At 39.9% G+C, this 60,948-nt stretch overlaps 2 protein-coding genes across 3 annotated transcripts; one reads left to right on the forward strand and one right to left on the reverse strand.

Annotated features, from left to right (window-relative positions):
• Positions 1-33,557: 33,557 nt before the first annotated feature.
• Positions 33,558-34,232, reverse strand: CUNH11orf71 (chromosome unknown C11orf71 homolog). Its single transcript, XM_037504265.2, has one exon. It carries the CDS (start codon positions 34,144-34,146, stop codon positions 33,796-33,798), a length of 351 nt encoding a protein of 116 aa, XP_037360162.1. The 5' UTR covers positions 34,147-34,232; the 3' UTR covers positions 33,558-33,795.
• A 100-nt stretch (positions 34,233-34,332) lies between these two features.
• Positions 34,333-58,977, forward strand: RBM7 (RNA binding motif protein 7). 2 transcript variants are annotated; one of them, XR_008551031.1, is made up of 7 exons: positions 34,351-34,510; positions 35,623-35,785; positions 36,407-36,494; positions 39,222-39,312; positions 40,625-40,836; positions 48,279-48,422; positions 58,801-58,977. XR_008551031.1 is itself a non-coding variant. In XM_037505312.2 (5 exons), the coding sequence occupies exons 1-5, from the start codon at positions 34,415-34,417 to the stop codon at positions 40,979-40,981; spliced, it is 795 nt and encodes a 264-aa protein (XP_037361209.1). In that variant the 5' UTR covers positions 34,333-34,414; the 3' UTR covers positions 40,982-43,044. The 2 variants fall into 2 exon arrangements, 1 of the variants encoding a protein (XP_037361209.1); XM_037505312.2 differs by lacking the exons at positions 48,279-48,422; positions 58,801-58,977 and having other exon boundaries at positions 34,333-34,510; positions 40,625-43,044.
• Positions 58,978-60,948: the final 1,971 nt, after the last annotated feature.

A 60,948-nucleotide genomic window follows, 5' to 3' on the forward strand; every position in this document is an offset into this window, starting at 1 on the left:
ACTTTCCTGCTGAATTGTCTGTGTGTTTCCTGGACTATGTCCCCACTGGGAACCTGGTTTGAATGACTCAATATATTTTAGACATTAAACTTTAAATATGCAGCCATATTTCTAGCAAGCACTTTCTTTTTTTAAAAAAAATCTATTACATGTCTTTTTGTCTTGGCTTTGTGGAATTTCATTATTTCACAGTTTTACATTTTTATGTCATTCTCCCCATCATTATTTTTGACTTCGAATTTCTTCCATTTTTTCAATCATGAAAAGAAATAATCTCCCTAGAGTTGGAATAAGCACTCGATTTCCCTTTTTGTACTATGACTTTTTATTCTGATATGCATGCCCACAATTAAAAACCCCTCACTTGTGAGGGAAGGTGAGTGTGGAAGTCAAGAACAGAGTTGTTGGAAACCTTTTTGCTATTCTTCTAAATCAGTCATTCTCAGCAAGCCGTCTCAGGCCAATAACCTCACCTCAGCCAGGAACTTATTAGAAATGTAAATTCTCAGGTCCCATCCCACACCTAGTGAGTCAGAAACTTCAGGGGTGGAGCTGCCGAGTCATCTATGTTTTAATAAGCTCTCCAGGTGATTCTCATGTGCTCTCAAGTTTGAGAACCACTGTTCAAAATCAATCCTAAGGCAGTTTTACTTGGGTACAAACTCAGCCACAATTATGCTCGCTTCTGACTTTTAATTAATTGTAGTAGGAATCATCTCTCTTTACTAGGCAATTCCCTTGGAGCCCACAGAGTATCATTTATTCAGTTTAACAAATGTCTAACTACAACATACCTCCCCCCACCTCTTTTTTTTATTAGTGTAGCCAATTATACATTCATGCCATCAGTTTGCAGTTTTGCTTCTAAAAACTACCCTCCACTCAGCTCCCCTCTTCCACTTTATGCTCTTGAAGGTTTGCATGATGCTGTTCTTTCGGTTACCCTCTTGGGTTATAAGTGCTGAGATAGTCTGTGTATTTTTTATCTCAGCTATGCTTTTTATTATTTCCTGCTCTCCCAGGTCCTTACCTAGCGGCTTCATTGCTGATCTGTTTCCTTCTCCCAAGGTCAGTTTTGAAGCACCTTCAGTGACAACTCTCCAAGATAAGCAAAATATAACATTCTTAAAATATTGAATTTTAAAGGATCAGAGGAAAATCTCAGAAATTTTCAAGAAAAATCAGGAAATATCAATATTGTTGACCGTGCCATTTGTTGTCTAAGAGGACTTTCAAACATCAGAATGTTGATGGCATCCCAGGAAGTGAGCCAGGTTATCATCCTAGCTCTAGGTAGTCACGGGGTGGATTTGATCAGTTTATCCAGAGTTGAATCGGGTCCAAGAAGCTGCCAATAGAGGCAGAGTCAAGCTGCCAATGCTGGAACGCTCTTCTAGGACTCTCCTCCCCTTTGCCCTATTTCATCTCTAATTATCTCCATCTAGGAAGAATAATAAACTACTGTGCCTGGCCTGTGCAGATGCCACTCTCCATAATGCATCTGGTTTTTATAATTTGAGATGGATGCAATAGAGTAGGAACCATATTCCTGACAGAGCCAGCACCAGCTCCACCATCTGAAGCAAGGGAGGGGGCCTTACCCACGGAGTGGTCCTGGGAACCGGGAACCACTTTAGGATGCCTACAGTGCATCGCAAGCACAGATGGGGAGAGAGAGCCCTGCTGTCTCAAAACTGCCTTGCTGGGCAGAGGACGTCTGAGAATGTTTAACCAGGCACGGATCTGTAGTTGGGACAACCATTCTCATCCTCCAGCCTCTAGCAACCAATTAAGGGAAGCAGTAAACCTCCCTGTGCTGTGCAGGGTCCAGACTTCTCATCACCTTTTCCCAACTTGCTGCTATTCTGATCCCCCCAAAGTCCTTGGCTCAGACTCCACACTAGACTCACTGCTCTTTAGACCTCTGCCAGCTATATCTCCTTCTCATAGGACTCTTTGGGATGCAACCCACAGAGTGTGGATGGTCTTGAGGGGTTTCATTCAGGCCATGAAATCCTAGTGAAGCCATCCCTACTCTGCAGAAAGAAGAGTAATGGGAATATATGTGCCGACCGGGTATAGGCAGTGTCTCCTTGGGAATATCCTGGATAAACACTAACACTTCTCACTATTCAGTGACCTTTCTTCTACAAGCTGGCTACACTATTCCAATGATGACAGAGTAATTCCAGTGATGAAGAAATATGAACTGATTTGGATGACTGATGCTTACAACAGTTTCATTCTATTTATATTTATATACCCACTCATTTGGAAAGTATTTATTGAGCTGCTTCTATTTATTAGCTATTATTCTAGGCACTGGGGATATGGTTGTGAAAACATAAGAAAGATTCCAGCACTCAAGGAGCTTTGTCCTTATATTTTCCAGGATACATGCTGTCTGCTCGTATAAGATTTGAGTTCTTTCCAGGATATCAGAGAATGATATCAGACCTCACTCTTTGAGGGTGACTATCCCAAGTTTGGGGTCAACTATTCTTGGTCCACAGAAATATAGTTTCCTTTGTAATGGCCTCTAATACTTGACATTTTCATAGTATTTTCTAGTGAAACGTTTTGCTGTGATAGCAAAAAGCATTGAATAAATAAGAGATTATCAGCAAAGTATAAACACATTGCTTATATGTTCAAACAGAATTCATCATCAGGCTGGTTTTGTTACTGTTTTTTGTTGTTTTAGTGAAATATATAAAGTACAATAGTTAATTTCAAAGGAATACTATCAGTTTTTAAAAGCAATTTGAGGGCCTCCCTGGTGGCACAAGGGATTAAGCACCACACTATCAAGCAATCCGCAGCCTCTGCAACATGAGTTTGATCCCCAGCTGGCCAGGGAGAAACCCACATGGCGCACAGACCTCTCCTGGCTTGCCTGCTGCTCCCCTCAGCAGTGTATTTCGTCAGCCTGCCTGTTATGCTCCTCACTCTGTCTCTGGTGGATCCTCTCAGCAGCCCCCCACCACATCTCTGGCCTGTGCCCCAGCTCTTGTATACATAAATAAATAAATCTTTAAAAAAAAAAAAAGCAATTTGACAGTATTTGGAGAGTATTCCCAGAAAATGTTTCTTGAAATAATTGTACATCTTACACGGCATATGTGTGTGTATGGTAATTATGTGTGTATTTATATATATGTGTGTGTGTATTATATATATAATTGTGTGTATTTACATATACATATAAGCACACACAGAGAAAAGATAAATATGATATCATAGCTTTAAGTAAGACTCAGTAAATGTTTTCCTTCGGCTCCTGAGTTCTATTCTCATTTGTTAGCACAAGCACATGTGTCCATTGTAATATGACATCTGCAGCATGCTGGAGAAAACCACTTTAGTTCCCTACTCAACAACATTCCCTCCTCTCTTCCTAGCTAGCTTTTGCTTTTTCACCCACCATCCTCACCCCAGGCGCCTGCAACAACTGATATTTTTACTGTTTCCATAGTTTTACCTTTTCCAGCATGCCTTCTAGTTGGAATAATTAGGTATGTAACCTTTTCAAATTGGTTTCTTTCACTTAGCAACATATATTCAAGTCTTGATAGAGCTCATTTCTTTTTAGTTTCTTTTCATAACTGAATAATATTTCATTCACTGGATACACCACAATGTGTCTATCCATTCACCTGTTGGAAGAGATCTTGTTCCCTTCTAAGTTTTGTCAATTAAGATTAAAGCTACTTTAAACATCCTTGTGCAGGTTGTTAAGTGTTTTTATTTTCTTTGGGTCAACACCAAAGAGCCTGATTGCTGGGTAATATTGTAAAAGAATATTTAGTTTTGTAAGAAATACCAAACCATTTTTTGCAAGAAATATCAAACCATTTTTTCATTCTCATCAGCAATGGATGAAAGTCTCTGTTTATCCATATCCTCTCCAGCATTTGGTTTTGTTGGTATTTTGGATTTTTGGTCATTCTAATAGAGTGCAATGATATCTCATTAATTTGCAATTTCCTAATAACAAAGCATGAGCTGAATATCTTTTCATAGACTTATTTGCCATCTGTATATCTTCTTTGGTGATGTGTACAGGTCTTTTATCTATTTTTAAATTATATTGTTTGCTTTCTTATTGGTCAGTTTTAGGAGTTCATTGTATGTTTTAGATGGTAATCCTGCATCAGATATATTTTTTTGAAAATATTTTCTCCCAGGCTGTGGTTTGTCTTTTCAGACTTTTACTAGTGCGTTTTGCAAAGCAGAAGTTGAAATTTTTAATGAGGTCCAACTTGTCAACTTTTCTTTTCATAAATTGTGCTTTTGTTGTTGTATCTAACAAGTCATCACCAAACACAAGGTCACCTAGATTTTCTCCTGTTATCTTCTAGGAGTTTTATAGTTTTGTATTTTACCTTTAGGTCTGTGATCCATTTTGAGTTTATTTTTGTGAAGGGGAACGGGTATGTATGAGGATTCTTTTTCCTCCTGCTGCCTGTGCATGTCCATGTGTTCCAGCAGCATTTGCTGAAAAGGCTTTCCTTTCTCCACTGTATGGCCTTTGCACCTTTGTCAAATATCAGTTGACTATAATTGTGTGGGTCATTTCCTGGGCTCTCTGTTCTGTTCCCTTGGTCTATTTGTTGATTCTTTCACTGATGTCATACTGTCTTCATTACTGGGGTTTTACAGTACATTTTGAGATGGGGTCATATACTTCCTTTGACTTTGTTCTCTCCTTCAGCATTGTATTGACCACTTGTTTTTGTTTTTTTGTGTTTTTGCCTTTCCATACGGAATTTGGAGTGTGTCACTGCCACACATACGTTTTTGAAATTCACAATTCTGCCACTGAAGAACGAAAAAGGTCATTTAATTCACTCATCATAGATGAGCTCAGTGAGACCCAGGGCAGTTAGGGGTTGACCAATGTCCTGCAGAGGCTCAAATACAGGTCTTCTGCTACCAAGTCCCTGTGGATTCCTCTCTACTGTATCTCTAGGGAGCAGGATCAAATACGTGTAGGTAATGACTTCAAAATTAATTGATTGTGGAGTGTATACCTGGCCTGTGTACAACAGTACCTAGTTGCTATCAGGGTCTCAGGGCGACCACACAGCAGGCTGCTTACAAAGCTACCTGCGGCTCAGAGCATCCAGGGATCCGGCAGCTGGTGGTGTTCAGAGGACTGGCAGTAGGAATTCATGGCAGAATGAGAGAGATCAAGCTGACAGGACATGGCTGTCTGAACCTTCCTTCCAAAACTAAACTTGGCTCACTTGGACTATCACCACAGTACTAAGAGACCACGTAGGTGTCTGTGCTTACACATGGCTGCCCCGTGATTACTGGCTTCTTCACTAGACAAACTCGAAAACCAAGTGGAAGATTATTCTCTCGCATCATTTATAACATATGGCACACTTCCCAAAGCAAGTCCAAAAGAACACCTATTTCTTTCTATATTTTTATTAGAAAAAAAATACAGGCATAAAAAGTTTCAGAAGCACAGAACACTATAAGTAAAACAAAATCATGTATGCTCTTATCACTCAGAGATAGCCCCCATTACCAATTTAGCAATTTCCATCTAGCATTTGTTCTGTGGATATATCTAGTGTGGGAGGATTGCTCTTTTAATTCATTCTTTTTTGTTGGGCCCACATATTTGAATGTGGGTGTATCTGGATATTTTGGTACATTTTAACATGGGTGTTTCCTATGACATTGCATGTACTTAGTGCACATGACTTTCAATAATTGCATTATATTCTGTCATAAGGCTCTGTAATTATTTCTAGAACAATTCTTCTAAGCTAGAAAAGTTACTATTATAATTGTATTCTCAAAGCATAGACTTGTACATATTTCTTCCATATCTCTGGTTCCAAAATTGTCCTTCTTAAGTAGGGACAAGGACACTTTTTATCTTAGAAGGCAGCCCTCTGCAAAGATTTTTGTCAGTTTTGTCAAAACATGTGTGTTTTTAGCACATTAGTGCCCTATCCTTTCCACTGTCTTCACTTCTGAAAACAATGCAAGACACTTATCTTGTCTCTTTTCCATCAATTTGTCTAGCTTTCTTTCTTCGGTAGTTCTTAGCTAGACATATGTGTCTCCCCTTCCAGCTCCCCCCCAGTTAAGATAGCGATATGGACAGTGGCCTTTAAAAGCTATCCTCAAAGGAAAACTAAACTAAAGAACTGTCAAAAAAATCCATCCAGACTTGTCATTAATAAGGACCTGCCAACCAGAACTTGCCAATGATTTAGCTGCTTCTCTGCATGAGGATTACTAAGAGGACCTGGGAAACTTTCCCTTCCAATCCCAATAAGTTGAATTTCCTCATTTTGAAATTTACAAATCTAAATGCAAGAAATTGATAATGAAATGGAAAAAGAAATTTGTCTCTTTGATATATGATTGAGTAGATAGAACTAAATCCTCTCTTGCCATCTTAGTGACATTTTTATGCCCTGTTTATCAAATCTGCTATGCAGTAGATTGGATGAGTCTTTGAAATCACCAAAGACGCTATACCAACTGTATTTTTATAATAATACTTAATCTACAGTATTTATATCTACCAATCATCTATCATCTCCTTCTACAGAATACATATATACATGTTCTATAATGTATAATATATAGTATATAAATATACTATACATACAGTTTTTTTGTTTTTTGTTTTTTTTACTATACATATAGTTTTGAAGTAGAATGGGTGATTGATAGTATACTGATATAATTTGCCACCAAAACTCTCACCAACAACAATATATTTGCCTACAGGCCTATTCATTTCCATGTTATCTTTTCATAAAAATATAGCCCTAATACAAAAAAGAAAGAACCATAGACTATAAATTCCTCAATAAAATACTAACATATAAAATCTAGTAATTTATAAAAGGATAATATATAATGAGAAAGTGGGTTCATTCTAGGGATAAATAACAGGTTTGTTTGACACGTAAGGTCAATCAATGCAATCCATCATATTAACAGAATAAATGAGAAACACAATATAAGTTCAGTAGAAGGAAAGGCAATTAACAATATTCAACATGTATTTATGGTAAAAATTTTCTCTCTTACATCTCAGTAAGTACTTTGCTATCCTAGGCCCTCCTAAAGTTAGACTGTGATCTACCTTTTGGTTTGAGTCTTAATTCATGTGTCCTAAGGCCTACCCATCTGTCTCAAGGTCCTCTTGATAATTTCTCCCAAGGTCTACCTAAGATCCTTATGCAAACAAGGTTCCAAAAGACCCACCCTATAAAGTCAGAATTTCCAAACTGAATGTGTAGATAAGACTCCCCTGTTGATAGAATTGTAGATCTGTAAGAAATCTAGAAGACTTCTCAGCCAATAGACATTGTCAGAGACATTGGGTAACTTGTAGGACCTACAAAAGAAGTAGCATAAGGGAACTGGAATTTGGATGTGCTAACTCTCAGTTCAGAATTAAAAGACGTATCTATCCAGATGTGCTGTTATTAAGAATTTTTTGTTCAAAGGAAAAGGAAGAAACCCAATGCAAACTAATGTAAGCCCAAAATAAAATTTGTCAGGAGACTGAGGGGGTTTACAGAATCAAAGGGATAATCTCTGGACTTCAGAATGCACCTGAAACCATAAGAACTGGAACTGTGGATTCAAACTCCAGTGACAGGTGGTCTGTTCTTTTACCATTTTCCTTTTTTTTCAGTGATAGTCCCCCAGAAATTTGACACTAAACACAAAGTCCTTGAGATTGCAGGTGTGTTTTTAAACTACATTAGGGAAGAATCATGGTAATTCTCACATCTTTGCTTCCATTTATTTTGTAGTGCATAGATTTTCTTCTTTTCTGATGAAAATTTACTATTAAAAATCATCTTGAAAGGTAGCTTCATGATAACTCAATTGCACTTTTTTCCTGAGGGAAGATATTGCAATGATCTTGGTATGTTTATTAGATTATTCACCAGATAGTCCCTTTCCAGCTTTGGGGATGGCAGTCCCCTTGAGTTTCTGCTGCGGAGAGTGCAGCATGTGGGTGCAGGCCAACTCCACTGCTGCACCTGATTCTAGTGGGAGCAAAGGGATCCTTTGCCTGAAGCACAAGAAAGGGTACCTGTGGAAAAGAGCCAAGATTCCCTGTGCTGCAGGCAAAGGATCTTGTTTCCTCCCACCAGAAAGAGATGCAGCAGCGGGCTTGGCCTGCTCTGCAGGTGTTGGGGTCTCCAGGAAAGATTCCCATAGGCATTGGATGGAACATTTTATTCACAGACAGGTCGACTGCATTTTCTGTGACAAGCAGGACTGGATTTTTGTTCAGTGCTAGCCAAGTTCTGCCCTTGTAGCAAGTCCAGAAACTTGACCCAAAAAAGCATCTGTTGTTCAGATGGTAATGAAATCAATCAGCGATCTGCATTTCATACAGTGCTTATTTATGTACCTGGTAGATTGAAAGGAAGAGGTGAAACACCTGGGGACAGAGTGGAATCACCATTTTTTGACAATTCCGGCCTGTCCTGTCACAGAGTGTATAGAGAAGACAAGGACTCCCTCCTTAACACTAGGCTTTGTCACATGGTTAGAGCTCTAGTTACGCTCCTCCATCCCTCACAGCCTAACTCAAAGCTGTCTTCCTTCTTCCTACCACAGAGGCACAACTTACTTGCTAGAACAAGTCCTGAAGTCCATCTATAATGCATGGCTAGAAGTTTCTGCAGAAAGAAAACACAAAAAGCTGTTTTCCCTGTTCAGTGAGGATGTCAGTCAGCACCCAAGCATTCAGAGAATGTGGTGGAAATCGCGCTTACAGAAAAGCAGGCTGTTAGTGTATTAGCCAGAGTGACCTATTCTTTTAGGCTATTCAGAGAAATAACTGTCATTTACAATGGTTTCAGTCAACTGCTCTCTCTATCATTTTGTGCAATTAGGAACAGCCATTTTCTTGGGGGTAGCAAAACATGTGGAGATTCCTCTTTCTCTCTCTCTCTCTCTCTCTCTCTCTCTCTCTCTCTCTCTCTCTCTGTCTCTCTCTCTCTCTCCCCATGAAGCAGCTCCACTCTGTAATCCTCAGAACATTAATAGTCTTTGGACAAAGTGAGTCACAGAGGCAGCAGTATCCGGATGGAACTCAGGGGTCACCAGGCAGAGATGGACACAGGTAACCCAGCCATCAGCTCCGTGATGGAGGAAGGATGAGTGGCAGAGCCGTTTGCTCAGTGTCCTACCTGTCCATCTCCTGGTGCCAACAGGCCCCGCTGGATATCCGGTCTTTTATCTTTTCAGGGGAGAACAGGCTCTAAGGACTTGAAAGCTTATGTGTTTTGACACGTCAAAAGAGAAAGTGATAAAACAGAATTTTCCTGTCACACAGGGTAAAGGGAATTTAAATATGTAATTGTTTTCAGCAGTCACTTTGTTCTCACACTATTCTTTTATCTACTGTTCTTAGAAATGACTTCATTTAGCCAAACTCTTCCCCTCCTATTCTGCCACGGGCTTTTTCAAAGCAGGAGCCACATGGCTCTGCTTCATTAACGTCTCTGTTTGTGCACCAGCATCATTGATGATATCCGTTCTAGCTCTGGGAGTTTGGTTGTTCATACATTAACCATCATTAGGAACGAACAGCAAACAGATTCTCTCAGGAGCAAAGCCCGTTCCCTGTGCTGACAGAGCCTAAGAAATGGCGTTCCTTCTAGGTACTGTTTGTGCCTGATGCCTGAGCTTTTTTTCTTGTCACCCTGGTGTCTGCTCCTGAGTTTAGACCACTGATCTCCTAGACCAGTGGAGAAAGAGTTTTTTTTTCTTTTTACAAGATTTGCAAACAATATTTTTGTCACTGCCAGTACCCAGGAAGCCCCAGAGTTTTCATGGTTATTGGCTGTATCTGGTGGTTGTCATGTCAGGGACAGTCTTGTCTGTGGCCCTTCTGAGACTAAGTGAGGTCTGGATTTTCAACGTGTGGAAATATACAGCTAAATTTTAAAAGGAAGGAAAACATATAAAAATGATCTCCTGGGCCTCCCTGCTGGCACAGGGGACAAAGTCTCAGCGCTATCAAGCTATTGGCAGTCACTGCCACATGAGTTCAATCCCTGGCCAGGGAGCTGACCCAAAAGGTACAGCAGACCTCTCCTATCTCACCTGCTGCTCCCCTCAACAGTGTATTTCAATACATCCACCTGTTCTGCTTCCCACTCTGGTGAAACCTCTCAACACCCCTCCACACTTCTGGCATATACCCCAATTCTTGTATGCATAAATAAATAAAAATAAATCTTTAAAAAAATAAAAATGATCTCCTGTTGTAGATCTGCTTTCGAATAAAAGGTGAATTTTGACAGTGAAAATCAGCCCACTCTATTGCTAACACTTGAAGAATGTGATTAAGAACAGTTCCAATAGTAGTTACTTTCTGTGGTTTTATTCATCTGAGTGCCAAAAGACCAGCTTCTGGGGAATTATGAACAGTGAATACAGCATCATTGAACCAAACTCTCTGGCTGATTTGTTTTCCCAGCACCTAAAGGTCACCTTGTCAACCAATCCATTGGTTATTGAATCAAAAATCCTTTTTACCAACTAACTCATATTTGCTTTGTGTTTGATCAATTTGTTAAGCCGAGGCCATTAATACAACAACAACAACAACAAAAATGACTCAAGTTTCCCTCCGTGAAACCCATACAAACATGGCTAAACATCTCAGTCCCTATGTTTCCAGTTCATCTCTGATCGTCTGTAAATGGTGATGGGACATTTCGTGATCTGAACTGTCCTATTAGTAAGTGACCCAGAGGATTAGGCATGTTTTTCTAGCCTGGAGCCTCAGGCGCAGTAATAATGAAGGGAATAAACCCTCCTTCTGCCAACAGAACACATCTGCTCCAAGTCTTTCTTACATGTGGTACAAGCAGAAGTTCCTCATTCTGTGGCCGACAGCCTGCAGGCCAAATGTGAAGGAGGTCTTTAGGGAGCACCTTCCCAGCCCCAGGAAATGCCCTAGACAGTGCGAAACTCTCTATGCAATTTACCAGTTGCTGGAGTACCACTCCTCCCCATGGAGAAGCTGGCGGTTGGGGACGAGTGATGTTTGTGTTCTCTGCCACAGTGGCGCAGCCTTAACCCAAGGTAGGTGCCACCCATTTGTAGATTACAAGGCTTGATTGTCTGTGACTGTCCCAGTTATCCTGGGTTTGATGTCCACAATTCAGCTCAGCTACCAGCAGGCAGAGTGGTCTGGACCAGTAGTTAGCAAACTTGTTCTGGAAAGGGCTAGAGAGTAAATATTTTCAGCTTTGTGAGACAGAGAGCTTCTGTCATAATTACTCATTTCTGCCACATATAGCTCAAATAGGCCATGGGCAGCAAATGAGTGTGGTTGTTTTACAATTAATTTTGTGTATAAAAATAGATAGTGGGCTGGACTTAGCCCATGGGACATGGTGTGTTAGACCCTCATCTACAGGAGTTGCCTCTAATTTTTTCCTCACTAAATATGCTATCAGTTTAAATAAAACAAAACAAAATCACACATACAAACAAACTCCAAGCATATTTAATTATATAGCTCCCCAAATAAGTTTATGTATAAATGTCATACAAGGACAAATATACTAATATGTCGTGTATATTATAACATATACACAAGGAAGAACTTTAAAAAAAAGAGGTACAAATGCAATACTTTCAATTTCATAACTTTAATTGTGAATATTTCATCCTATCATAATCCTTCCAGATCTAAAAGTACTGGGCTCACAAACAATAACAGTGGATTAAACCTACAATGCAAACAGCCTTCTTGATAATTAAAAAAAAAATTGGCTAAGTTCTTGTTAGCTCCAAATAGACCGTTGTTTTGATCTTATGTTGCTGGCAAAAATTCAAACAAGCTTTTATGTTACAAACTCATGTTGTTAGCTGTATATTTAGCATTGCTCTCAGCATTTCAAAAATATTATGTACTTCTCATAAAAGCATTGTGGGTTAGGCATACTATTATCCTCTTTTTGCACATTTGAAAACTAGCCCAGAGAGGTTAGGTCACTTGCACAAAGTCACACAGTTCCTAGGTGACTGGCTCCAGAAACCTTGTTCTTATCTACTGCACTCTCCCATTTTTATTTATTTATTTTGCTATTCCTTTTTACCTTCACTATTAGAATCAAACTTTACTCCATACTTTCTTTTCAGGTATATTTAAAAACTGGGCAAAACCAGATAATATCATCCAAGAATCCACTTATCCAAGCACATGTCAGCTGCAATACACTGCAACATACTGGATGGGCCTGGGGGAATGAGGACTCCATGGTTAAACCCCCAGCCTTATGCAACCCCCGCTTTCACTTTAGGAAAACCAGAGGAATGTGTTCATTTGACAGATGGACCAATTGAGGGTGCCAGGGTCGACGTGTGCAGTAAGGATTAATTAACTGTATTTTGAGGTATGAATCCTAATATAATCTGTCTCTTTGTGGGTGATCTTGATACCCCCCCAACCTGCCACGTATGCTGCTTAGGGAATGGCCTATCTCCCAATTCTATTGTAGCACGTCCCTGATAAAATATTAGCTTTGTTTGTAGCAACAAACTTAATAAACTCATCTATAGTAACTGTAATTGACATCATATTAAAGTAAGTTGAAATACAAAGGGACAGTTAGACATCATTGTGCTAATCTTCGGTTGTTATTAACCACTTTGTAACTTAAAACTCTCCTTCTCTCTTCTGGACTTGAGAAAATAATCTTCAAAGCTCTGGACTTTGCTGCTGGGCAGCAGTTTGTTGTGAAATGTCCCTCCCAGCAGTGTTCCTGCTACTTTTAATCTCTCAGTTTGTGAATTCATGCTTAACATTCTTTCCAGCAGTGGTTTTCAAGCCCTCATGCTCATCGGGATCACCTGCAGTTTTGTTATAACACAGACTGATTGCTGAACCCCAATCCTGTGCTTCCCATTCAATAGGGCTGGGGTGGGGCCTGAGAACTGGCATTTCTGGCATGTTCCCAGGGGATGCTGCTGCTGTTGCTGGTAAAGCGGCCCACTTTGAAAACTACCACTCTCGATAATTAGAAGTAGAACTCAACAGGAAGTAGAACTCAACTTTTTTTGTAGATACTGTTTTCTATTCCACCTGACTTTGCTACTACACAGAAATTTTGATCATGAGCTCCCCTCCGGCCATGTCTGTGGGTAGGGATTGTTCCTGCTGTCAGCCCTCATCCCATATCCCTTCTGGTTCAATCCTTGTCCAACAATTACCCACCACCCAAACAATTCTCAGTGATCTTTGGCCTGTTCTGCAACCAGAGCTAACATTGATTATGAGAGGAATTCTGTAAGGTTGGATGCTTCTTCTTTTCTTTCTGTAGTCTTCCTTTGGATAATTTCCTAGAAGCACTCCCAAGTTTCAACAGTCACCTCAAGGTGATGATTCTTCAGCTCTACCTCTATGGCTCCAGCCTCTCTCCTAAGCCCCAGACCTGCACATCATGACTCCTATTGGACATCTCTACCTTGAGGGGTCATAGGTATCTGAAACTTACTCTTTAGACTGAATTGAACTTCCCCAAAAGGTATGTTGACATCCTAACCCTCCAGTACCTGTGAGTGTGAACTTATTTGGAAAAATAGACTTAATTGTAGATACAATTTGTTGAGATGAGGTCACACTGGAGTGGAGTGAGTCCCTAAGAGGCCAGTGTCCTTGCAAGAGGAGAAAAAACATAGACACACAGGGAGGAGAGAGCCTGCTGCTGATGGAGGTGAACATCAGAGCAGTGAAGCTAAAGAGGAGTATACATGCCAGGCATTGCTGGAAAACACCAGAAACTAGAGAGACAAGAAAGGATTCTCCACTGCAGCAGTGAGAGGGAGCATGATTTTGCTTGTATTTTGATTTCAGGCTTCAAGCCTCCAGGTAGGAGACAATACATTTCTGTTATTTTATGCCACCTAATTGGGGTGCTTTGTTATAGCCACCCCAGGAAATCAACACACTCATCATGTCCAAGGCTAACCTGAATGTCCCTTTTCCTCACAGCCAGGACTTGCTGCTGCCTCTACATTCCTTTTTCAAATAATAGCATTAAAGTTTACAGTCTTCTTGATCATAAAAACTAGAAACCTGGATTTGTATTATTCTCCTCTTCACCCTTTACATCCTAGAAGCTACCAAGTTGTCTTAACTCTAGTCCCTATGTAACTTTCCTTTTAACAACTTGGCCATTGCAACCACTTCCAAAGTAATACTTTTGTTTTCTTTTCTCTTCACCTTTCTTATATTTCCAATTAATTCTTATTATCTGCTACAATGATCTGTATATATTAAAGTACAGATCTGCCTCAATTTATTATGGGGTTAAATCCTGCTAAACCCATCACAAACTGAAATATTGTTAGGGTGAAAATGCATTTAATAGGCCTAACCTACCTTGAAGCACCTCAGAACACTTGTATTAGCCTATCACTGGGTGAAACCTAAGTCTCATTTATAATAAAGTGTTGGATATCTTATGTAAGTTATTCAATACTGTACTGAAAGTGAACACTGACATGATGGGTTGTGAAAACACAATATCCGAAAATCCTTGGCAGCATCATACACTGTTGGGTATTGGCATTTACCTCCATGTGGCTGGCTGGGAGCTGTGACTTTCCTCCCCAGGACAAGAGAGGGCCCTATATGCTATAGCACATCTCTAGCCCAAGAAAAGATCAAAATTCAAAACTCAAAGTATGATTTCTACTGAATGCATTATCGCTTTCCCACCATCATGAAATAGAAAAATAATCAGTTGAACCATCCTGAAGTTGGGCACTGTCTGTACTTATAAAAATAATAGCTACCCTCTAGGGGTCGCTAAATGAAAGTCTACCTTGCATTTGCACATGAGTGGTAATTACTGTTATCCTCAGTTTATAGATCAAAAAAACTGCTGTACAATTTCACGAGGCTATCGGATTTCAGAGCTGGGGTTGAAGTCTCACCCACTTTGCGACACACACATCAGGGTACCTCCTTAAAACACAAAGCGCTGACATGGCACTTGGGCAACCCTAAGCTCTGACTGCAGCCTTGTTCTCTATATATTCCTCTGCAGCCCATGCCTCAAGGCATCCCCAGTTGCTCATCCCTGAACATCTGGCCTTTCTTTCCTGCCCTTGTGGATTTGATCATGAATTTCCCTCAAGCTAGAAATCCAACAATTTTTCATTTCATTAAGCCTATATACCTTGGCCAAGTTTTCCTCTAACCCCATCTGAATGACCTGTCCCTGAGTTGCCTACTTAGAACTTGGGCAGTCCCACCTGCTTCACAGCAAGCCTTATACCTGTTCCTTTCTCCCATACTGCTTCTCTCTTATTTCCAAAGCTTCATCATTTAATTGTGCCATTTATTTCCCTCCCACCTTATAGCACAGTGTCTGGATAAATATTTGTTGATTCAAATTGCTAAAAACAGCAATAGTGATGGTAGTAATAACCTTAACAAGTCTTCGCTAGGCATTAATACGCAACAGTTTTAGTAATGTTTGAAAATGGAGTCTTCTCTATAAAAACATTGGATCTGTTTTTTTCCCCATAACAGAAATTTCTTAATCCATTTACCTATTTTGATGTAGAGGAGATGCTTCATTTGAAATGCCTGTCGTCAATTTGATGCTTCGTGTGATAGGCTCATTTACTGTGTGGGAACATCCGAATCTGTCCCTTATTCTGTAGAAAAAATGCTCCTAAAGTGTGTGGGGGACAGGGAGAGGGATCCACTTTGTTTCCCTTTGTTCAGAAGATTTCCATTTGGTGATTTGCTCTGTTGGTGATTTTAGGTTCTGTCCCAGTGAGTTTGGCCCTAACCTAGGACTCAGCTACATTTTCTGGTAGGAGGGCCACTGAGTTGAGAACAATTCATGTGCCGCCACTGCCTTCACCATACTGACCGGTTAAACACAGCCTTCATCTGTTTTGGGGTATCTGGGGACTGACACAGATCACATTCCTTTCTCTGGGGCAAATGGAAAGAACCCAAAGAAAGAAAATAGAAAGGAAAGTAAATGACCCCCCACGAAACCAAATCAGAATGGACATTCTGAGGAAAGTGACAGAATAACTTTCTGCTTAAACATGGAACTATTTAAAAGTCACATGCAAAGGATTAACCAACGTGGTTATAAACGTGGGTGTCTTCCTAAGGAACTGACTGAAAAAAGCAATTAGGAAATAATTAAAAGGAAAACAGCATACTCAACAAAGCAGAAAAACACGATGAAAAATAAAGTGATCACTTCTCCCTCTTGGGCTTTTGAATTTTTCCAAGCTGGGAAAATCATCCTGTTGCTGCCCATAATTTGAAATATCTAGAACATTGAATTTATTGACAGAAAGTGTACTTACCATCTAATCAGAGCAATTCTAAAGGGGAAAAGTGTGCTGTATACATCAGAAGTGCCCTCGAGACTCGACTGTTCATAACTCTGCAGGAATGGGGGGAAAGTGCCATATTCCCATTAAAGAGCAACACAGTTGGTTAAAGAATGAACAAAAAGCAGCATTTCTTCATTAGTGTCATTGCAGGAAGCTGATGCCGTGGAAGCTGGAGGCCATCAAGTGGGATATTGCAGCAATAAAACAGAATGAAAAAATGAAATGCTCTATTCTCTTGTCAATCTCATATGCTTGTCTCTTTCTTTTTAATATACTAGGCACTACCCTGGTAGGCTAATGCATATTTGCAGTTTCGTTTTGTGCTTGGTAATTGTGCTGTGGGCACTTACTCATTTGACAGAATTTGCTGTAAATGAAGGAAACTGGCAGGTTGGAAGAAAAAAACCAATGTTGCCAAATCACCAATTAAGGAAACTGCCGGAGGGAAAACTGGTCCTGAGATGGTATCAATAAAAATGATCTAATGATGCTGTCCTTCCAAAGACATTTCGAAGAGACACTTAATGAAGGCGATAACAGAAGTGGATTATAGGGTGGCTAATATATATGACTGCCAAATTGGGACCTCGAAGATAGACACAATTGGGTACAGTCATTTTTGTAAAATTTTGGACATCTGAACAAAAAATATAGCCAACTGTCACACTGTGGACAGGAAGGTTGATTCTCCCTCTGTGAGTGGAGGAAGTTGGTCTCATAATCAATTCTGTCCAAAGCTCCTTATTGTGAAAGGATGTCACCTTAGTAGGCATTATGGGTAGGGATGTCATCTTGGTAGGTGATAGAAAAATGAAGAAGCCACAGTCCTGGCCCTCTTAGATCTCATAACTAGCAAGGGAGTAGGTAGGCATACAAGCTAATTGTATGCAGCTCCAAAGGATGGAGAAAATGTCCCTCTACCTTCCCATTGTCACCCATCAGCTGCCTATTAGTATCAGGATGATCTTTCTTTCTCTAGTCTCCCTCAATTTCCTTCCCTACAGTATCCTTGATTTTGGCCAATTTCTACAGTTTCCCTCTGAGACCTGCAAGCTTTTGCCCCCTCACATTTTGCCCCTCCTCCTGCTAATATGATAGCTTCTTAAGTTGTAACCAATTCCTTGTCTTTTGCCTTTTTTTTTAACCAAATACTACCCCCCCCAAGAAAGTGTACAGGAGGAAAAGATGAGGCAAGAAACCTGTCTTGTCACATATAATATGCACCAAAACAGTGGTGTGAATTGTCCTCTGAAATTACTGCAAATTTGGAGGAAACATCACAAGACACTTCATAGAAGAAGTGATATTTATTGGATGGGATGTTTGTGCTCAACTCTGCAATGTACCATCAAATGACCACAAGCTAGCTATGGTGCCTGTCCTGGAGAATCTCTCCGTCTAGCCAGGGAGATGAGATAAATGGAGGAGAAATTTTTAAAAATCAAGACAATCTATAGTTACACATGTAGAACAAATGCCTTGAAATTTTTGAAACCCAAATTTATTTTCCCATTTCAGTGTGAAATTAGGCAAGTCTAGGCAAAAATAACTTAGGAGTTTGTTCCAGTAAAGACCTGTTTCTGGAAGTCAGCACTGTGAAACAACTCAAGTAACTCTCAGCTTCCTTGTCCATGTTGTAAGACCCTTGCTTTGTGTGGCCATCAACCCAAAGTTCTCATGTCTAAATTCTACTCAATCTTAACTCTCTGCCTTCCTTGCAAGTCACCCAGCCCTGGTTCTGAAATACTAAAAATATTCTCTGACTTCCCCTTCTTTAGATACTACTAAGACTGTCAAAATGGTATTTTCCTTTATTGCAGAGTCTAATAAATAATCTTTGGGGATAGACAGAGCAGTAAGTTTCCGTAAAGATGGTTGCCTAGGCTAACTGGTCCTTTCTTTAACTGGATAGTCTATGCTTGAATACTTCCTTTATCTCCATGTGTCTGAGGACAGGGCCGAGGAATAAAGGCATGGCTGTGACTGAAAGGTCATGCATCTGAAATGTCAAAGCCGAGGATTAAAGGAAAGTATTTATCTGAAGGGCACCCGAAGACCTGGGGAATGAACTGATGATTTGATGAACTAGAGTCCAGATGTGAATACAGGTAAGGTTCTGTAACCTCACCTCATGATCTGAGCTCTATTGGCAAGGCTACTCCTGGTAAGGAGTTTAAATCATGTCAGTGCCTGAAGGTCACATACACACTGAATTGTCTTACAAACTGGGGGAGGCAACATAGCCGGGCTGGAAAAGTTATCAGAAGGTGAGAAAACATATAGCATAAGCTTCTGTGCTGAGAGCCAATGCATGTCAGCTAGATGCTGCCCTTGGTCCTTGGACTTACCCAGCCCAGTCATACTGGGGACACAGGGACACTCTGGGAAGCATGCACAACTGAAAGAGCCACTTTCTGATCTCAGCATCAGCTCAGAGCCCAAGCAGCCCTGCTGTGGTTGGCCCCCAAGTCAGTAAACCAGGCAGAAGAAGTGTTTCTCCAACTCAACTCTGTGCTTGAGGTACAGAGGACTAGGAGCAAGGGGCTGAGTATCTTTTCCTTGGCAGAGCAGAGACCCATGGAAGGGGTGCATATCAGAGCAATAGAAGACAGAGAGCATGGCCCTGAAACATCTGCATATGTGAGACCCACCTCAAGCCCAGACCCCCAGAGACTCCCAGAAGGGATTTGGGGTTGGGATTTACCAGCAACCAGACTTATGAGTCATCAAAGTCAAGAATGAAGAAGATTTGGGTATAAATCTGAAGAATTCCGTGTTTGAGCCTACAATCTGGTGATGCTTAGAGAAATCTGAAACATACAACAGAGTCATTGATTTCCTATAGGAGTCCTGGCAGGAGGGACATGACTGTGGTGCCAGTGGCTGTGCAGGGCAATGACCAAACATGATTGTTTCAATCTGGCTTCTTGTACCCCAGTGAATTCTTGCCTTCCTTAGGCTGATCAACTAGGAAAGCCACAGTTCTGCAAAACTTAAAATACCCAGCTGCCAAACGGATTCAGCCTAATCTTACTATTCTGTGCAAACTAAATAAGGGAAACAGACACACACATTGCTAGTTGGATGTTTACTGTCAACCCTCTCTTCCTGTCAAGACCTCTTCTCCTTTGGGGGTAGGCCGGGATGGTAGTGGTTACAGAGGCTGAGGGGCCACATCCCCTTCCCTCCTTCTGCGCGACCTAATACAGGGATGGTTAGACTTCCTGTTGCAGAGTGACGAGCTACAGAGTGTCAGCAGCTGACTGGACCGTGCCTGGGGCCTGCCCTTTGCTGCCAAGAACCTTGGCTGCCGCCCCAGGCAGTTGTCAGCCCTTCACATCTGAGCTGACTAGCAGACACAACTTGAGCAATTAAACAGTCGAGAACCCCGCCCATTCCCTTCGTTACCACCCTTCGTGAAGCTTCTTGACATCCCTGGGTGCGTGTGGCCTTCCTGACCTGACAGCACACAGCTGTTTGGCAGGACTCAGACAATCCACCAGGATGTTCCAGGACAGAACAGAGCTCAGCCCAGCTGCCCTGGGCCCCACATCTGACTGTGTTGCTCAGTCCACTCTCTACCTAAAAGGAGTGTCTTTTCTGCTATCATGTGGAAGTGGGTGGTGGGGGGGTGTCAAGGCACTTGGCTTGAAAGTCTCATTTCTTTGAATTTCCTAAGAATTCTCTATGAGATGAGAAAAGGCCTGGAGGAGGGGTCTCACACCTGCATTAGTACCTCCCCTGCTGAGTCACAATAGGGGCTTAGGGGAGAATACACAGAAACCCCAGGTGCAATTGACAGGAGAGGGATTAGAAACCATACCTCTCCCATAAAAGCCAGGGAACCCTCTCCATGTGCCACACTTGGCCCCCAGAGCTGAGGAGGACACGACTCAAGAACTTTAATTAGTTCCAATTTAACCTTCAGGGATTTTCTGCTGGTTTCATGTCCCCTCTTTATTGTCCTGTCATCAGGACTCCCTGATTGTCACCGAGCAGTGCAAATGACAGGAACGTTCCAAGTAGCCTCTACAACATGAAGCAGCTAAAGGGAAAAAACTGACTTCTGGATGCAGTAAAAAAAAAAAAAAAAAAAAACCTGTCTGGTCTGGACACTTGACTGCTGCTGCAGCTTCCTCCAAAAATGATGCACACAAGCCTCACCTCTGATCCCGGGCAACCCACCTGTTCACGAGGCACAGTGTGGGCGCCTTAGACCTGTTTTGGAAGCAGAAATTACCTCTTCTTTCCCAACTTTCTGCTCGACACACTGATGTCAGCTTTTGATCTTTCTTTAAATTCTCCCTCTACCACAGGCCTAAAGACCAATTTCTCCTCCCAGCCTCTGATCACTTCATCTCTCTTTGAGGCAAATGTCAGTTACTGCTTTAGAGGGGAAAGGAAGATCTAAAAGCTTCTTTCTAACTCATACTTTCACTTTATTCTATATCAAGACAGAAAGTTCCTTATCAAAGGACCACATGAATGAGACAGTCTTGCTTTGACTCTAGGTTTGTGGCTTGAAGGAAGAATTCTGGAGAGGCAGAGATCGCAAGGAGCTCTGTGGTAGATAGGCCTGGACCCCGAGCCCAGTGAGCTGCTTGCTAGTGTTGGCAATATGGGCGGATTCCTTCATGACACAGTTTCCGCTTTGTAAAATGGAGATAAAGACCCCTTTCTCATCGACTTGGTGTAACAGCTGTAAGATAGAACATGTGCTAAGTAACTGGCACTCAAAAATATTAATTTCCTTTATTTTTCAACATCCTGTAAAGAACTCAGAGAGGGTAATATTCAGAGAAAAAAAACACTGGTTTCTTAAGGTATGTCCCAGACCTGCTTCCATTGTATAAATATGAAACAGTATTAGAGGAGATTACATGATAGAGTGATGTGGATGGATAGAGTCAAAGTATAGAGGAGGTAGACTAGACTTGGCATTGACTGAAGGTGGTAGGGAAAGAGCCTGTCAGAGGTGACTCAGTTTTCTATCTGAGCAACTGGATAGACAGTAGTGCTAACCAGCCTCCAAGGTGGCCCCAGAAATCCTTATCTCCTGGAACTGACACCTTGGTGTAGTACTCTTCCCTCACTGAATCATGGCTAGCTTGCGCTACCCATAGAATACTGAACCGGTGACTGCATCCCTACGAGGTTGAGTCATGGAAGATATTACACCTTTCTCCTGGCTCTCTTTTCTATCACCTGCTCTAGAGGAGCCAGCACTACTTTGTGAGCATGTGCAAGCAGCTCTCTAAAGTCCCATGGAGAGGTTTGTGTGGAAAGGAACTGATGTTTCTTAACAAGACAGCACCAATGTGTTAGCCATGTGAGTGTACCATGTTGGACGGGGAACTCCCCTCTCTACTGGGCTTTCACATAACAGCAGTCAACATCTTGACTGCAAACTCATGAGAAATGATGAGCCAGAATCATCCAACCAAGCTAAGCACAATTCCAGACCCACAGAAAATGTAAGGTAATAAGTGTTGTTTTTTTAAATTGTTGTTTAAGTCACTAGATTTTGTGGTAATTTATTTCCCAACAATAGATAATTGAGTTCAACATTAGTGCCAGGTTTGGGTCTTTGGTTTTTTTTGGTTTTTTTTTTAAAGATTTTTTTAAAAAATTTACTTATACAAGAACCGGGGTACAGGCCAGATGCGCGGGAGGGTGACAGGACTCATCAGAGCCAGAGCGGGGAACGGAACAGGCAGACCGATGAAATACACTGCTGAGGGGAGCAGTGAGTGCAGCAGGATAGGTCTGCCACACCATGTGGGATTCTTGCCGGCTGGCCGGGATCGAACCTGTGCTGCAAAGGCTGTGGACAGCTTCACAGTGCGGCGCTCAACCGCCTGCTCCACCAGGGAGGCCCAGGTTTGGGTTTTTTGAAGGAGAGGAGATAGTTCGGTTGGGGGATATTTAGTTTAAGATGTCGTCTCAGGGCCTCCCCAGTGGCACAGCAGGTAGAGCACAGCTCTGTGAAGCTGTCCGCAGCCTCTGCACTGCGAGTTCGATCCCCAGATGGCCAGGGAGATACCCACATGGCGTGGCAGACCTCTCTTGTCTCGCCTGCTACTCCCCTCAGCAGTGCTTTCGGTCCATCTGCCTGTTGTGCTCCCCACCCTGTCTCTAGTGAATCCTCTTACCCTCCCGTGCCTCTGGCCTGTACCCCAGCTCTTATATAAATAAAATAAAATCTTAAAAAAAAAAAAAAAAAGACATGTCATCTCAGTAGAAATATTGAGAAAATTGTTACACATAAATTTCTGAAGCTCAGAAGAAAACTGGACTGGAGATTTTTAGTTTAATCCTCAATGTATGGATGGTTTTTGAAACCAAGAAAGAGTTTAAAGAAACAAAAAGAGACAAGAGCAAGAATAGTTTCTTGTGGGAAATGATAGCTGAGCTAGATGTTGATAGGTGACTCAGTAGGAGTTAGCTTGGAAATAAAGCTGAGGATGTGAACGAGAGTGGACAGGGAAGGGGAACTCCTAGGATGTTCTGGAAGTTAAGGTATAAATAAACTGTTGGGAATAGTGTCCATTTGAATTGAGGTTATGTGCATTTCTAGTATCTCCTAATTGGGGGATAAAGTTTTGAGTCTAGACACACATCCCCTCCAAAGATCATCCCCACTATGGTGTTAAAAAAGATAAATAAAATGGAAACATGAAGATAGACAAAGTATTTTTGTGGTTAAGAAAGGACAAGTGCCAAAGCAGCGATAGTGAAGGCAAAGATAAACAGCTGGGACTACATCAAATTAAAGAGCTTCTGCACAGCAAAAGAGACAATAACAAAAACAAAGAGAAACCCCACCAACTGGGAGAACATTTTTGCACAACAACACTAATGATAAAGGACTGATCACAAAAATCTGCAAAGAGCTGATGAGACTCAACAACAACAAAGAAAATAATCCAGTCAAAAAACGGGCAGAAGAGCTAAAAAGAAACTTCTCTGAAGAGGAAATGCAAATGGCCAACAGGCATTTGAAAAAATGTTCAACATCACTTGTCATCAGGGAAATGCAAATCAAAACTACCATGAGATACTATCTTACAGCAGTGAGAATGGCACATATTAAAAAAACTAGCAACAACAAATGTTGGCGAGGGTGTGGAGAAAAAGGAACTCTTCTGCGCTGTTGGTGGGAGTGCAAACTGGTCCAACCACTATGGAGAGCTGTGTGGAGATTTCTGGACCTACTAAACATAGAGCTTCCATATGATCCAGCAATTCCACTCCTAGGTATTTACCCAAAGGACACAGAAACATCAATTCCAAAGAGCACCTGCACCCCTGTTTATAGCAGCACTATTTACAATAGCTAAGCTTTGGAAACAACACAAATGCCCAAAAATAGATGACTGGATCAAGAAGATGTGGTCCATATACATAAGGGAATATTACTCAGCATTCAAAAAAGATAAACACATGCAATTTGCAGCAACATGGATGGCAGTGGAAGGCATCATGCTCAGCGAAATAAGCCAAAAAGAAAAAGAAAAATACCGGATGGTCTCACTCATAGCAGGAATCTAGAAAACTTAAATAAGGGACCAGGAAAATGAATAACTATAAGAAAGTGAAAATCAAAATCAACAAAAATCTATGAACCAGAGACACTTTTTGGGGGGTGGGGGCCAGGAGGGGAGGGATTGGGGTCAAAATAAGGGGTTGCAATTGTATGGGGAATACAAAAATAAAATTTATTAAAAAAAAATCCTTGAGTACAAGTAGAGCAGGGGGGTAGTGGGTTCCAGAGAATGCTTTATAATCACCTATAATTTGGAAAAAAATAAGCAATAAAGGGAAATATTTGATATTATGAAGAAAATGGAAAATTTAATACACAAAAATAATAAATGAGAATTAGTAAATGGTAAAAAAAAATAAAAAAAAATAAAAAAAAGGACATGTGCAACAAAGAATCAGCTTTGCAGATGGAAAAATTAGAATAGCAATAAAAAGAGAATTGGTATAATATTCTGCACCTCCTCAAGTCCTCTTTGGAAATCCAAATGGTTTGAGAAATGGGTAGTCTACTCAACTGACTCTCATTTCTCTCCCTGTGCCCTGGTTGCTACATTGAGTCGATAGTATTAAAAAAGCTTGAGATTTATTTATGGAATGATATATAAATAGTGGCATAGAGAATGCCTAGAAATATTTCAGATGTGAGTTCGAGTATAAGAATCAAATAAGAAGTATAGAGGTCAGAGGTAGCCATCAGAAAAAACATGTATAGATATTTATTGTTACTCCCTAGCATTAGATTAGCCCAAATGGCAAGGGACTATGTGTATAATCCCTGCGTTTAATAGAAAAGAGGAATCTGTTTTCTTCTCTGGCCACAGATATGTGAGAAAGGATTAACTCAGCTATCTGACTTTTGAAATTTAATGGATGTGTTTATGGAGGAATATTAGAGGTGACTGGTAGTGGTTCAAATATGCTAAATTTCTTGAACCTGGACTACGGTTTCAAAAATTCAAGATGCATTTAGCAAAGCAAGGAAAAATAAATTCAGGCTGCTAGCTTGGCAGCTGGTCTGGATACAGTATTTTGCTCTGTTTACTCTGTCAGGAAGCCAGTTCCATTTGATTAAATTCTGAAATTAGAATGCATGCACTCTGGAAGATACCAAGCAGCTTCATGCTTTTACCCGTATGGAAAATGTGATTAAGGAAATGAACTCAACGGCTGTAGCATCAGAAAAGATCAATGCAACAGCTGTATTCAGCTAGGCTCAATGGGCTAGACCTTTACTTTATTAAAATGGATGGCTTTAACATAGAAACTGTGTCCACATCACAGAACTGCCATATTGCTCTGAACTCAGGCCGAGAGAGGAGCCAAGAGGAACTGCCATCAAATATTATGGCAGCAGTGCAAATGCAGATCCACTCCCACACCACAAAGCTACAATTTAGCCAACAGGAGACATAATTAAAGAATTTATATGCACAGTCTTCCCACACCAACATATTGCATTATTTTCAAAATGGCAGGTATGTCTGAATTCAGCAAGTTTTACAGAATTGCCCCCGAACAATCTTGAAAATCTCTGTGGGCTGGCAACATCTTTGCTTTGCCTGAAATGAAGTAGGCTATGAATAATAACTTGCTGTGAAATACTGCTAGGTAAGAGATTACCGGGTAATCCAGGCCAAAAAAAAAAAAAAAAAAAAAAAAAAAAAAAAAAAACCCATTGTGTTCGTTTACCCAGTTAATACAGAGAAAGGTAAGTTTTCACTGGAAAAATACTTAAACAGGCTCTTGTGATGGCCAAGTCTTCACTTTGGCTGGATAAGCTTGTTAACAAGGTGAAAACTGAAATGGAATTGAGGTATTATCATTGCACCTGTAGAGCATAGAGGATGTGAAGGGAACCTAATCCCAGAGGTGCTGGACCGGAGTACAACCAAGATAAGACTTTCCAGACTGTCAGTACATTAATATGGACACCACATGCCAGGATCGAATCTTCAGATTTCATATTCAAGGAACTCTTTGCAAAGGACTCCAGATGCAGTCAGGTTCCCAGGGTCTGGTTTATGCCATCCAAATTCACAAGAAGCTGCTACATTCCGCGGTATTTGGGATGCTCAGGTGAGCTTCCAAGTACTCGTTCTCCCTTAAGATGTGCTAGAGAGATGTTTGTTTGGTCTGTTTGGAACCACAGCAAGAAAAGCTCATGGTTCTCACTTGTCAGTTTTATCTGGTTCCATATCCATCTTGACGGATTAGACATTGATGTTCTCTGGGGTACGCTCTCCCCTCAACTGGAAAATTCTCACCTATGGGACTGCTCTTTTAGAAATATCACATTGAAGGGCCTCCCTACTGGCGCAAAAGGTAAAGTCTCAGCATTATCAAGCTATCACCAGAACTGCAGGATGAGTTTGATCCCCTGGCAAGGGAGGCGACCCACGTGGCGCAGCAAACCTATCCTTGCTAGCCCACTGCTCCCCTCAGCAGTTTATTTCAGTAGATCTGCCAGCTCTGCTCCCCACTCTGTCTCTGGTGGATCCTCTCACCCCCCTGCACCTCTGGCCTATACCCCCGTTCTTATATGCATAAATAAAAATAAATTTAAAAAAAAAGTGATTAGTAGTGCTACAAATTTCACAAATTTAGAGACTTAATGATCTTTATTAAAGATTCATGAATTGGGCAGCATCCTATCTACAAACTGAAAAGGCCCCCACAAAATGGAGACTATTTTAGACAGAGAGAGGGTGGGACAAACAAGAATATTTCAGGTAAAACTGTTGTAGAGCAACCCCGATACAAAACGGGGTGCCTGACTGTGGGTCCTCACCCGCGCGCTTAAAAGGACTTATCAATGCTCTACTGCAGGCACACTGAAAGGTTAATAAAAGGTTTATTTACAAGGGAAGGGGAAATGAGGAAATGTACAGCTCTGGGAGAAAAGTGGGAGACAAAGTTTTAAATGAGTCCTACCCGATCTGCAGATCAGGAATCCCAAAATGGCGCTCTCAGAGTTGGCCGCCAGCCAGGAGCGGTGAAGCCAAGAGGCCAGCGATCGAGAGCCAGAGACCCCAAGGCCCATGTGTTTGGTTTTTATATCCAACCTGGCTGCCCAACTCCACCCTCAGGTCCCAGCCACCCTCCCTTTGGTGGTGATGGGATTTGTCTTTCCCAATGTCTTGATGGCTTTAGTCTGGAGTGGGGGTGGGGTCCACAAAGCCTGTATGGGATTAGCGCAGGACATCCTTTCCCCCTAACAATTCCCCCCTTTCACTTTTTGCCACCATTTCCATGGTGATGAAGATCAAACATATGGATGCTGGGATATAGTCTCAGATGAAAATTTTCCAGGGTTCCAGTCTGAAAGAAAACGAATCCCTCCAGGTAGTGTCCATTGTGGAAAGCAAAAGTCCTCCATTCCTGGAAAAACAGTTAAACCACCTTCCCTCAGGGCACAGGGCAGGACATGTCTTATGCAAATTACCTTACTAGCACTCATCTGGGAACTCCAGATTGATTTAGGATGGCACTTTTGAAAGAACAATGAGATTAGGTGTTAGGTTTGGGGGGCCCCTGCATGAACAACTCCACAGTAGACCTGTTTCTTCTATCTTCACAGAAGTAACCTGGCCACTAGTAAGGGCTCATTTTTTTCCTTTTATGGTTTTGTACTTTTCAAATTTTTTTTCATTTTCTTCACTTCTTTTTTTTTAATCTATTTTGGACTTACAGATTGTTCCCACCTTTTTACATTACAAAGAGAAAAAATTTAAATGAATTAAATGTTTATGATGGAGTTCAGATGATGGGGTTCAGTGTAAGGGGTTCCTGAGTCCCTCTGAGGAAGAATTCAGTAGCCATTCCCTTACATCAGCACAGGGCAAGTTTATTGAGGAAAGAGCAAGAGAGACACCTGCATAGACACAGGCCAGTAGTCTTAAAAGACAAGAACTGCATTCTGCCAGGGTGAGGGGTGTTTTATCATAATGTTCTTTGATGGAATTATTGTGGAAATTATTGCCGTGGGGTCAGATTGGGTTGTTCTTCTAAAATCGATAATCCTCTCTGCCCCTACCTCAGGCTGATAATCTTTTCTGATCCCACCTTAGATTCCTGGAAACTTCCTTTTTAGCTGGTTAAGATAATCATCCCTCTCCCCACCTCTGGTGTTTGTCCTTGTAAGACCTTTCATCCTAATTTTTCTACTGTAAGCTTTCATCATTTATGTGCATTAATATTTGTCCAATTCTGGGATTATGATCTATCTTTAGGTTTTATTTCCACAGGCACATTGATTTCAAATTGAAGTAAACCTTTAAACAAACCTTATATTTTCTATCCCATTACTCTTATCTGCTCAGGTTCCTGGGTAATTTTAGACCAAATAGACTATAATTCTTGCCCTTGCCATCCCAGAACGACTCATTTTGGGGTGTTGATTCCGAGGAGAGAAAATTTATTGTAAATGCCATTCATTCATTTAACACTCACTAAATATCTATTGCTTGGGTACTTAATAGATACAAATAAATATAAAAATATAGGCATGTTATGTGCCTTTGGGGAGCTTCAATGTAGTAGGGAGATAATAATATAGATTATACTGTTATCCCTTGAGCTACATGTGAACCCTCATCCTTAATACATAAACAGAAGATGAGGAGACCCCAAGGAAAAGAAAAATCAAGGTGCCAGTAGAAGGAGGAGAAATAGTTTTGGAGGCAGGTGAATATTCTTTCACTTTTCCAGCGCTGTAAGTTTATAGTATTATAGTGTCCTTTTAAAAATTATTATTGCTTAATAGGGTTAAAAACAGTGTGTCCTTTGCAATGTAAAGAAACTTTATTAGGGGGCCTCCCCTGGTGGCGCAGCGGTTGAGCACTGGGCTGCAAGACTGCCTGCAGCCTCTGCAGCGCCGGTTCATTCCCGGCCGCCGGTGAGGGTCCCACAAAAAAAAAAAAAAAAAAAAACCTTTATTAGGGTCAAAACTGGGGGGCGGGAGGGAATTGTAGGGGGAATATAACCAAAATGCATACATTGTGCAAAAAAATGAAAAATGATGTAAGAATTATATAAAATAAAATATATTAATAAAAAAGGAAAGCCAAAAAAAAAAAAAAAAAGGATCTTTACCAATCTGGATGGATGGGTATTTAACTGACAGACAGAAAATGAGGACAAGCAGTTTAGTTACAGGAACTGAAACAGAGACACAGAGGCAGAAAAAACCAGTGGGAATTATGAATAGGTAAAAAGGCTGGCAATGTAGCTTGGTCAGATTACGGAAAGTTTTAAGAGTGTATTTATGGGGTGTGCGGTTAGTTTTTCAGAATTCATTGCTGTAGTTACTCTCAGGCCTTGAGAAGCTGAAGGCAGTATTTTTCTCCTTTTATATAGAAGTGTATTTTGAAGTAGCATTGTTATAGGACAGGGAGAGGGGCAGCCCAAAACCCCGCAAACCTGCCTATTCTACATGGGTTCTGCCATCCGCCGCATCAGCACAAAACATATAAGACTTTAATGGGAAGGAATTTTAATAAAACTAGGAAACAATACAGGTAAGGCAAAGAGTCTAGTTTCTAAATGAAGCACCCAAAGTGACCCGTCCCCTCGTGGGTAAAAGTCCATCCAAATGGGATTGGCCCAGAGCAAAGCCCCAAAGCCTGCCACAAGTCTAAAGCATCTTCCAGTGGGGACCCACAGCAAAGGGTCAGAAATAACCAGACAAGCCCGGAAGGAAAAGAGCAAAATCAACATCAAGATAAAAACTGCCATTGTCACCTCCCCATGGGTCTCACCCACATCTGTGTCACCCAGTCTACGACCAAAAGACAAGCGCAGTTTCTTCACGTGTCTCTAGGCTCCATGCGCCTCCTCCAGGTCTCCTGGCTCCATCCTGCTTCCTTCCTTCCTCAGTCTCCTCTGCAGCTTCTTCTCTTCCTGCTCAGCTCCACCCTCCCTTGGGTGGGGCAGGGAACCTCCCCCTTTCCTGGGGACCACCCTGTTACAGCATTGCCTACAAATAGTCCAGTGAAACACCCGTGAAGGAAATCATTGCTTTTTTAACATTACATTCGCACACACTTAATAATTGCATGCACTGTATTCATCAGGAGTCATTCCTAATGCCTTTCATTAGTGACCATGCCTGTTGTGATCCTCAGTGACTGACTGATCTGCAGCTGATGCCTGCCCCCCTCCCCTCCTCCCAACTACTGGTCATTGCATCTGTCATGATGTGGAATAGAGTTGGGGTTGAACCTTGTCAAACCATGAGATGAAACCAACCAATCTGTCAGACTAATATCATTCTTGAAACTTAGTACATTCTGCCATACTATATAAAATTTGTATCTAATGCCTGAAGAATTAATGGAGTGAAGAGTAAGTGGAGCTTTAGGTAAGGCAGCATCTTAATCATGTCCTCTGGAGGAGGAGAGGTAGCATGCAAAAAAGTTATTAATTTATGGAGACATTCGGGACATGCTGGTTAATTAAAACAAAGTTAAACAGATTTCTTTTTCTAAAGGAATTATTAGAAGTTTTAACATTATTACATATATGGCTCCTAAGAAAGTTGACCTTACGTCTTTTCTTTTAGAGGAGTATCTCGTATTTTTAGTGGAGGTTCTGTGGACTATACTACAGGAAACACTGGAATATCACTATGTGATCACAGTTCTGCTATAGACTCGTTAGTCTAGAAGCTAAATACACATCATCTCCTAGAGTTATCTGATCTGATCACCTTGCCTCAGACAGTCCGCTTATGCCTATTGCCCCAGCATAATTAATGGCACCCTCTCACTCTCTCAAGTGTCCTGATTTGCACAGTAAAATATGGTCATCTTGTGTATTATATCTAGGTTTTCTTTCTTTTTCCCATTCTCCATTCCCAATTTTATCAAGTTTATTTTTTTTTTTTTTAAATTTATTTATTTATTTATACAAGCACTGGGTACAGTCAGAAGTGCGGGAGGGTGAGAGAATTCACCAGAGCCAGAGCGGGGAGCAGAACAGGCAGACTGACGAAGTACACTGCTGAGGGGGGCAGCGGGCGGCAGGAGAGGTCTGCGCGCCATGTGGGACCCTCACCGGCAGCCGGGTATCGAACTGGCGCTGCAGAGGCTGTGAGCAGCTTCGCAGCCCAGCGCTCAACCACTGCGCCAACGGGGAGGCCCTATCAAGTTTATTTTTTGTAGTGCAGAATTGTAGGTTAAATGGGAATGATCTAAGAAGCCACTTAATCCTGTTTTACACGTAGCAGGATTCAGCCTCTGTCAACTTTTGGCAGTTAACTGATTACCTTGAGAGGTGTTATGTTCCACTATTAGGCATCTCTAAGTTTTACCAAAATCCTTCTTACTGTTAACCTTAACCTTTACTTAAACCTAATTTTAGTATTCTTTTGTAGTCTAAAACTCATAGCATATAGATTTGGTATTCATTTCTCAACCATGGGTTTCCGTAATGCCAGCGTAAGGCATCCATCATAAATTATGAATTATTTTCTTTTTCAATCTCTAGAATAGTGTTAGTTTTATACTATCCTCGGCAGAATTGAGGATATGGTCGGTTTTGTAAGAAACCTACAAAGGTCCAGAAGAGCAGATTCCTCAACTATCTTGTTCACACTTCATTCTAAGCGCTTAGTACAGGCAGTGGCAAGCACAGAATAAGTTCTCAGTAATATCTGAATAAACAATAACTAAAAATCCCTAACATATTGCCTTGCACTGGCACTCAGTAAATGGTGTTACTATTATTCTTTCAACAACTTGCCTAACTGGTTTCCAATTTCTCACTATATTAATCACTCTCTTATGGTGTCGAAATTAGCCCTTTTACTATTCTTAAGATTATTCTTATGATGTGTGCTAATACTGCATTCTCTTGCTTTTACATTCAAGAGTCCACTGGGGGAAAAGCTAGTCTACCTGCCTAAAGTGTTGGCACTGACAAACCCACTGAATTTCTTCCAATACCACTGTTTAAACCTTAGGGAATGAGGGCCTCCCCGGTGGCACAGCGGTTGAGCGCTGGGTTGCGAAGCTGCCTGCAGCCTCTGCAGCACCAGTTCGATGCCCGGCTGCCGGGCGAGGGTCCCACATGGCGTGACAGACCTCTCCTGCCGCGCCCACTGCTCCCATCAGCAGTGTACTTCGTCAGTCTGCCTGTTCTGTTCCCCGCTCTGGCTCTGGCTCTGGTGACTTCTCTTACCCTCCCGTCCCTCTTTAAAAAAAAAAAAAAAAAAAAAAAAACCTTAGGGAACGTATCCTTAAAACAAAAATATCAGCAAGGACTGATGAGCCGGTTAAGAGAAGAACCAGGATAGTTAAGTATTAGGAAAAGCCACTGTGATCAGTGCTAAGTCTTAGTACTGCACCTTATAAACAGTCCAAAGTGCTGCTCACCTATTCACTTACTAGCCTCCTCATCTACAGTATACTTCTTGATCTTCAGAACGGCAGGACCCTAAAAAGTTCACCCACCATTCATCATACTGCTGGGAAGCTCTTTAAATACTGTTGAATGATTGAATGAGTGAAGACAAAACAGTGAAGTTCAAGGAAGATGCTAGAGTGAACAGATGGACAGCTTCCTAATAGAAGAGTGTAAGGGTTTCCATCCTTGTATTTGGGGCAATGGATTCAGATTAAAGAAGCTGGGATTGAGTGCAACAATAAAATGACAAGTGAACCTTTGGAAACATTGGGAAAGCAGTGGAAATTCATTTAATAATTTGCATAGTAAGGTTTAGGTCTTTGTTATTTTTAGTGTGATTGAGATTGCAGTCTAGATATTCCTGAGGGGAGTGAAGGAGGGAGATGGGAGAAGGAAGTTGGTTAAGTGTTAAGGAAATATTAGAAGGATGTGTTGGGACGTAGGTTGTAGGATAAGCTGGGATAAACACAAGCATTTCTATTACACCAGTAGAAGCAAAGGGAAGAGTCAGAAGTGGAGACAGGTAGCCTGCAAAGAATCTCAAATTACCAGTCTTCAAGTAAGGGACACTGGGGAGCTTCAAGTAAGGGACTTGCGGAAAGCAGAGTGCTTTTGTTAGGGGGAAAAGGATGTCCTAAAGCTAATTCCATACAGGCTTTGTGGACTCCACCCCCACCCCAGGTCAAAGCCAAAGACACTGGGAACTCCAAATCCCATCACCACCAAAGGGAAGGTGGCTGGGACCTGAGGGTGGGGTTAAGCAGCCAGGTGGATAGAAAAGGCAGACACGTGGGCTTTGGGGTCCCCCATTTTGGCTCTCCACCAGCTCTCACCGTCCGGCCAGCTCTGAGAGGGACTTCGGGTTTCCAGGTCAGCGGATCGGATAGGACGCATTAAAGACTTTATTTCCCTATTTTCTCTCTAAGTTGTACGTTTTCCTTATTTCCTTTTCCCTTGTAAATAAACCTTTTATTAACCTTTTGTGTGTGCCTGTAGTGGAGTATTTAGGCGCGCGGGTGAGGACCCACAGCCAGGCAACCCGTTCAATATCGGGGTTGCCCTGTAACACTTTGGATCCTTGGATAGAAAGGAATACACCAAGATCAAAGAATCTAGATTCCGGGGGGAGGATGAGTCTATTAGCTCAGCTTTGTGACATCTAAGGGAAAAAAAAATCTCTTTCAAGCCCCACCCTACACCCATCCCTCGGCCCACCACACCAAAACACGGCGTGAAAGCAAAGCCGAACTTTTCCTCTGTGCCAGGCTGTAGGAGCAAGACGTCTACGCCTTGGCATTTGCCTATTTCCACGAAAATACATCCTTCTAAAAACAAGACTGCGGGTGCACCAGGGAGGATTTTAAAGGCCTTGTTCACAAGCTCATTTGGGGGGGGGGGCTGCAGGGGGTGCAGCTGCACGGCGGGCGGGACCCCTCCGAGGCCTCAGGCGCTGCCCAGCGCCCTCCTCAGCAGGTCCAGTTTAGCCCCGGGGGTCGGGTACGGGGAGAACCTGGCCTCCCGGCCACGTCCATCCGGGCCCCTTCCCGTCAACACACGGGCCGCGCTCCGACCGCCGCCGCCGGTCGCCCGACGACTCTCGGGCTGAAGGCTCGGCCGCGCCGCCTGCCGAGAAGCCGGTCCCGGGGACGGTGCCGCGGGCCCGCCCACCGCGCCGCAGTCGCCCGAGGCCCTCGCCAGCGCGGAGGCCGGAGGGCCGAGGCCGCCGCGGCCGGAGCGGTAGGCCCCCCAGGTCCGCTGGTCGCCGGCGGACAGCGCCACGTAGTTCTGGGCCATCTTCAGACACCGGCCGCGGTGTCCGCGCGCGCGTCCCGCGCCTCAGCGCAGGCGACTCCAGACGCCGACACGGCCGGCTGCGGAAGCCATCACAGCACTCTCGCGTGCGCCTGCGCAGTCGGCCCGCGCACGTCGACGCCGGCGGGAGCGCGCGGGAGGGACGCTGACGTACGTGACCCCTGACGCGCAAGGACGTGGGTTTCCGAGCGTGCGCAGTAGGGGCGTCGGGGACGACCCTGCGGCTGAAGTAGGAAGGGGCGACGCTGAGATGGGGGCCGCTGCGGCCGAAGCGGATCGCACCCTTTTTGTGGGCAACCTGGAAACGAAGGTGACAGAGGAGCTGCTTTTCGAGCTTTTCCACCAGGTGCGCGGCTGGGGGCTCCTGGGTCTGTCGTTTTCCGGCTGGCGAGCTTGACGGGGCGGGCCGGGCACCCACAGGTGGGCCGCTCGGGGCCAAAGGTCGCGTTTAGGAAGTGAGCCGCTCGCGGGGTGTCGCTCTCGGAGGTGACGCCGGGGTGGCTGTCGCCCCAGTGGCGGCCCAGGATGGAGGGGGGATCCTCCCGCCAGCGTCCTGGGGTGAAGATTCGGGGCTCCTAAGGGACGTAGGACGCGGGGGTTCCTCGTTGAGCAGCGCTGGTTTCCTTTTCCTCTTTTTTCTAATTTTCCCCTCAGAACACTTCGCCTTTGGTTCTTTGTAATAGAGTTAGAAACACTCCGTAGAAGCAGCAGCGCTGTCGTGTTTCTGCATTAAAATGTCTCAAAAATTTTAAGATTCCCCAAAAAGGAAAACCATGCCATTTGCAGCACCATGGATGGGGCTGGAAGGGATCATGCTCGGTGAAATAAGCCAGAAAGAAAAAGAAAAATACCGGCTGGTCTCACTCGTAGCAGGGATTTAGAAAACCTGAATAAGGGACCAGGGAAAAGATTAATTATAATAAAGTAAAAATCAAAATCAACAAGCAACTGTAAAGTAGAGACATACTACAGCGGGGGAGGAGGGAGTAGGATCCAAACAAGGAGGGTGGGAATTGTAAGGGGACTGTAACCAAGATGAAAGTGCATACATTGTGCAAAAAGGAAAAAGTAAAAATATAGAAAAGAAAATAAAAATGCTAAAAAAATAAAAATTTAAAAAGAAGTAAAAAAAAAAAATTCAAAGTTCCCCACCCCCACCTCCAGTTCTATCAAGCGATGTTTGATTAATTCATTTTTAAAAAGTGTATTTTTAGTCCCAAGGAAACCAAACCACTTTCTGTTGGTCTTGATAATGACGTGGGGAAAATGATCGTTCCATTGTTAACAAAAGTTCATAAAGTGCGGCGGAATGTAAATTTAATGATGGTGTTTCCAAGTAATCTAATTGTCTCTCAAAACGATGGGATCTTTAGCAGAGATGGAAATCTATCTGTATCCATTTTTGGAAGTTCCATTTTTTGAAATTGCCTTACATTCTGAATACTTTTTTGTTTGCAGGCTGGGCCAGTAATAAAAGTGAAAATTCCAAAAGATAAGGATGGTAAACCAAAGCAGTTTGCATTTGTGAATTTCAAACATGAAGTATCTGTTCCTTATGCGATGAATCTACTTAATGGAATCAAACTTTTTGGAAGGCCTATCAAAATTCAGTTTAGATCGGGTAATTATTTAACGATATTGTTTGGGGAAAGGGGATACTTGATGCTTCGCTGTTAAATTTATTATTCACTTTTAAAGAATCATTTTCTGGATGAAAATACTTTTAGGATTTGTGAATAAATTTTACACATCCCTCAAATGACAATACAATTTTCAAAGTTGTAATTTTAAAATTGGATTTAAAGTTGCAAAATTGGATTTAAAGTTGGGTCAGTGAAAAGAATATAAACTTTATCGTTAGCAAGACTTTGGGTGTGGGTTTTCAGAAAGGAGCAAGGATTATTTTCTGAAAATAGGTTTCCTGGCTTTGTGATTTACAAATTTTGATTCATGATCATGTGAGGATGAAACTTAATATATATCTAGTCTTACACTTCAGTGTGGGGATCAGGATATTATAGTCATAATGATATTTGTAAATTTCATATTAACTTTTTGGGACTGTTTGTTTTGATAAATCTGGTATTCACTTTTCACTCTGATGAAGCTAAAGCTGTTTATTGAATGTGAGGTTTTTTTTTTTTTTTTAAGCCTGTGTCTGTCTTTTTGGAATGATTTGGGGTGTGGGAAATATTTAAAATGAAATTTTTCTATCAAAAATTTTTGAATTATTTTATTTTAGGAAGTAGCCATGCATCACAGGATGTCAGTATGTCTTATTCCCAACATCATGTTGGAAATTCAAGCCCTACCTCCACATCTCCCAGCAGGTAGTATTACCTATTATTAAAATAATTTGGGGGGAATTTTTTTAAGTGTATTGATGGCAAATACATAATGAATGATTAGTTTATACTCTTAACCTCTTCTGCTTTTTCTGTTTGCTATGTTGGGGATATAGAAATAGTTATGTATATCTCTATTTTAAGGGAACTGTAGTTTATAGTTATTCAAATAGATTCTTAGTAACTGTATGTTCACTTGTAAAAACCAATATTCCCACCTACCTTATTTATATTATAACAAAAAAAAGTTCTCAGAACATTGCTTCCCCTTACTACTTGGCAGTACACTTTATTTTCTATTTTATCTTTCTAAAATTCAAATTAGTTTTATGGCTACTAATTGGTTGTTATTTGCAGTTTAAAAATACCAATTAGTAAACAGATTACTGGACTGTTGCTAGAATTGGATTGTAGATCTGCTTCTACCAGTTGTGTAATCGAGCTAATCTCATTTCTGATCCTATCCTTCCATTTATAAGGAAAAGAAGTTGAATGAGCTCTAAATCTCATCTAGCTGCTAAAGGTTAGAAAAGATACTATATTTACTTAATAAGATTATTTGCTGTGGGGGAGCTGACATTTTACCAGTTCAGTTTTCCCGTGATGTATCTATACAGCTAATAGTCATAATGGGCTTCGTTCAAGAAAAAGTTAGCAAATACATCTCATAGCACTAGGTTTTTGACCAAGCCCTTTACATTTATGATCTCATTTATTCCTCATAGCAGTTTTATGATGTAGGGGTCATTATCTCTCCCTTTTATGTGAAGAAAATGAGTGGAGGTTAACTGACTACTCAAAGTAGTGGGCTGGGAGTTATGATCAAGCCCAGTGACTATAATGTGCTGCTTAGTGGAGCTTAAAGTCTGGGTAAAGACACATTGAGAAGGAGTAGAAAGTGCTTGGAGACCTTTTTAAAATGAATACGGAACTAAAAGAAGCCATTTTACCTAAATCATAAGAAATGAAAGATGGATATTGGTGAATTAGATAAAGCAGATAAAGCAGGATGTTCTTAGAAGCGATAATTGGAATTTAGGGATTTTACCCTGAAAACAGTAGGGTCATTTCAACATTTGTTGAAATGTTTTCAGTAGGGATTAGTGATAGTACTGGGTTTTGTATTTTAAAGTTGTATGTTGCAGGAGGGAAGTGGATTGGAGGGGACAAGAGTGAAAATATAAAGGTCAATAAGGAAACTATTGGTAGCAAGCTTAATATTGGTATTAGTAGCAAGATTGCAAAGTAGATGGTAGTTTGGATTAGGGCTGTCAAGAGCAGGAGAGAAGTAGATGGATGTGAACACATATTGGATGGTGAAGTTATAAGCAAGCAGTAATAACAAAGGTTACCCTCTTAATATTCTTCCTGCTAAAAGTATATTTATACATTTCTCAGTCAGTATCTACCCACTTTTATAGAACCTTCAAAGGTACCTTAGAAGGAAAACATGTTTTATCTCCCCCCCACTTTGAATTTCTTGAGGAAAAAGATATGTAATAGTTTATTTTTTATAAGTAAAATTGCTTTTTTACTCCCTTAATATATACCTTCATAACCTGTTTAAGAAATCCCAAAATAAAAAGATCTGAACTGTAAGACAAGTTCATTTGTCTTACAGTTATTTGGTTCCAAAGACGTGTTTTAAAATAAAGTTTAAGCATTTTCTAAGGGCTTTTCTCTAGAGCAAGTTAACATACTTAGGAAGTGAAGAATAAAGTATATGGCCTTAAAATGAATATCCTGTGTATGTTACAGAACTCTTAACTCTCCAAAATGTATTTCTTACTCTCCAAAATGTATTTCTCTTTCCTATGCCAGTAAATGTCTACCTAATTGGTCAAGCCAGAAATCTAGATTCAATCTTTTGTTGGTTGAAGGATATACTTCTCTTTCCTTCATTGTTCATATCCAATCAATCAAATCCCTTTCATTATAGTTCTCAATCTGGTCTTTGCACTAGTCCAAAGAGTCACACATACACCCATATATATATTAAACTTTGCCGGCCATATTGTTTCTTTCTCTGCCATTGTGGCACTACAATAAATGACAGAGAAATCGCGTGCTTATGTTCTGATGAAACGGTTTATTAAAACTGGAATTGAACCACAGGTTATGGTTTGCCACCTCTGCACTAGTCCTTCCCTCAGCTGGAATGCGTCCAAGTAATCTCTCACTTAGGTTGTCTTATCAGAAAAGTTATCTCTGACCGGCCAGGCTACAATAGAACCTTCCTTTCTACTGGCTCATTAGAACTTTTTTTATTTTTTAAAGATTTATTTATTAATGCATACAAGAACTAGGGTACAGGCCAGAGGTGAGGGGGTGAGAGGATTCACCAGAGACAGAGTGGGGAACAGAACAGGTGTATCTACTGAAACACACTGCTGAGGGGAGCAGCAGGGAGACAGGAGAGGTCTGCTGCGTCATGTGGGTTGCTCCCTGGCCAGGGATCGAACTCGTGCTGCAGTGGCTGCGGATAGCTTCATAGGTTGCGTCTTAACCCCTTGCCCCACCAGGGAGGCCCTCTTTAGTCCTTCTTTATATCATTTATCACCATGTGAAATGGTCTGTAGTCTTACCCCAGCCCCATGCGAGCAAGTGCCTTTTCTGTCTTGTTCACTCCAACCTTTGAGAACAGTGTCTTGCTTATAATTGACTTGTAATAAATATTGGCTGAGTATACATTGGTTGTCTTGTTTTTTGCAGATATGAAAGAATTGTGGATAACATGACTCCATCAACACAGATAATTCAGAGATCTTTCTCATCTCCAGAAAATTTTCAGAGACAAGCAGTGGTAGGCTGATTTTTCCACTTCAGTTGCTTAAAAAAAAACAAAAACAAAAAGTTGGTTAAAATTTAAAATTAATTTACTAAAATTTACTTAGATTAGCATAATCTTCCTAAGTTGATCATGCAGTTTTAATTTTCACCAAACTGAAACATTTAAAAAGATTGAAGATAAATAGAAGAACTGCAATTTACATTTGTATTTTTCCTCAGCAATTGTTGGACTGTGTGTTTTTCAAAAACTGAAAATTCAATCTCTGGTATTTTTGTAACCTATGCTGAGTGATCTTATAAACTCTCATTAATAGTTAATATTAGTACTTTAATATACTGTAGTCTTCTAGGTCAGCTTCCTCTTAAACTTTCTGTATCTCCGTAACGGTAGTACCATGAGACTACTCTTAAAATCTTAAGTATCTTTTTTTTACTGTTTCATTTTTTTCTCCAAAATGATTTACCAAGTCTTCCTTTTTTTTTCTTTTTCTTATATTTATTTATTCTTTTTTTTAATCTTTGCCCAAATCACAGTCTTCACTTACGGTCCTTTGGCTTTTATATTTCATGGGTTTCAAGATAAGAACATAATGGTGAAATAAAGTAAAATTGACATGCCAATACAAAGGGATGCCACATACTACTTATTTTTCTCAATTTATTGCAGGCTATTCAGAAATCATTATTGGCTAGTATCTGTCTATAGACAGAATTTGGAAACCAATAGTAATTAGTATCTCCATCTTACACACTTTCATAATTACCATTATATTTGTTTAATGTTTAATTATAACCTTGGTTTACTTATATTCCTGACTTTCTGTTGTTTGCAAAATAGAATTCTCTAACTTGATTATTAGGCTACCTGTGGTCTGGTTCCAGTATACCTTTTTAGCTCTATCATCCATTCTTCACTACTTAGATCTAACATCTGTCTCAGCTAAGGTTATACTATTCTATGAACCTCTTCTGTGTTTCCTTATTAATGCGCCTTCATGAAGCCTTTCCTAATGATACGGAGCTCCTGACTATATCTGTTCATCATACCGTGATTCACATCATTTTTTATGATTTCTTCCTTTCTAAGCTTTGTTCTTGGGAGTAAGGAGTTATATATAAATATCTTATAGATGTACAGTGACATGAAAGAAACTATTGTTTTGTACAAATTTCAATTATGTTTAATTTCAGACTCATTTTGAGAATGGTCATTTGATAATTGACTTTGCTTTTCCTTTTTTAATGTTTGGTTAACTGTGAGAAAATATCTGTTGACTTTGAGCTCTAGAAATATCAAGCATTTCCTTCTTTTTCTCTTCCTTCAGATGAACAGTGTTTTGAGGCAGATGTCATATGGTGGAAAATTTGGTTCTCCACTTCTGGATCCATCAGGATTTTCCCCATCAGTTCAGTCACATAATCATACTTTTAACCAGTCCTCAAGCTCCCAGTGGCGCCAAGATACACCATCATCCCAGCATAAAGTCAGACAGAATTCTCATCCCTATGTAGGGGATAGACATCATGGCCGTGAACGGTACGCTGATCATGGGTCTGACCATCATTACAGAGGAAGCAGAGATGATTTCTTCTATGAAGATAGGAATCATGATGGCTGGAGCCATGATGATAATAGAAGAGACAGTAGTAGAGATGGAAAATGGCGTTCCTCTCGCCACTAACATCTGTGGAAAGGACATTTGTATAGGGTCATTCTAGCCCCTGTTGGCTAAGTTGGTTTGGAAATGTTTTGAAAAACTGTACAGAGCAATTTTTCAAGTTTGCCACATTTCTTTATTAAGAAAAACCTTACAGCTTAGTATAATACAGAAATGAGAAGAATTGTGGTTACACTTTTACTACATTAATAACCTTTCACCTCAGGGCTGTATGAAGTGGAAAGGGTTTTATGCAAAGGAAATTTTGCTAAACATTTTAAACAATTGAGGAAGGGATATATTGTATGAGTTGGTTGTATTATAAAGCAAATATTTTAATTGTTATCTTTTTGTATTGCAAGAAAGTTCTTGGTCAGATTTTGGTGTACATAATAGAGAACATTCAAATTGTTAGTCTTAACGGACTATCAGTATTTTGTTAATAAGTGAGCAAATGTATTTTCAGTGATTCATTTGGTGACATTTTATTTATGAAAACTTGTCAGTAAAATCTGGGTATAAATAATATATATTGTTTAACTTAGAAAATTAATTGTAAGTTCTGTGACATACTCTTTTTGAGTTTTACCCTAATTGAAGATACAAATGTAAGTCTACACATGCCATTTCATGATAAAATTTTAAAATTTGTTCATTAAATCATGTTTGATGTAAGAATGAAGTCACTCAGGAAGTTAAATATCTCTAAATCTATTTTTTTACATTAAAAACACAGTGTAACGTCCCCCTTTTCAGGAAGAACAAAAATTCATAGATAAAATAGTAAAATGTTTTACTGAAAGTATACCTTTTTTGGGAAAAAGGTTTCTTCATATAGGTAAAAAGGTTCTTGAAGACCGTTGAGTGCTGCCTCTGTTGTTCAAACTTTAAAAGTTTTAACATTTTCTAAGCTTAGAACATGTATATAAGGACACATTTTACTATGGCGATTGTACAGGTTGCTTTTTTGTTTAAACCTTTGAAAGAATTAAAACTTTTTCTGATTCACTTTTATCTATCAAGATACTGTTTCCCTTTCATTATAAAAGTTGTGTGTGAAAGTTCACTCCTTGAAAAACTGGAATTCTTTTTAACATTAATCACAACATTTGTACTATGTTGCTTTCTAATATACTGAAAACTTAGAGGTGGGGAGAGGTGACTTATTTTTTTTGACATCACTAATGAAATATTGAACACAATTAACTACATACTTTTTATAGTATGTTAATATTTAGAGCATCCTAAAATGTAACTTTTGTACATATATATTTGAGAATCAAAATTTGAGTGATGGATTATAGTTCTCTAGGTAGATGGAGTTATCTGCTCAACATAGAATTAAGTTAAATTTGTTTGCTTAAGCAGTTTAATAATGGAAGGATTTGTTTCCAGGCAACTTACTTATGTGAGAACTTTCTTCTGGTAGCATTTGTAGATAGCACAGAGATTAATACCCCTGTAGTGCAGCTTATCTGTGAGTGATCCGTTCATATTAATTCACAAGTGATCCTGGTTCAGATTAGTTTTCTTTTTAAGTGGCTTTCCGGTAATCAAACTTTTGTTACATACTGTATACTACCTGACATTGACTTTCTCTTAGAGGGTGACAACAGCAGCATTAAATTGCTCACAAGTACTACATTAAAGAAAGTGGTTTTTGTTTAACCTAGTATGTTACAAACTTGACCTTTATTTTTTTCTTTTATACATAGCTCAGAACTTGGGACTATTTGGCTCTATCCTCCCTTATACTAACTGCCCGCATCTTAGAACCGGTGATCAACTAGTCGGGATCAGTACAATAGCATCCTGACATTTCAGTGCCAGTTTATTCCCATAATACCCTATATTTCTCTTGTCATTAACATCTGTGCTGTATCACTTATTTCTTAAGAACTTCATGAAGACAGGGACCATATCTTATTTACAATTTGAATTCCTGGTACCCAGTGCCTGGTATATAAATACTTGGTAATTTTTGATGAATGAACAAAGGAATATTTGTCAAAAATTTCAATGAAGGAGACTTCATATAAAATTTAAAGTAGGTTTCCTAACCCTCAACCATCTTACCATCCAATTAAAGAACTACATACATTTTGCCTTTAATACTTAAATTTTATTTAAGAAGTTTTGCATCTATCTGGGTCTTAAAAGTAATTCTTTTTTTTTTTTTTAAGATTATTTATTTATATGAGCACTGGGTACAGTCAGAAGTGCGGGAGGGTGAGAGAATTCACCAGAGCCAGAGAGGGGAACAGAACAGGCAGAAGGACCGAGGTACACTGCTGAGGGGAGGAGCGGGCGGCAGGAGAGGTCTGCGCGCCATGTGGGACCCTCCTCCTGTGGCCGTGGAGCAGCCGGGAATCGAGCCAGCGCTGCAGAGGCTGCGGGCAGCTTCGCAATCCAGCGCTCAACTGCTGCGCCACCGGGGAGGCCCTTAAAAGTAATTCTTTGATTCCCTTCTCAATTTCCTTTATAGTTACTGATCTATTCATGCATCAATATGGATATTTTCAATTTTTCAAAAATAACCCATTTTCTCTATCCAAATTACTTGATAAATTGTGCTTAGTTTTTACTGATTTTTTATGACTAGTCCAGTTTTAGTTCCTGGTATATTTTATCTTCCCTCCTACAGCCAGGTCAGACTTGCAAGAGACTATACTGTTATACAATACTGTTAAATGTATTTTACATTTACATATTTAAGCCCTGCCACATGTTACTTTTTGTTAAGACAGATTCTCTTTGAAGGAAGTTTAAATGAAAAAAAGAAATCTTAAATTTTTCTAAGAGTTTCCATTTCTGGAGTTCTTCCTTTGTAGTTGCAGTTATCTATTTATCTGGTACTCTGCTTGAACAACTTTTTGATATTTCTTTTTATTTTATATTTATGTATACAAGAATTGGGGTGTAGGCCAGAGGTGCAGGGGGTGAGAGAATTCACTAGAGACAGAGTAGGGAGCAGAACAGGTGAATCTACCGAAATACACTGCTGAGGGGAGCAGTGGGCACTCCAGGAGTGGTCTGCTGTGCCATGTGGGTCAGCTCCCTGGCTGGGGATTGAACTCAGGCTATGCCACGCTGCAGTAGCTTGCCAGAGCTTGGATAGTGCTGATGGGAGTTTTGCCCTTGCGCCACCAGGGAGGCCCTCCTTGATATTTCTTACAGTGCAGGCTTGCTGGTACTTCATTTAGTTTTTATATATCTGAAAAAGAATCTCACCTTTCTTGTTTGAAATATATTTTTGCTGCATATTGAGTTCTAAACTAACATTTTTTTCTTTCAGTTCTTTAAATAAGTGACTGCACTGTCCTCTTCATTGTTTCCTTTAAGAAATCTGTCATGTAGATAGATAATGTATCACTTTTCTCTGTCTTTGAGCAATTTGATTATAATGTGTCTTTAGTCAAGTTTTCTTTGTGTTCCTTTTGCTTGGGGTTCATTGAGCTGCATGAATCTGGGAAATTTGGGAACATTTTGGTCATTAAAAATTTGTTTTTGTCCCCACTCCCCCACCTTTGAAACTTCCATTGAACTCTTCAATTATAAGACTACTTGGTGTTACTCTGCAGCTCACTGATGTGCTGTTTGTTTTTCTCAACTATTTTTTTTTCTTTTTTCTTTTTCATTTTGTTACTATGTCTTGAAGTTCACTAACCTTTTTTTCCTGCAATGACTAATCAGCAATTAATTCCAAATAATCTTTTATTCTACGTAACAAAGTTGTAGACATTTAATTTAGATTTCTTTCTGATTCTTATTTTCAGCTTTATTGAGATATAATTGACAAAATTGTAGCTATTTAAAGTGTGCAACATGTATTGGTATACATACTTTGTAAAAGGATTCTCCCTGTTGAGTTAACACATCATTTGGATCTTTTTATATCTTCACTAGCTCTACTTAAAATTTGGAATTTTTAATGTCCTTTTCTGCTAATTCTAGTATCTTTGTTACTTTCTGGATTGGCTTCAATTTGTCCACTCATTGGTTGTATTTCCTGCTGCTTTGCATGCCTTATAATTTTGATTGGATACTGGGCTTTGTAAATTTTACAATTGGATGCTGATAATTTTTGTATGTCTGTAAACATTTTTGCAATTTGTTTTGGGACACAGTCACGGAAAGAGTGTCCCTTCAGAACTTGCTGTTAAGATTTCTTAGGCAAGATTTCAGATGCATGCAGTGTTAATTCGTCCCATTGCTGAGACATGACTTATCGGTAGCTTATAAATCAGGAAGTTTTTGAGTCTGGATAGAGGGAAGAGAATTTTTTCCTGCTTCTACATGAGTGCTGGGTAGTTCTCCATATAATTCTCTGGGGCAATTCTCTGCCAGCCTTGGGCAGTGTCTTCAAGCCTGTGATCCGTACTCATGAATAATAGAGGAAACCTGCAGATCTCTGGGAATTTACTCTGTGCAGCTTAACCTTCTTTAGTGCTGTGTACGTGGATATTCTAGGTGCTTTGGTTTCCCTAGATGCTCAGCTTTATCTCCCCAAGTTTGGAAGCTTGCCAGGCTCTCACTGGCTAGCTACTCAACCAAATTGCACCTGGAAGTCCCATCAAGTGGTAGCAATTGTAGGGCTCATCTCAATTGATTTCTGTTTCACAAGGAGCACTGTCCTTTCTATCTGATGTCCATTGTCTTGTTTCATACATTTTGTCTGTGTCTTGTTTGAGTTAGGAAAGACATCTAAATCTTTGTTATTACATCTGTCTTGACTGAGTTAATCTCTGGGTTTTGATATGTAGTGCACTACTCACCGTTCTCCATTTTAAATGGTTGGTATTTTTAGGTCTTCTCTCTAATTTTGACTCTTTTTGTTTCTAAATACGTTTTCTTCTTCTATTGTAACTTCTAATTGTCTTCGGGACGGAGTATATGACATATAATAGAGTCATGTAGAGAAAAACTACATCATTAGCTGGATTATCATAGGAGTTTTCTAGGTTGCTTAGCAATGAGTTAGCAGGGCTGGACTCATGGCCAACCACACCTCTGCAGAGGGCGCTGAAGTAATCTGGAATCACATCCATCCCTCACAGGCCCTCCTCCCGCTACTGCACTAGGTGACTGGCGGCATGGTTTTTACCCCAGAATTTCCCCCATATTTTATGATGGTTTCTTAGATATTAACAAACACTTGTTTTCTCTGTTTGAAATTTGTTTCTACAAAATGCTGCCTTCATTGATGAGATTTGTAAATCAAAAAAGAATGATCACTTTTAAAAGATTAAAATGTATGTATTTTAATTTAATGCACATAAATATACATTCATTTGTCAATCTTTGGAGGCAAAGCCAGGACTTTTTCTTAAATCTAAGTACACTGGAATTCAGTGGATTTTCTTGTATTAATCATTACCAGATTGCATTGCCTATGATTTTCCATTTGGGGCTTCTCTATAATGGAATGCAAATGTAGAGAAACTTGTGAAGTATTAAAGTTTTCTAGCATTCACATCCAGTTTTTGTTTTTACAGTTGTCTGAGTCACCCTGAATCTAACAGCAAATTTCCTATAGTGATTTTTCTTTATGAATCTTTACAAAGTATTCAACTAATGTTAAAGTCTATTTTTCACATTTACATTTCATTGGTTTATACAAAATTTAAATTAAGAACTTTTATTAAGAAACAAGCAGGGGGGCCTCCCCGGTGGCGCAGCAGTTGAGCGCTGGGTTGCGAAGCTGCCCGCAGCCTCTGCTGCGCTGGTTCGATCCCCAGTTGCTCCCCGGCTGCAGGGGGAGGGTCCCACATGGCCCACAGACCTCTCCTGCCGCCCGCTGCTCCCCTCAGCAGTGTACTTTACTTCGGTCCTTCTGCCTGCTCTGCTCCCCGCTCTGGCTCTGCTGAATTCTCTCACCCTCCCGCGCTTCTGACTGTACCCAGTGCTTGTATAAATAAATAAATTAATTAATTTAAAAAAATGAACAATGATGTAAAAAATGTATAAATAAAAAAAAAGAAGAAAGAAACAAGCAGGGGCCTCCCTGGTGGCACAAGGGGTTAAGATGCTGCCTATGAAGCTAACCACAGCCACTGTAGCACAAGTTCAATCCCCGGGCAGGGAGCAACCCACATGGCACAGCAGACCTCTCCAGACTCACCTGCTGCTCCCCTCAGCAGTGTATTTCAGTCAATACGCCTGTTCTGTCCCCCACACTGTCTCTGGTGAATCCTCTTACCCCCCACACCTCTGGCCTGTACCCCTGTTCTTGTATGCATAGATAAATAAATCTTTGAAAAAGAAAAAGAAAAAAAAGAAACAAGCATAAGGAGGATTGAAATAATTTAATTGATGTGAGCAAGAGTGGGTGAGCATATGAGAGTGACTTCTAATCCAGTCTTCAACAAGTAAAAGACATTGACATTATAGAAAGAACAGAAAGCATCAGGTGAGATTGAGGGGTTAAAAGTGCTTCCAATGTGGTAGCTAAGAACTGCCTGTTAATAATATTTTTCAAATGCCTACACACACACACACACATTTTATCTCAGTTCTGAAAGAAGTGATTTTAGTTCACTAATTTGTCTGATTATGTCTTAAGTTTTTGCTTCCTGTATCCTGAAGTTATACTAGATGCAAAGGTGAGTATAACATTTTACCATGTAATATAACATCAAATTATATGCCCTTGACCCATTTTCATACTACTGACTTTGAATTCTATTTTGCTTTATATTGCTGTTTTTGCATATTTGCCTGCCATGTCTTTGTTGGTTAATTTTTAATACTTCTATGACACTTGATTTTAGGAGTGCCTCTTGAGAGAGATTTTCATTGATTTCTGCTTTAGTACCTCGTGTGTGTATGTATAAGATTAATTACCTCTTCTTTGTTCTTTTTTTTTTTCCTTTTGTGCAACATTTCATCACCTATGAACCTTTCAAAAAACAATTCCCAGAATTCCAGGGAAGGAGTGTGGTATCAGTATTTTTAAAAAGATACTAATATATAGTCAGGGATGAAAACCCTAGTGTCATATGATTTCTAGTTCTCAACAATCACATCTGCACTTTTAGTTTTCTATCAATGGGTAGACAGTTTGACAGTTTGACCAGTCAAGGTAAAATCAGAGCCAGAACTAAGTGTTAGAAAATAGGTGACTTATAGGAATTCAACTTTGTGCATTTGTGATTGCTGGTGAACAATCTGTAGTCCTGCGTCTTGTGTTGGGGCTGAAATCATTATAAGTTGGCTAGATCAGCAGTTGAGATGGAAAACTGAAGAACAAGAGCAGTGATAAACTGGAAAGTGCTAGGGGAAAAAATGGAGGCTGCATCTGTCTCTTATTATTCCTCTTTAGAGCACTTGGATAACCTGAAGCCTGCAGGCATTGTTGGCACACTGAACCATAGAACTCAACATATTATTGGCTCCGACGCTGAGAAGCTGGAGGAAATGTGGCAAGAGCTGGAGGAGCTGCAGATTGGTGCCCCATGCCAACAAGGTGAGTCAGGAGATCAGCAGTGACGTGCTTGGCACCCTGCACCAGTCTTCCAGGCTGTAAAAAATATGGCTGCTGCTTCCCTTAGGAGTTTCAAATCTCAAGCAAATTTCCCTTGTGGTCAACTGCATGGTGATTCTGACACATTAGCTGGAGTCAGGCCAAACTTCACAGGAGTCCTTTATGAGACTCCCTCACTTCAGATGCCAGCTGCAAGTTCAGGGATTCCTCTGCCAAAAGCACCTCTGATCTATTGGCTATAAATTCAGGGGTTCCCACCACCCTGCACAGGTTTGCTGATGCCCTAGATGACTCACAGAACTCAGGAAAAAGCTCTACTTACAGTTTTATTACAGCATAAGGAAACAACGTCAGACAAGAGGGCTAGATCTAGGTGGGCCTCAGATATGAAGCTTCCATGTCCTCTCCCCAAGGAGTGGGGTGCATCACCCTTCTGGCAGAGCACTGCTTCTTACCAGCCAGGAGGCTTATCTGTACATCTTGTCCAGAGTTTCCATTAGGTGTCTTTTTTTTTTATTACATTGGGCTAGTTGAGTGAATCCTTGGCCATGGGAATGAACCCAATCTCCAAGCCCTAGTAGGGCTCCTCTCCTAGAAGGACTGACTGATACCATGTGTCTCAAAGCCTGACACCTTGAATCACATGCTTCTGTGGCCCCAACCTTGAGACCATTTAGGGGCTCATGAATAATAAGGACACTCTTATAATTGGGGAAATTCCAAGAATTTAGAGGTGCACTCACGAGAACCAAGAACAAAGGTATTGTGTCCTGCAATAGTGTATGTCTGACCCCTTTGCACCCTTTGCTCCCCTAGCTGCTCTTCGCCTGCAACGAGCATGTGGGTTACCTCCAAGGTAATTTATCGCAAGTGATTTGCCACATTGCTTGGCATTTAGTTTCAGATTACCATTAATGTTTTAAAGTATTTTCTCTTTCTAAGGCATTATATCTTTTGCCGGGGGACAGGGGGTTATCAAACCATTTTATTGTTGGGCTTTGGGAAGGTCAAAAGGCTGGGGGGACAAGATCTGCTGTCTTTGAACCAATCAGGATCTTCCCAGTTTACAGTCACAAAAAGGTAATTGTTAACTCATCATTCTATATTTATAAATGATAATTTTAAATATAAATAAGTATATCAAGATATATGATATTATGTATAAATCTAGGTTATGTATAAATATATATGTTAATATATTTCTATTAAATGAAATTTATTTTTAAATTTCATACTTCTAAGGAGAAAGCAAGGCCACTTGAGAAATTTTAAAGATTTATTTTATTTATTTATGCAGGGCCTCCCAGGTGGCGCAGCAGTTGAGCGCTGGGTTGCGAAGCTGCCCGCGGCCTCTGCAGCACCGGTTCGATCCCCGGCTGCTCCCCGGCCACCTGAGGAGGGTCCCACATGGCGCGCAGACCTCTCCTGCCGCCCGCTGCTCCCCTCAGCAGTGTACTTCGGTCCTTCTGCCTGTTCTGTTCCCCTCTCTGGCTCTGGTGAATTCTCTCACCCTCCCGCACTTCTGACTGTACCCAGTGCTTGTATAAACAAACAAGCAAACAAACAAACAAATAAATAAATAAAAACATGCCTCTATTAAAAAAAAAATTTATTTATGCATACAAGAGCTGGGGTGTAGGCCAGAGGTGCGGGGGGATGGGGGTGGTGAGAGGGTTCACCAGAGTAGGAGTGGGGAGCAGACAGGCAGATCTACTGAAATACACTGCTGAGGGTTGCAGCGGAGAGACAGGAGAGGTCTGCTGTGCCATGTGGGTTAGCTTCCTGGCTGGGATCGAACTCATGCTGTAGTGGCTGCTGATAGCTTCATAGGGCTGCGACCTTAACCCCTTGCGCCACCAGGGAGGCCCTTGACAAATTTTAATAAGGTATATAATTTTTGGTTTGGGTTTTCTATATTAAAATGTAAACGGGAATAACTTTTTTAGTAGCTAGCATTTATTATTTTCTATGTGCTAAGAAATTTATTCAGGCACTTAAGATTATTTTACAGAGGAGAAAGTTGAGATGTACAGAATTTAGATAAATTCTCCCAGATTCATATCTAGTCAGTCAGATTTCAGAGATAAAGTTCTTAATTATAACATTTTTATTATGAATGATAGCACCAAGGTAAACCAAATCGATTTCATGGCCTGATGGTTGCAATTCTTGTTATTCTGGATTTAAAATAAATTTTATCATTTTTTTTTTCTTCTGGAATGATATAGAAAAGATGCCAGGGATATAGCAGCTTCTGTAACAATTATAGTTGTAGATTGTTTTATTCCCATGAATTAAAGACCAAATGGGATAAAATTTTATGTTTGTCTTAATATTGACTTTTAAAAATACAAAGATGCTTATTACTTTTTGTCTTTCCCTCCTTAAAATAGGTATAGATTCACATGGTTCAAAAATGAAAATGATATTAGAAGATATATGTTGAGAAAGCTTGCACCACTCCTGTCCATTGCTTCCACCTTACTCCTGCCTATTCATCTTAACTAGTCACTCAATAGTTTATGTGACCTTCAATAATTTCTTTATCCAAATATTTCATTTCCCTCTTTTCTTTCATACATTATTTTTTACATTTAACAGTATAACCTAGAACTCTTCAATAGTGATTGAGAACAGTCTGACAAATTTGCAGAATTAATATCCTTTTTGTCCTATATTACCTTGCTTTATTTCAACATAAGTGCATATTATACTTTCTTTTTTAAACAAGTAAATATAATGTTCCTCAAATGCAGTACTTACTAATTCTTTGCCTAAGGAAGTAGAGGATGGCCCAGTTCTTGTTGGTGAAAGTGAAAATGCATATACCTCAGGCCTTCTTGTTATGTATTGATATTTAATGAACTATCCCAAAATTTAGGGGCTAAAAAACCAGTCTGGCCAGGATTCCACAAGGATAGTGCTTCCCTTTTTCACTTGCATCACTGATGTGACTCAAATGGGAACTGGAGGATCCCCTTTAAAGATCATTTACCCTTTAAAGCAGTCCAGTTGCTACTGACCATTGACTGGGAACTCAGCCAGTGCTTCGATTCTTTGCCATGTCAGCTTGCATGGGCTCTCCTTCAGCATGGTAGCTAGCTTCCAAGAGTGAGCACCCCAAGACACCAATGTGGAAACACATGACATTTTATGATCTAGCCTCCTAAGTCACTTCTACTGTACTCTTGGTCAAAAAACTTATAATAGTCTACCCAGGTTTCTGGAGAGAAGGCACACAGCTCACTGACTAAGTTTCAAGGTCATATCATAAGAGCAGAATGTAGGATAGGAGGGGGCCTCCCTGGTGGCCTAGGGATTAAGTCTCCATGCTATCACCCTATCTACCCATGTTGGCCCATCACAAGGACCTGACTTAGATTCCCTGCCAGGGGGCTACCCACATGGTGCAGGAGACCTCTCCTGTCTTGCCTGCTGCTGCCCTCAACAGTGTTTTTCACTAGATCTGCCTATTCTGCTCCCCACTCTGTCTCTGGTGAATCCTCTGACATATACCCCTCCCACCTCTGGCCTGTACCCCAGTTCTTCTATACAAAAATAAATAAAATCTTAAAAAAATAAAAAGAAGGTAAGACAGGAGTACTTGTGGCCAAAAAATTTTCAATCTACCACATGATTCTTACATGATTTGGCTTCTATAAACAATACTATTAAAATAACCATTAGTATTGTTTTCCTCTAGCAATTTTATTTTTAAGTTTTCCCATTTAAATGCTAATCCATTTTGAATTTATTTAGGTGTAAATTGTAAAGTCAGGAGTCAATTTAATTTTTTTAAATTGCTCTCAAGTTGCTAACAAAATTTGTATTTAATCCATTTTCCCCCACTTAGATGAAGTGGTATTACTATCACATTTTAAATACACTTATTGTAATAGCTCTATTTCTGGACTTGGTAGCTTGTATTCAAATGTCTGACTATGCATGTCAATAATTGAACTTATTGTTGAGGGTCTACTTTCCCCAATACCTACCCCAAGTTCTTGTAAAACTTAGCTAATTCTTACATGGCTATTTTTCTATGTGAGATTTCTAATCAGCTTATCTAGTTTTAAACCAAAATCTATTGGTATTTCCTTAAAAATGTTAGTCATTGATTGTTAGACTAATTTATTATTAATGAGATTGGGTATTTTTGCTTCTTTTTCTCACCCAATTATATTTCTCCATGAATTGTCCATATCCTTTGCCAGTTTTCCTATTAGGGTTTTGATTCCTTTGACTGATTTGTGAAAGCTCTTTGTGTTTCAGAATGCTACGGCCTTGCTGGAAATTATACATATTTCCCCCAATTAGTTAATTTTGCTTCTGATTTCTTTGAAATCTCGTGTTTGTGTGAATGTGTGTGTCAGAAGGGAGAGTGAAAGTTAATCTTCTCATGAGTTTCCTTCTGCTATTTTGAGATTTATGCATGCTTTCCCTACCACAAAATAAATAAAACATTATTTTTTAAGGATTTTAAAAATGACCTATATTTATTTAATCAATTTAAAATTTATTTTTGCTTATTGTATGATTGAACTAATTTTTTTCTAGCCAGTTTCTCCAACACTTTGAAACAAATGTCTTTATGCTTTCAAAATTCAAAATATGATTAAAAAAACACTTTTTCAAGTTTGAGGAAAAATCTAAGTATGACCTTGGATAATTGTGTGAAACCCATAAACTGATGCTGAAAGATCCAGCATAGTAGCTTGGACATGAGGTGGCTTCTTGCAGGGGTACAAGCCCTTCTAGTCACAGATTCAAGGTTTTCTAGTTTACATTTTAGAAGATGGGCCTTCCTCCATATTTAATCTGTTAGTTTTAAATTAAAATTCTATTTAGAAAAAATAATTTTATTAAAATTGTATTATTGCAATAAAATACATATAACATACACCTTACCATTTTAATCACTTTAAAGTGTACAGTTCAGTGGCATTCAGAACATTCACAATGTTTGTGAAATCATCACCTTATGCATTTCCAAAACTTTCTAATCACTCCAGACAAACTCTGTACCCATTCTGCAGTAATACCTAATCCTACTGTCCCCTCTCCCACCAGCCCTCTAACCTCTGATCTTCTTTCTGTCTCTGTGCATTTTCTCCTTCTAGCTATTTCATGTAAGTGCAGCCATGCAGTTAGCATCCTATATCTGATATTTTACTTTGCAGCGTAATTTTCTACGGTCATTCATATTTTAACATAAATCAGAGTTTCATTTCTTTTTATGGTTGCGTAATGTTTCCCTATATATGTATACCGCATTTTACTTATCCGTTTATCTGTTGAGGGTGTTTGCACTATTTGGCTATTGTGAATAGAAACTTGATTGTCTATCCACAAAGCTCCCACGGTTTCTTTAAAGAGATAATCACTAAAATGATTTGTTTTGGAGCAGCCTTTAAATCTGGCTAACCTGGTGGCACAAGGGGTTAGGACGCAACCTATGAAGCTGTCTGCAGCCTCTACAGAATGGGTTCAATCCCAGCCTGCCAGGGAGCTGACCCACATGGCGCAGCAGACCTCTCCTGACTCGCCTGCTGCTCCCCTCAGCAGTGTATTTCAGTCAGTCTGCCTGTTCTGTTTCCCGCTCTGTCTCTGGTAAATCCTCTCACTCCCTGCACCTCTGGCCTGTACCTCAGTTCTTGTATGCATAAATAAAAAAAAAAATAAATCCGGCTAACCTCAAAACCAGAGTCAATTTAAACAGGTTAGTGGGAGACTCAGGGTCAAGAAGAAGTTCATTAAATACGTATATTGTTCTGTTTCCTATCTCACTAAACTGACATTTCTGGAAACAAGACCAAAGAAAGGACAGGAAGGCTGAAGATTATGAATTGCAACACATCCTGTTCTCCACTTTCCAAGCCCTTTGAGGAATTTTAAGAGTCTATAAAGTAGAAAAAGTATTTTCTATTAAACAAATAAAACATCTTCAAATATCTGCCAAATATCTTACTAAGGGAGAAGTGAATATAATAAACATTAATGAATAGTTCATATAATAAATGGTATTCATTATAATAATGTATAATGTATAACAATGTGTAATAAGTATTTCCTAGTTATTAAGAGTTTTGGATATGACCATATGAACTGATTTAATCTTCACAATAACTAAAATATCAGTACAGTTGTTACTTTTATTTTGTAAATGAAGATAAAGATATTTAGTCACACCCATTAGTGTCTGGTAAGGTCAGAATTTGAAAGTAACTCTTTCTGACTCCTAGAAAGCCATATACTCAAACAGTTGTACCATAAATTATCCTTTTTATTTGTTTTTTTCAGATGAAGTATTTTCCTTTGGAAACAAGTGTTTAGCCGTAACCAAAAAAAAAAAAAAAAAAATGGGAAAAAGTATTAATTTTTTTGTAATATTTTAGTTGATACATTTCCTTTAGAATGGAATCCAAAGACTGCTCTGAGGTCAGCACAGAATTAGAAGCTGGGAAGTGGAAGATGTCTTCCTGTTGAAAATATTTTGGATTAGTGACCGAAGAATTCTCTGAAGTGAAGTACATATTTCTTATTAACAGAAAGTGAAATAGATACAGTAAACTCCAAGAATAAAATAATACTGAGCAATTTGTAGAGTTTGTGTTTAAAGTGATACTGAAATTTAGCTCACTTTGATAATATTTGTAAAATAAAATGAGATGTGAGCAACTCAATAAACTTAGTTGTGTTATGCATGAGATGAATAAAATTTGACGCAAGTGATAAGCTCTGAAGAGAATCTGTCTTTATGAACTGCTTCCAATATATTGCTTTATTTTTAGGTCAGTTGTTATTAATGAAAATTTTAAAAATATGGAGGGCCTATTTTATGTAAGCTATTATGCAATTTTCCCAAAAATCATATTTCCAGAAGTTTCTTTTAGGTGCTATTGGTGCAAGATTTCTCCCCCTTCCAAATTAAATGAGTGTTGTTATGCTTACTTAAAACCTAGTTCAAGTGCTTGAAGATAGCACTTCATTTATCATGTGGAAATGAAATTCCTGTTCTCGGTACTTAAGTTTGAAAAATTTTGTCAGGACAATTAATATTTTTAAAAAGTGTTTATTCAGAGTAGCAGATTTCATTTGTTAAAATGATGATTCTGTGGCTTGTCACAATAGCTGTGCTGCTGTTTCCTCCTCCCCAAATCTTTTTTTTTTTCAAGATTTTTATTTATTTTTGTGGAGAAGAACTGGGGTGTAGGCCAGAGGAGCAGGGGCTGTGAGGCTTCAACAGAGACAGAGTGGGGAGCAGAACAGGTGGATCTACTGAAATACACTGATGAGGGGAGCAGTGGGCACACAGGAGAGGTCTGCTGCGCCATATGTGAATTAGCAACCTGGGCAGGGAATGAACTCAGGCTGTAGCTGTCATAGCACTGAGACAACCCTTAGGCCACCAGTGAGGCCCATTACCAAGTCTCCTGCATATCTCCTTTTCTTAGCTTCATTCCTTTCTCCATCTCTTTCCCTTTAATTCCCAAGCTTCTCCCTATCAGCTGCAATGTACTCTTAACAAACTAGTTTGCTTCTCTTCCATTATTAATGGCTTTGCCAACTTGCAATTCTCTTATTTGTTTCTCAAGCTGCAGCAGAATTTAGTGCTCTAATGACCAAATATAAGAACATCTTTCAGACCTCGTCTTGAGTCTTATACCAGCGACTTCACTCCTTCATTCAAATTTTCTCTTCCTCTATTTTCTCTAGTACTGCATTTCTTTGACTCTATTGCTACATTTTAACCCACAGTTAGCTGACTCCTTCTGACCTTCCTTCTTCACTCACCATTTGAAAATGAGAAAATTGAGTCTTAGCAAGATGAGAGTCAACTTATGTAAGGAAATGTATAGAAAGTAGTAAGGTTTGATTAAACAAAAGCTCTACAAACTCCTCTACAAACCTTTTCATTAATTCTTCAAATGAAGTGCTATCACTGTTTTAAAGAGAAAAACAAATCTTAGAGTCAACTTGTCTAAGGAAATCTAGATAGAAAGTAGCTGCAGTAGGATTTGAATTCAACTAGTCATTTGCAATGTCTATTGCTTTTTTTCACTATTCACGGCCCAAGCTCATGACTCAATATTCATGTCCATATTATTTTGTCCAATAAGCACTGAGTCTGCTCTAGTTTGGCCATAATTTCTATTGGCATTTCCATTGGACTATTCAAAATTATAGAAATCTTGAATTTGACTGCTATGAAAATTTCCAATTGATTCAAGCTTGTTATCAAGACAACTAGCAGTCACCATATAAATTTAGTTTCTATTAGGTTTCTTGCTTATTTTAAAGGCATGACCATTCTAGTTGCTTAGGTCCAAACTATCTTGCCTGTCCAGGAGAGGCTTACACATAATATTTATTGTCAAAGTTCCCTTTTTTGGGTGTAATCTAACTTCCATACTCATGTATGTCTTTGGCCAAATGGCTTCCTTTCCCCTACATTCCCAGAGCTCTCTATAATTCTTTAAAGTATTCTTCCTTTATTAAATTTTGCATTTTCTGGTTCACTTACAGAAATAAATTAAGTAAAACCTAGTATATGATGTATTAGATGTTCTATGTTTTTATTTAATCAGCATACATTTTACAGACAAAAATTAAAGCTGTTTCTCCATCTGCAAAAGAAACAAATTCTAAACAATAAACCATCATATTGTTAGATATTAAGACTATTTTAACACTTTAAATAGCCGTAGTACCTGGTATAATAAATATTGGCTCAAGAAATATATTTACTTAGGCATTCTAGTACAGTATTTGATACGCACTAAGGATTCTGTGTTTGCTGAAATGAGATAAAATGTAATTCAAATTTCATGAAATTTTTAGAGTGTCTATTTTGTACAAGTTGCTTTTTGAAAATTTTTAAGTATGGCTTATAATGTTACCCTGTGTTTTTTACAGTGCTAGATGGTGAAGGCAAAAGATTTCTTTCTTATTTATTTATTTAAGATTTATTTATTTATGCTTACAAGAGCTGGGGTACAGGCCAGTGATGCAGGGGGGTTTGAGAGGATTCACCAGAGACAAAGTGGGGAGCAGAACAGGCAGATGGACTGAAGTACACTGCTGAGGGGAGCAACGGGCAAGATAGGAGAGGTCTGTCTCGCCATGTGGGTTGCTCCCTGGCTGGTCAGGGATCGAACTCGTGCTGAAGAGGCTGTGGATTGCTTCATAATGTGGTGCTTAACCCCTTGTGCTGCCAGGGAGGCCCACTTTCTTTCTTTTTTTTACTTTAAAGATTTATTTATTTATGCATACAAGAACTGGCATACAGGCCAGAGGTGCAGGGGGAGGGGATTGATAGGATTCACCACAGACAGAGAGGGGACCAGAACAGGCACAGCCACTGAAATACAGGAGAGGTCTGCTGCACAATTTGGGTTAACTCCCTGGCCAGGGATTGAACTCATGCTGCAGTGGCTGGCGATAGCTTGATAATGCTGATACTTTAACTCCTGTGCCACCAGGAAGGCCCCTAAAAGATAAGGTTCATGGTAATTCTAAGAGGAGCAGGGAGAGTGGGATCACCTCTAAATTGATTGTCACAGTAATCTGTAAAAGAGATGAGATGCCAAAGCATGGCTGGGAAGCCTGAAGAAAGCAGCAATGAAAAAATGAAATGAAATGCTCTTAATAGCCAAATGGTGAAAGCAACCCAAGTGTCTGTTGGTTGATGAATAGATAAATAAGATGTACTATATGCATATAATGGAATATCATTTAGTCTTAAAAAAGAAGGAAATTTTGATGCATGTTACAACATGGATGAATTTTGAGGACATTATGCTAAGTGAAATGTGTCAGAAACAAAAGGACAAATATTGTGAGTCCACTAACATGAGGTATTAATATAATCAAATTCAGAGACAGAAAATGGAATGGTGGTCTCCTGGAACTGGGAAGTGGGGTAGGTGAAATGGGGGATATGGTATTGAATGGAATGGATGGAATTTTTTGTTTGGGAAGACAAAATATTCTGAAGATGTATGGGGGTGATGGTTGCAAACAATGTGAACCCACTTAATGCCATTGAGCTGTACATTTAAAACTGATGAAAATGGGAAATTTTGTTATGTCTATTTTTCATAATTAAAGAAAGTTAAAAAAAAAACATGTGAAAGAGAAGTAGTGATCTCTCTATAAAGGGAGGGCTTATAAGGTCTTGGCCATGTCCTGTGGGAAACACTGTGGCAGATGCCGGTGGAAACATCACAGTTTGACCCCAGCAGTGTTGTGAAGCTGAGTCACTCTCCCGAGTCCTTATCCCCTGAAGTATTCAAACTACAAAGCTAAGATAAATGTAGAATGTTCTGTCTGAAAGCCCTTTATCTAAATTTCTTCCCAGGGTTGGAAATGGAGGCAGCTTCTCTGCATCTAAGTGACCTGGATGTTTCAGATTCTGAAGCATTCTCCTTGAAATGGCTTCAAAGAACACTTTCCCACAGGCTCTAACTTTGGAGAACAAGGGTTTTTGGCACTATGCCCTTTATGTTAATTAACAAAAGCAGTTTTTATAGATTCACAGCAGAATTGAAAAATAAACGTTCTGATCAGAGTGAAGTAATTTTTAGATAAATTGTATTAAGAAAGGGAAAGGGAAAAATTACTGCATTCGCTGGGAGATGCCGCTCTAGGATTTTAGGGCTGCTTGTTCTTGTGTCTGTCCTCTTTTCTCTCTCTTTATCTCTCTTTTTTTCATAAGGCTTGATGTGTGAACTGGTGCATTATTGATCTACTTTGGGATATTCATCTTTAAGATCACCGATCCAGTGATAGGACACACAAAACCAATAAGCTGTAATCTCCCTTCATTATAATGCCATTCACCTAAAATGTGTGTTGTTAAATGAAAATATACTACTGTGTCTCAATAAAAACTGAAGTTTCAAAACATGTCCACACATAATTTTAAACACCCAATATTTGAAAAGAATGACCACAGATCTTCAGGATATTGGTTCTTAAAGATCGATAGCATTTTGTAAGTTGTAATTTGTAATAAAACTGCTTTTTGTTCAACTAGTAACTTTGAAAACAAAATGTATTCTTTGAAAATAAAAAAATACTTTAGGAGGGTGATAAAAACAGAGTTGATAAAAATTTCTATACTTGAACTTTTTCTGAGCCAAGTTTAAAATTGAGAGATGTTCGCTTCAAACAAAAGCAATCAATTATTCCTACAAACTGAGTTTATTTGGAGACAAACAGCAGAAGGGAGGGCAGATTGTAGGGTGCTTCATGGAGAGACTCACTTATGTGTCTCTGAATCCAAGGCCACCTACCCCCTAAACAACGGCTGGACCACCTACCTCCCTCTCAGCTCTAAGGAAGGTGGAATTAGCACCATTTCTCCTGGGAGATGCAAGCATGTTGAATCCTGTAGTTTGATTTATGCATGCGTGGGCCTCCCAATCTCATTTAAATAGGGTTTATATATGTTAATGTTCACAGAAAAGACTAAAAAAGAAATGTAGACTGTTTCCTGTAAAGTAGGTTACAAATGAATACAAAACTAGAGCAAAACAATGTGACTCATCTGGCAATGCAGTTACAATAGAGACACACTTGAACAATAAAAATGTTTATATGTATTTATAATTGGCACACCTGACTGGATAACCCTTCAAAGAGACTTTCTCTGCAGCCCTGGCAGGTGGTGAGATGAGGATACCAAAGGGGTACCAGATGAAACCCGATACACTGTGCTGCCCTAATAACTCTTAATTGAACAATAAAGTTTCTCTCTCACAAGACCAGCTCACCGAGTATGAATTACTAGGAGGATGAACACAAACTCTGTAATTAGTGTCAATAGGGCTTTCAGAAGAATATGCAGAGGCTAATTTCCAAGCTGAAACAAAATTTGTGACAAAGTTGCGCTCTGCACACAAATTTGCTACTAAATAGCTAAGATTTAAGAAACTCACTTTGACCGCCCGGGGTCCAAAAGTCCTGTTGGTTGCCACTCCCTTGGAGACAATGGAAACCAGAGCTGTCACTGGAAGAGGTATTTTGATCAAAACCCAAGCAGATGACAGAGCAGGCAGAGGCATTTTCCGTTCATCTTAACTCCTTTTGCTCCATAGATGGGTTATACAAGGACCAGATTTAACCTTACGAACTTGTAAGGGTGGAGTAGAAAGTCATTACCGCTGACAGCAAACAGCTGAACTGAAACACCGATCCAGTCCCTCCACAATGAAGGAGTAACTCTGCCAATGAAAGAACTTTTATTAAACAGCAAATGCTTGCTAAGTGAAATGTCAGACAAGAGCTCATTTAAGAATTTCTAAAGGATGTGATGAGAGTAGAATTAGCCTTGTGGACCAAAAAAAAAAAAAAAAAAAAAAAAGAAAAAAAAAAAGAAAAAGAAAAGAAAAAAAGCACAACGCCCTACTCTCTCGCGTAAATGAATAAATATCTGGAATGGAGAGGCAGGTAAAGGTGAAAAGAGAGAGGAAAAAAAAAAAGAGAAAGCTATATTAGAATAAAT

Source organism: Talpa occidentalis, unplaced genomic scaffold (genome assembly GCF_014898055.3).
Source record: "Talpa occidentalis isolate TD23 unplaced genomic scaffold, MPIMG_talOcc4v2.1 talOcc4.12, whole genome shotgun sequence".
NCBI lineage: Eukaryota > Metazoa > Chordata > Mammalia > Eulipotyphla > Talpidae > Talpa > Talpa occidentalis.

What these genes read in the sequence shown, in the direction of transcription:
- RBM7 (XM_037505312.2), top strand. Translation starts at nt 34,415, where the DNA reads ATGGGGGCCGCTGCGGCCGAAGCGGATCGCACCCTTTTTGTGGGCAAC. An exon ending in TTTTCGAGCTTTTCCACCAG is followed by an intron (nt 34,511 to 35,622) that starts GTGCGCGGCTGG and finishes TTTTGTTTGCAG; the next exon opens with GCTGGGCCAGTAATAAAAGT. An exon ending in ATTTTCAGAGACAAGCAGTG is followed by an intron (nt 39,313 to 40,624) that starts GTAGGCTGATTT and finishes CTCTTCCTTCAG; the next exon opens with ATGAACAGTGTTTTGAGGCA.
- CUNH11orf71 (XM_037504265.2), bottom strand. Translation starts at nt 34,146, where the DNA reads ATGGCCCAGAACTACGTGGCGCTGTCCGCCGGCGACCAGCGGACCTGG.